This window comes from Felis catus, chromosome A2 (assembly GCF_018350175.1).
Source record: "Felis catus isolate Fca126 chromosome A2, F.catus_Fca126_mat1.0, whole genome shotgun sequence".
Classification (NCBI taxonomy): domain Eukaryota; kingdom Metazoa; phylum Chordata; class Mammalia; order Carnivora; family Felidae; genus Felis; species Felis catus.
Genome location: NC_058369.1, coordinates 162,420,003 through 162,484,161, shown reverse-complemented (window position 1 = coordinate 162,484,161; position 64,159 = coordinate 162,420,003). Strand labels below are relative to the sequence as shown.

General features: G+C 55.1%; 3 protein-coding genes across 20 annotated transcripts; all 3 read right to left on the bottom strand.

Moving 5' to 3' along the window:
- Window positions 1-12,517: 12,517 nt before the first annotated feature.
- On the bottom strand, window positions 12,518-20,438 carry LOC111559559 (zinc finger and SCAN domain-containing protein 2-like). Of its 5 annotated transcripts, none has more exons than XR_002740656.2 (3): window positions 20,317-20,438; window positions 16,519-17,417; window positions 12,518-14,846 (listed from the first exon to the last, which is right to left on the bottom strand). XR_002740656.2 is itself a non-coding variant. In XM_023250722.2 (2 exons), exon 2 carries the CDS (start codon window positions 17,387-17,389, stop codon window positions 16,778-16,780), a length of 612 nt encoding a protein of 203 aa, XP_023106490.1. In that variant the 5' UTR covers window positions 17,390-17,417; window positions 19,106-19,382; the 3' UTR covers window positions 16,146-16,777. The 5 variants fall into 5 exon arrangements, 1 of the variants encoding a protein (XP_023106490.1); XR_002740655.2 differs by lacking the exon at window positions 20,317-20,438 and adding an exon at window positions 19,705-20,292; XR_002740657.2 differs by lacking the exon at window positions 20,317-20,438 and adding an exon at window positions 19,543-19,698.
- A 6,211-nt stretch (window positions 20,439-26,649) lies between these two features.
- Window positions 26,650-47,166, bottom strand: ZNF775 (zinc finger protein 775). Of its 3 annotated transcripts, XR_006594680.1 has the most exons (4): window positions 47,034-47,112; window positions 36,008-36,071; window positions 35,792-35,908; window positions 34,890-35,148 (listed from the first exon to the last, which is right to left on the bottom strand). XR_006594680.1 is itself a non-coding variant. In XM_045052981.1 (3 exons), exons 2-3 carry the CDS (start codon window positions 36,036-36,038, stop codon window positions 27,395-27,397), a joined length of 1,599 nt encoding a protein of 532 aa, XP_044908916.1. In that variant the 5' UTR covers window positions 36,039-36,071; window positions 47,034-47,166; the 3' UTR covers window positions 26,650-27,394. The 3 variants fall into 3 exon arrangements, 2 of the variants coding, with proteins under 2 accessions (XP_044908916.1, XP_044908917.1); XM_045052981.1 differs by lacking the exons at window positions 34,890-35,148; window positions 35,792-35,908 and adding an exon at window positions 26,650-28,962 and having other exon boundaries at window positions 47,034-47,166; XM_045052982.1 differs by lacking the exons at window positions 34,890-35,148; window positions 35,792-35,908; window positions 47,034-47,112 and adding exons at window positions 26,650-28,962; window positions 46,590-46,683.
- Window positions 47,167-50,709: 3,543 nt separating this feature from the next.
- REPIN1 (replication initiator 1) lies at window positions 50,710-55,977 on the bottom strand. 12 transcript variants are annotated; one of them, XM_023250718.2, is made up of 3 exons: window positions 55,814-55,977; window positions 54,925-55,051; window positions 50,710-53,510 (listed from the first exon to the last, which is right to left on the bottom strand). In XM_023250718.2, the coding sequence occupies exons 1-3, from the start codon at window positions 55,850-55,852 to the stop codon at window positions 51,799-51,801; spliced, it is 1,878 nt and encodes a 625-aa protein (XP_023106486.1). In that variant the 5' UTR covers window positions 55,853-55,977; the 3' UTR covers window positions 50,710-51,798. The 12 variants fall into 12 exon arrangements, with proteins under 12 accessions (XP_023106486.1, XP_023106487.1, XP_044908912.1 ...); XM_023250719.2 differs by having other exon boundaries at window positions 50,710-53,513; window positions 54,934-55,051; XM_045052977.1 differs by having other exon boundaries at window positions 54,934-55,051.
- Between the last annotated feature and the right edge of the window lie 8,182 nt (window positions 55,978-64,159).

Sequence of the window (64,159 nt, the reverse complement as noted above, 5' to 3'; positions counted from 1 at the left end):
AGCCTGCTTCAGGTTATGTGTCTCCCCCTCTCTCTCTCTGCCCCTCCCTTATTCGCACTCTGTCTCTCTCACTCTCTCTCTCAAAAATAAATAAACATTAAAAAAAAGAATTGTTTAAAAAGAAAATTCCCGGGGCACCCGGGTGGCTCAGTCGGTTGTGCATCCGACTCTTGATTTCAGCTCAGGTCAGGATCTCAAAGTTTGTGAGTTCGAGCCCCCACATCGGGCTCCGCACTGACAACCCAGAGCCTGCTTGGGATTCTCTCTCTCTCTCTCTCTCTCTGCTCTTCCCCTGCTTGCTCGTGCTCTCTCTCTCTCTCTGCCTCTCTCTCAAAATAAATAAATAAACAAAAACAAAATAAAAAAGAAATGAAAAAAGAAGATTCCCTTACCCTACTCTCTCCGGCTACCACTCAACTTCCCTCTCCTTTACTGCGAACTTTACCGATGTCAGTATCTAGACTCAGGATCGCCTTGGGAAGAGGCAGTCTGTCCAAGCTTTATTATTTTTTTACGGATTTTGTTTTTAAGTAATCTCTACACCCAGCATGGGGCTTGAACTCACAACCACGAGATCAAGAGTCCCTCTACCGGACTGAGCCAGCCAGGTGCCCACAGGCTTTAATGCCCCAGGCAGGCAGTGTTGGGGAGGGAGGCCCGGACAGCAGACACACAGGCAGCTGCTCCAGATGATTCCATCAGCACCTGGAGGGACTTTTTCTAGCACCTCAACTGTATTCCAAGACACCTGCCCCTGCCGCTGCTGGGCTGCTGGATGGAAAAGAAGCAAAACAGGATTTGCAATGAGCTTTCTTCCAACTCACTGTCTCCTTAGAGCCTCTGGGCGGAAGCCAGCAACCCTGCCCTGCATTTACCAATTCAAGACAACCCTCAGTTTCCGCAGGGCGTTCTCAATTTTTTTTTTTTTCTTTCCTGCTCATTTTTGGTTTGGGGGTTTCCTAAGTGGTTTTTGTCCCCCCACCCACCCAATGCTGCTGCTACTTTCGGTTTTGGTTCCTGAGATTTTTGTTTTTCTGTCCCCTCTTCTCCAAAGGAGACTCAGCACAGCGGGTGAGCCCCAGGCTGGCTTGGCCTCTCGGCAGGACCAGGCCGGCCTCGCTCTCACCCAGACAAGCAGGAAGCCACCCGTGCTGCCTGCAGGTGCTGAGCCTGTGAGGAGAACCCCCAGCAGAAACCCAGTGGGCTGCTACTAAAAACACAAACCCAGGGGCAGATGTGATTTGTTCCTTCTTCTCTACTTCCCAAGAGAAAACAGTCACGAGAAACTTGTTTCTGGCCTCTGCTGCTGTGAGAACCCCCCACCCCCCACACCACACTCCTACTCCATAAGGCCCACGATGGCCTCTCCAGTGACATTCCAGAGCAGCCAGGAGGGAGAAAGCCATCCCGTGCCCAGGGCGCCGGGGGCAGACTTGGAGGGGGGCGGGTGGTCCCCTGCAGCGAAGGGCCAGGAGGAGCTGTCCTGAACGCTGGCTGTGACTTCCTGTGCCCCTTGCAAGCAAGACGTCATGCTCCCTGTTGTTCTGGCGATGGCCATTCTCTCGGCGCCTCAGCTGGCAGCTAAGGGATTCAAGGGTTGAAGTGCTTCTGGAAGATTCTAGAGAGACACAGGCCACGCACGAGAGGCCTCGAGACCTGAATCGGCCACGAAAAAAGTAAGTGCTTAAACCCTAAGTGACTGACACCTGCAGCAAAACAGCTTTGTGGAGCTTAAAAGTGTTTTTCTATCAGAGTTTTGGAAGGTCAAGGGCAGTTAAAAGCTAGCAAGGGGCCGGATTTTGATGTGAGGAATACCACCCAAAAAAGGAAGGAACATGTTAGCATGAAGGGAAAGGTCACTCCTGTGAAATTCTGCAGCAGCGTAGCCTCTCGAGCTGCCTGTCAGGGGAGACAATGTGACAATGTGAAGTTTCTCCAAATTCTCCAGATTGTTTCACCTGTTAAAAACGAAGATTTCCGGAGAGGGGAAGGGTAGAGGTGGGTCAGACCTCATCTCAGGGCTGAGCCCCGTGGGGCAGGACATGAGCAGCTGGAGGAACTCGGCTAAGCGGGGAGAGTCTGCCTTTAACCCGAGACTGTGGCACACAGGGGCCCCCCTCCCTCCGGCCCAACACTCTGCTGGAGAACCCTGGGCCTCAGTCTGGAGACTCCGAGGCCACACATTTTCTCTGAGAACCTAACCGAGGTCACTTCCAGTGTCGGGCCCCTGGCCCCGGCACCCAGGAAACGGATCCCGTCTGACCATAAACCCCATACTCACTTGCCAAGCCCAGACAGGAAGTTTTGGCCCCTGCCGTGACTTGTCAGGAGCTGTGCTCTCCACCGCAGTCCTCATGCCCATTTGGGGGGTGTAGATGGGTGATTTCAGTATTGTTGCTTTAACTGTGGACCGTCCTGGTATTCTCTATTTCTAGAGGAACCAGAAAAGGCCAGAAGGCCAAGAGACTCAGAACATGCACACAGCAGGTCCCCAAACCAAGCCTGTGATGTCAAGCGCCAGCATGCGCCATGTTAGAAACTGATGCCTCCCACCCCTCAGCTATGACTCCGTATGTCAACCCAGACCTCCTCACGTGGTCCTCAGGCTGTCCATGGCCTCATACTCCAAACCAAGGCAGAGGAGCAGAAAGACCGAGGGACCGCTCAACTCACAGCCCCCCAAGTGCCAACGGCCTTCCTTCCCCAAGGACATGCCCCCCTTCCTGCTTCCTAACCCCTGTCTGCCTTCTTCCTTCCACTTTTGACCAATAGGTCTTTCCCTTCTCACATTGCCAATTGTGAAGATGTGGCCTGTTCATCAGAATCGCTTCTGTCTGTGGCTCTTCAGGACCTACAGACAAGAAGCCGGAAAATGCTAGAAAAAATTAAGGAAGCAAGTCAGTCAATACTCATGGTCACTCTCATCCTTTCTTGCCTGGGTTCATCATAATTTGATGATTTTACACCCATAGTTTGAAATTTTATATGTGGCCAAGAATAGTATTTTGTGATATCAACCCTCACATAGCATCTTCCTGGTATTCCCAGTATCAAGGATGGCCGATGGTAGAATCCCACTCATCTGGCCACACGGTACTACGCTGGGCTCGGGGGACCCAAATGAGCGTGAGCATTTAAAGAACCGAGCGATTTTTTCTTCACAACCACCTCCTGCCCCGACTAGGCATTGCTTGAAGGAAAGGTACATCTCCCGCCGTCCCAGGGAATAATCAGGGCGGGGCAGATCGGCAGGGATCTCGCCCTGAGCCACCTCTCCCAGAGACACACTGCACAGTGTCAAGACCTTCAGCACGGCTAACGTGACATCAGACATGAGCGGCAGGCAGTCAGGGGGTCGGCATTTACTGTACAGCCGAGCCAACAAAAGCAACATGGCAAACCAGGAACAATAGTGGGGCTAAAACAAAAGTGAGCGACAGACCAGTCACAAGCCAGGAAGAAACTTAGAGTCACTTGCCTCTTGCTTTCAGTCTTGGGCGCCCCTGCTCCGTGGGCTAAGGTCTAAGGGCTAAGGGCTAAGGGCTATGGCTAGACAGTGAAGAATCATTCAGCACTCAGGAGAATTTCTGAGCTAAACAAAAACTTCCCCAAAATCCCGGTTTGCAGATGGTGGCCTTGGGACACCGCCCGCCCCCCGCCCCCCTCCCCAAGCCTAGATCATAAATGTTTTCACCACACACACCAAAAAAAAAGATGGAGGGGTTAATTAACCTTAGTGTGGTTTTTGCAATAGGTTTTGCAATACATACGGGTATCCGTAAGAGACTCTTAAATCCAGAGAACAAACTAGGGTTGATGGGGGGCAGGGGGAGGGGAAAATGGGGGATGGCCATTGATGAAGGCACTTTTTGGGGTGAGCACTGGGTGTTGTTTTCGGGGGGAACCTACCCCCGAAACCAAGAACAGTATACACTGTGTGTTAGCTAACTTGACAATAAATTATATTAAAAAATTATATTAAGTGGGGCACCTGGGTGGCGCAGTCGGTTAAGCATCCAACTTCAGCCAGGTCACGATCTCGAGGTCCGTGAGTTCGAGCCCCGCGTCAGGCTCTGGGCTGATGGCTCAGAGCCTGGAGCCTGTTTCCGATTCTGTGTCTCCCTCTCTCTCTGCCCCTCCCCCGTTCATGCTCTGTCTCTCTCTGTCCCAAAAATAAATAAACATTGAAAAAAAAATTTTTTTTAATTATATTAAGAAATGAAAAACAATTTTTTTATTTAAAAAAAGACACATGGGTGTCAAATCATCACATTGTACACCTTACATTTACGGATGTTGTACATCAATAACATCTCAATAAAGCTCGAAAAACATTTAAAATTTTTAAAAGTCTCCTTTCTTTAGAAAAAAAAAGTAAACAGGGGTGCCTGGGTGGCTCAGTTGGTTGAGCATCCGACTTTGGCTCAGGTCATGATCTCACGGTCTGTGAGTTCGAGCCCCGCGTTGGGCTCTGTGCTGACAGCTCAGAGCCTGGAGCCTGCTTTGGATTTTGTGTCTCCATCTCTCTCTGTCCCTCCCTTGCTCGTGCTCTGTCTCTCTCTCTCTCTCTCTTTCATTCAAAAAATAAATAAACATTTAAAAATTAGAATAAATAGGGGTGCCTGGGTGGCTCAGACGGTTGAGCCTCCGACTTCAGCTCAAGTCATGATCTCACAGTCTGAGTTCGAACCCCGCGTCATGCTCTGTGCTGACAGCTCAGAGCCTGGAGCCTGCTTCGGATTCTGTGTCTCCCTCCTTCTGACCCTCCCCTGCTCATGCTCTGTCTCTCTGTCTCAAAAATAAATAAAAATATTCAAAAAATAAATGTAAAAATTAGAATAAATAAATAAAAATAAAAAGGCAAGACCTGCTTCTGTGTTCCCTGATGCACGTGGTGACAGCTTGCTGGGTGAGTCAGTCGGGCCAGGTTTGAGTCCTGCCTTTGCTATTTTTTTTTTTTAAATGTTTATTTATTTTTGAGAGAGAGAGAACATGAGCAGGGGAGGGGCAGAGAGAGATGGAGACAGAGGACCTGAAGCGGGCTCTGTGCTGACAGCAGAGAGCCCGATGCGGGGCTCAAACTCCTGAGTTGTGACATCATGACCCGAGCCAAAGTTGGAGCCAAACCAACTGAGCCACCCAGGCGCCCCATATTTGCTACTTTTGAACGACACATCACTGGGCTGACTGCTTGCGCTCGCCACTCTTTGTTCTCTCGCACAAAACGGGGAAAGTGGAACACGCTTCAGAGACTCGCAGAGCTGGGGACTGAGGGAGACCAGGCTGGTAAATGAGGAAGTGCCCATCCCGGGGGGATTCTTAGCCAGTGGTAGCTCACAGCGAAACCCCCAAGCCCTGGGAGGGCCCGGCAGGCACGGAGGGGCCGGTGAAGTATGTGAACACTGCATTTTAGGAGCGGGTCCCTGGTGCCCTGCAAAAGCAAACGAAGGCAAAGGGGGCCGCAGAGTCTGTCGCTCTGAGCATTTCTCTCGTTTGTCTGGAGATGGCTCAGCGCCTCCCGGCAGTGGAACAGCAGCTCCGGGCCCCAGCGGGCGGGGCACCCAGAGCGCCACGGGACACCCTCCACGCCGGAGCTGGGCACGGGATCGGGGAATCGGACCCTCCGCCCACACCCGCCAGCCTTTAGGGGTGGCTCGGCAGAGCCTGGTAAAGGCGTAGTGCTGGGATGGGCACCACTTGGACCTTCACCAGGAAATTACCATTTTAAACAGACTGCGAGCTGTGAGTGCGGGTTTGTTTACAGTTGCTCTTTCTAAGGATGGCCCTGAGCCTTCCTTCCGACAGGTGGGCAGGGGCGGAACTCAAGCGTGTCCTCTCCCCCACCAACACTGGCTCCTCTAGCAGCATGGAGGTGGGAAATTTCAAAAGGGTAAAAGGATTGAGTGGAAGCACACTTTAAGCTGTCCTTAGGAAAATTTTCAAACACACGGCAATGGTAGAATGAGATGAGCCCCAGGCACCTGTCGTCCTTCAGGCTGTGGACACGCGCTCCCTGTGGCCCATTCCTGTTCCCACCCTCACACCCATCCCCCAGCCTGGGTGGAAGCAAACCCCAGCATTTCATTCCCTATGTATCTCTGAAATTAAAGATCTTTATTGGCATAAGCACAATAACCTAATTATTACCAAGAAGCAGCTAATAAACGGTATCATCGAATACACGTAAGTCTCGAACTCCCCCCAGAGCATCTACATTTGGAAGATTTATTTACAAATGAAAACAGCCCACGGCTCTCCAGCCTGTCACTGCTTTCCGCACTCTTCTTTCAAGCTTCCCTCCCTCTGGTCCCCGGGCCGTACAGCCAGGGACTCGGCGCCCCTCCCGATTTCACAACTATTCCCTTTTAGGACGCATTAGGCTAAATGGAGCAAACGTTGAGTGCTGGCTTTTTTGAAATGTTTTTAATGTTGATTTATTTTTCGAGTGAGAGAAAGAGTGCGACCGGGGGAGGGGCAGAGAGAGAGAGAGGGAGACACAGAATCCAAAGCAGGTTCCAGGCTCTGGGCCGTCCGCACAGAGCCCGACGCGGGGCTCGAACTCACGAACCTCGAGATCATGACCAGGCGCCCCGATTGCAGGCTCTTTTGACTAATTCTCTTTGGAAAGTTACTCTATGTTTCCTTCTTATTTCCTCTTGAAACCCAGTTAAGAAACACACAAGTTTCTGTGCCTCCAATTTTCCTTTGTTCCATCAGCCACCAACCTTCATCTCATCTCTAAGGGGACAATTTACTTTGACAAGTTGGCTTTAACAAGTCGACTTTTTTTGACTCGCTTCCACGGAGCCCTCCAAAAAGCCTCATGGTTATATTTATTCACTCAGGAAATATTTATTGACAGCCTCCATGCTCCCTGACTCGCAGGCAGGGATGCCTTTAGGGCATCAGAGAAACAGGCCTGGTTGCAAAGTCTGAGGCACTCAACGTCAGTTCTCCAAACGTGCACTAGAGGGCACCACTCTCCCACTGGCCTCTGCTACAAAAGTCTGGCGCTCAGGCAGCCTAGTTAGGGTTTGTTTTTTCACTTGAATACTTTTTACACATAACATGTGGAAGTTTAAGATGTTCAATGTGTTGCTTTGATATACTTCTGTATTTTAATATGACGGCAGTTCGGATGTCTATCGCTCTACGCGACTATAGTACAATATTGTCTATACTCAGTGTACTCTGTGTTACATCTCTGTGGCTGATTTTCTACTCCATGCAAGTTTGTACCCTTAAGCAACATGAATCCTGTCCCCTTTATGTTATTTGGATTCTGGACACCTAACCACACAGTCAACCCAAATGAAGACTCTCACGCATTTTGTGCCTTAATAACGAAATAAATTCCATTTTATTAGATGCATAACAAAAAGGGAAAGATAGAAATTATATAATTCCCCAAACAGGTCCATTTAACCATTAACACATAAGCACAATGCCTTATGCTTAGGGCTTACGGATTTTGTAAAATTATGAGGACCTTGAGACTATTTTTAAAAAAAAAATTTTTTAACGTTTATTTATTCTTGAGACAGAGAGAGAGAGAGACAGAGCATGAACGGGGGAGGGTCAGAGAGAGGGAGACACAGAATCTGAAACAGGCTCCAGGCTCCGAGCTGTCAGCACAGAGCCCGACGCGGGGCTGGAACTCATGAACCGAGAGATCATGACCTGAGCCAGAGTTGGACGCTTAACCCACTGAGCCACCCAGGAGCCCCCCAGTTATTTCTAATGTTATTATATTGTGGTCGCACGATATGATCTTTCAGTGCTATTTGGGGCTTTTCTGTGAGTTGCCTAATAAATGGGACTGTTGTATTTATGGGCCTGTTTCTCAATTTTCTCGTAAGATTTCATGAATCCGCTCCAACGATGGCCAAGAAAACGGTCCCACTTTCTAATCATCTCCAGGCAGTAGGGGGAAGTGACCATCAATCCGTGCCAACCAGGGGGAGGCAATAGGAACTGAGAGAAACTCCCCGAGTGACATTTTTGTTCCAGCTCCACGCAGAGCATGAATCCAGTCGAAGCCAACATCCGCGCGTCCAGGCCACAGACCTGTTCCCTGGGCTCCCAGTGTTGGACACCACGGTCCCAGACCTGCAAAGTTTCCCCCGAGTCCTTGAGGGATTTACACACAAGAAAGTGGACTATCAGTGTACAAATGCTGCCTGTCGTTGGAGATCAGCCAGAGGCATGAGAAATTAAATCTTAAGAAAACGGTATAAAAAAGGACACGAGGCATTTGGATCAATCTGCCAGGTGAGGGATTTGCCCAGTAAAAGTTACGGGGTGGGGGGGGAAGCAGAGTACTGGCCGGACCAGAGAGACAGCCCTATTGCCTGTCACTTCACCCCCATCTGGGGACACGAGTTCGGGCATTCCCTCAGAAGCCCCCAGGACCTACACCCTGGCGGTAGCTATTGGACCCAGCGTGCACCTATACCAAGGCTCACTGGCAACATCAATGCTGGAAGAATGGACTGTGTCCCAGGGCCTTCCTAAAAGGATGGTGACCAATCACACCAAAATCCACCCTGGGGACTCTGCATGTGAGACAAAGAAAGACAGAGTGGTGGTGGTGAGGAAGCCGAGGGCGGTGGCAGAAAGCGGCATTAGCGACAAGACCACAGGCGCCACAGCGAACACAGGACAAGAGGTGGCAAAGATGGCCAGTGTGTCCCCCTTCACCAGCTCGCCATACGCTTCGTATGTTCGAGTCAAGACTGAGCCCTCCCCGATCCCGAGAACTCCGGACGATCCGTTCTTCCCCCAGGAACCCCACGCCACACATACACCCGGTAATTTTCTGGGAGTGTTCACATGTGGAGGCGCCTGCCTGCCCCGCCCTCTGCCAGTGTTCCTGTCACCTCTCAGCACCCCCACGTTCACCCCCCTGTGCCACCCTTCTCCAGGGCCCCTCTGGCCCCACACCTGGACACAGGGCACGCTGCTCCCACAAAGTCTCTCTTGGATCCACACTCTTTAAACCTAATGTCTGGGGACAACTCCTTGTCCCTAACAGGTTTCCACATCCCAGAAGAGGGACCAGCTCAGCCCCTCCCGAATGAAAGAATTTCGGATCCTTTCCACACTTGAGAGGCGCCTATCCCCAGGGGCTCTGCCTAACAACAGCCTTTTTAATTTTTTTTTAACATTTATTCATTTTTGAGAGACAGAGTGTGAGCAGGGGAGGGGCAGAGAGGGAGGGAGACACAGAATCCGAAGCGGGCTCCAGGCTCTGAGCTGTCAGCACAGAGCCCGATGCGGGGCTCGAACTCACAGACCGCCAGATCGTGACCTAAGCCGAAGTAGATTCTTAACCAATGGAGCCCCCCGGGCGCCCCAACAGCAGATTTTTTTAAATGATTACTATCGGGGCACCTGGGTGGCTCTGTTGGTTAAGCCTCTGACTCTTGATTTCAGCTCAGGTCATGATCTCACAGTTCATGAGTTCGAGCCCTATATCAGGCTCTGTGCTGACAGCGTGGAGCCTGCTTGGGATTCTCTCTCTCCCTCTCTCTCTGCCCCTCCCCACCCGTGTCCCCTTTCTCTCTCTCTCTTTCCTTCTCTCTCAAAATAAATTTAAAAAAAAAAACCATTAAGATGATTACTGTTAAACACAGCAGCTAACATGCTGTCCTGAAGTGTCTGTGCCCAAGTCCAAGGCTGGTTTGAGACTAGCAGTGGGAAATTGTTTGACATGAGCTTAACCGATGGCCTTCCAGAAACAAAGGTCTGCTCCAAGGTGTCTTTCTGTCTCTGCTGCTAGAAAAGGCAGCAAGTGGTGTCGCCTAAAGACAAAACAAAATTAGTATCTCGTTCCACAAGCATCTGCTAGAGGGTAGAGGGTGAGAGCAGCCACAGGAAGGAGCAGGGCTGAGTCCCAGGAACAGTGTGGGGACCAAGGAGAGGAATGCCCTCCTGGGGGGGCATGGCGGTGCATGGGCCCCCTTGCATCTCATGAGGCCTTGCCACACAGAGTGTCTCTGCCCCTTGCAACCCAATAGAGCCCACACGAGCAGTCAGGAACCAACTATAGAATCTCACCCCTAAAAGAAACATCAGGGGGTGGCTACTCCACACTCCTCTTTTCATGGATCAGAAAACTGCGGTTCAAAATGGTAAGGATCCTGGCCAAAGCCATGGGGCTATCCTAGACCCCAACCCTTGACCCTTGATCTAGATTCTTCTGCCTTGTCTCCAGTTGGGAGGGGCCTCAGAGCAGCTGGTGAGGAGATGTTACACCAGCACTTAAGGCTCGGGCCTGGCCCCTCATAAAGGAGATGGCCACCCCAGTCTGTTAATCTACTGACAATTCTTTGCTGGAAACCTACAGTAACCAGCACCGCCCAGAAGTGAATAAAGATACTGGTCGTGGTCTCTTGCGTGTGCAAGGTGCTTTGAACCTGTATTCCCCAGAGACATTTCCTTAGGCTCGGGCCCCTAGAAGCAGAGCCTGAGGCAAGGATTCCATCCAAGGGGAACAGGTGTTATTGTGAAGTGCTCTCTGAAGAAAGGGGAGTGGGAAGCAGGATTGGGTGGGGAGAAGAGCCAGTGATGTGGTCTCAGCTGGAAACTAGCATCATCGGATCCCTCAGGACCACACTTCAGAGTTGGCCCCCCTGTGGGGGTTGGCGAGGGGCAGCCCCACAGGCGACCCAGCTATGAACCACTAGCCGCCCACACTCACAAGAGCTTGGAAAAGGGATCTGAAATGGCACCAGCCGCACCCGGGGCAGACGTCCTCTCACTTGGGCATCATCACAAAAAGGAAATTGAGGCCTTGCCACGTTTGGAAGGGGCTCGTATGGAGGGAGGGGGAAGATGGGGAGCGGTATACAGACCAGGTAGAGGAATCGCTCTGGGTGAACCACCTGCTTCCTCACCCAGGACTGGCCACTTTCTGGGCCTTTCTCTCCTGCCAAAACATTTGAATAAAGCCAGGCTGGGCAGGCCAGGTCAGCATAGGTGCTTGCTGCTGGTGTGCACGCCAGGCCTCACACGTGGTGGGGGCGGTCAGGCAGGGGCCCTGGACCCTGGTGGAGACAGCATCTTGCCTCCACACCCACAAGCCTGCCTCAGAGGTATGCCACGTCTCAATCTCCTCTTAAAAAAAAAAATAAGTTTATTTATTTTGAGAGAGAGGTAGAGAGCAAGCGGGTGAGGGGCAGAGAGAGAGGGAGAGAGAATCCCAAGCAGGCTCTGCAGCTGTCAGCACAGAGCCCAACACAGGGCTCGAACTCACACACCGTGAGATCACGACCTGAGCCGAAACCAAGAGTCGGACACGTAACCGACTAAGCCTCCCAGGTGCCCCTCAGTCTCCTCCTTTTGACAGAGGGTTGATGGCATGTCTGAGTCAGAGGCCCACCTCAGAGAGGCGGGCAAGTGACAGTGCAGAGCACCTGTGTCTACACACGCAACTGCCTGGGGATCCTACTGAAATGCAGTTTCTGACTCAGATTCTGAAGCGGGGCTGCGATTTTGCATTCATAACAAGCCCCCAGGTGACTTGATGTCGCCGGTCAGTAACAGGGTGTCGGTCTGCCCACCTGGAACCTACTCACCGCCTCTCCCTCTGGTTGTCCCCTGGTGAACCAACCACTCCTTCACCTGCCCACAGACCCGGGCTCCAGGGGGGCTGACCCCTCCGCGGCACTGTGTGCCCCGGGGCCTGGCCATTCAGATCGCTGCCCTCCGCCGCCCCATCAGCCCTGCAACTGGTTCGGACCTTTGGGGGAGAAACCTGGCCTCGGCCGACAGAGGGCTTCTTCCCGGCCTGGGTGCGAGCTGGGGAGGCAGCCCCCAGGAGGGAGGGCAGAGCCCAGGACAGGCTGGGTCCCGACTATCACCCTCAAGTCACTGCATTTCTGTCCCCTGAGTCCGCAGTTCCCCATGTAGGCATTAGTCAATTTGAGTCCAACAAGAGTCCTGCCGGATCCACCCCCAACAAACCCAGGTTCCACGGTTCCTGTCCTTGAGTTACTGGCACTCAGGACCTCCCTTGGCTGATAGATGCCATCGATGCGGCCCCAAATCTGTCAAGAAGAGGAGGACACAGAAAGAAGGTGCTGGGGAGAGCCTGGGCTGTGATCAGGGCCGGCGCCTTGGCAACAACAGGACTGTCACAGCTAAGCAGACTAAGCTCAGGAAAGACACGCGGCTGGCCAAGGCCCCCAGGTGATGGGGATCACCGCGCAGGCTCTCAGCAGGTCTCACTCTCAGCAGGTCTCACTCTCAGCAGTTCTGGACTCACTCTCAGCTGAGCAAACAGTCGAGGCTGCTTGAAGGGGCCCCAATATCCGTTACTCAAATCCAAATAGCAGTCATCATCCAGAGTGCAGGGGAGGGGGGAACTAAACTATTCACTGCTGTGGTTTTGAGCTCTGCTTGCTATAGCCTTGACAAACCATAGCACACAGCTCCTCGAGACACGAGGGGCGCAGAGATAGAGCCCTTCGCCCTGCTCCCGGCGGAGCCCCAAATGACCACAGCTCACGCCAGCTGATGTCGAGAGAACATTTATTCCACTTGGTCAGCTCCGGCAGGTATCGGTGACCGACAGAAATATCCAGCCTGGACGACCATTGACACGCAATCCCGCGTAGCCATGGGGGCGTCCCTCCTGTCCCACTGGCCCAAGTAGGGGAGGACCTGAGGTCTCCTACAGTCATTAGTGCCCCAGGGGAGCCAGCTCACAGCTCAGTGAAACGAACCCACAACCCACGTGTGAACTCACCCGCCACCTCCCACCACCAGCCACCCTCCAGCCTCCAGCACTTGACCCATCAGCCAGTAGACAAGTATTTCCTGAGTGTTATGAGCCCAGCCCTGTGCTGGACCCTGTTGGGGTTCAAGAGGAAATGGCACGTCCCTTGCCCTCAGGGAGCGCACAGTCTAGCTGGAGACTCAACACACACACACACACACACACACACACACACATACGCACGTGCGCACGCATGGAAAGCCAGAGTGCAAGGCGGCATGTGCCCCCGAGGGTGAGACGGAGTTAACACAGGGACCGTTCAGAGAAAGAGGATGGAGGTCCTGGTGGAGAAGTGGGTTTGGGGAGGACGGGGGAGGGGCGCATTTCACAGCAATACCAGGGAAGGCAGAGGCCGCAACAGCGCATGAGGGCTGCGTGGTTAGACTGGAGGGAGGTGAGCTGACGATCGGCAGGGAGGCTCCCTCCCTGAGGCTCCCTCCAGGCAGGCCAAGGATCAGAGCAAATGGAAGCTTCTGGAGTGCAGAACGCCTCCTGTTTCTCTGATCTCCCCCAGCACGGTTTGTTATTCCAGGACAAGGTGTGCGGCAGATTTGCAGCAGGCTGCAAGGGAGACGGGACAGGCAAGATCCCAGGGCAGGAGCTGGGGAGGGGGGCCTCCAGACAACCCTGACCAAAGCCCAGCTGGGCCCTAGGACCTCCCACCAGAACGCTCCACAGCGCCCCCCACAACTCCCATTGCTGGGATTTGATCTAAATCCATGGCTCCAGGCCTCTCCCCACCCCCAAGGGTTTCACTAAGTAGAACTGCATCTGGAGGTCATTGAAACCCCAGCCCAGCCCTAATCGGCCACACCTCTTCAGATGAGTGGTTCGTTCTGGGGAGGCCAGTGAGCTCCAGGCCAACCCGCTCAGGGTGGAAACAGAAGTCCTCTCCCTGCTGGTGGTCCAGCCTCTGCCCCTCCACATCCGTGCACGGACCTCGGGAAAGCTCCTTGGCCCCAGAGCTGGCGGGCACCAGGAGCCAAGCTCCGTCTGCCCCCTCAGCCTTCCCCACATCAGGCCTGGCTAAACACCTGGTGTGGCAGAGGCTTGGCTGCTGGGAAGCAGGATCCCTCCCCCCGGGTGGACCCAAGGTCACGCACACCCTACACCATGGAACTCCCTGCTTTCCCCGCCACTTTCATGGTGAGATCAGACAGAGCCCGGGCCAGGGATCCTGGGCATGGTGAAACCCAGCAGCCAGAGCAAGCACCCCAAATCAGAGAAGAGCGAACCCAGCCCAGAGAGCCTCCAGCAACGTCTGTGGAAGGGAAGAGAGGTTCCAGGAGCCTGAGGCCCCGTGAGGCCTGGGAGGAGAGCGACTAAAAGGGTCCCCTCCTCAGAATTCTTTATTCCTGAGTGAGGGAAGGAAGTTCAGCAGGGGGAGGGAGAAATGCTACTTGTGGGGTGGCCCTGACCCAGGGATCTATCGTAGGTAAGGAAAGAGTGGCAGGTTCTGTCCTGGGGCTGAGATTCTCAGCCAGGAGTCCAGGAGCTCTGGCATTGTTTGCAGATTCTCGTGTCTCCGTGAGTACGCGTTTTCCTGGGGAGAAGGTTCATATCGTTTGCTAGATTTCCCAAGGGTTTCACACCCCCAAAGTCTTAAGAACCATTGCTCTGAAAGGAAAGTGGAGCCTTGCAAGTATGGTTCACACCTGGGGGAAAGGCTTCGCCTCTAGAGCCAGGCCTCCTGCTGACTTTGCTGTGTTCTCTTGGGCCAGTTACTTGCTGTCTCTGATGGGCCAGGCAGGCGCAGAGAAGCTGGCTCTCCACACAGGCACTGTTCCTGCTGCCACATGAGAGTGGAAGTCTGTGGCCAGGCAGCCAGGACGAGCTCTTCTCTGGCCATGACTCCCAACTGGTTCGGGGAGTTTTTCCACCGGGGCACAGAACCGGCCTCCAATTCCAGGCTGCGTCAGTCCCCTCTGCAGGGCACCTCCCGAGGTAGGTCTTCTTAGGGGGACATGTCCTCATGCCGGTGGGCAGGGCCCCAGAGGGCCCCATTCCTAGACTCTGTGCCCAGATGTGCCTCACACACTTCCCAGAGGTCCTGCCCACTCCACATCTGTTCATGGAGACAAAGAGATGAGGGTCAGGTCTGGGGCTCTGACACGGCCCTGCCCAGCCACCCCTCAGTCACCTCTCTGGGGCTAGGCGGGAGGAGTCCGTGGGGCCACCCTGCACTTGTCCAAGGCTTTCAGCCAGTCCTTTTAGCCCCCTACGGAGCACTCCAGGATTATCAATCCCATGAACCCCTGAGACAACTTGGGGTTGGGGCATGTGGGCTCCAGATGTCCCAGGTCCCAGATTAATCTCTTCATCTCTGCCACTAAATACTAGTCCACACTGCAGCAGCCACCTGGTGGCAGGCCAAGGGCCACTGATGTCCAAGGAGCCACAAACTCTAAGGAAGGGCAGAGGGCAGGGACAGGTCTCCAGCACCTAGCAAGGTGGTGGCACAGGCTGGGCACAGAGCAAGGGCTCTGTGAGTGCAGGTCCCCTCTGACGCCCCCAGCTCCCTTCCTCCCAACCTGCTACTGTGGATGCCAAGACCCCCTCGGGCACCCAGGGGCGCCCCTGCCCAGGATCCTACCACGTGGGATCTTGTCACATCCCCACAACCTCCACACTCCATTTTCCCGCTAGTAAGAGCTTCTCTTGTGGGCAGTGAAATAGAGATGAAGGGTCTTGGGAGCCAGGCTTGCACTGTGACACCACAGTACTAAGTACTAAGTGAGTACTAAGTGAGATTTGGGGCAAGCTTGGGTGAGCCTGTTTGTTCACCTGCCAAATGGCTGAAGAAGCCTGTGCTTCAGAGCACCAACTTGGAATCAGGAGCCTGGGAGACAGTCCTGGCTCTCCCCCTTGGTCAAGCCTCTTAGCTAGGGGCCTCATTTTCTCTTGCCCAGATGACCCCACAATGCTGGAGGCTCCTGCTCACCCCACTTTGACCTGTCCTCACAGTGCTTGCATTACCCCTTGAACTGTATGTCTGAGATCACCACGCTCTACTCATTAAACATCTTGGTGTCCTCTCTTTATGACCACAAAGTCCTTTGTGGGGCACATATGGGCCTCCTCTATCTGACCCCCACCTCGGAAACCCCACACACCTTTGCTCTCCTTAGAGAACCTGTATTCATCCCCGGGACCCAGTTCAAGCCATCAAACGCTTTGGGTGACACCAATCACCTCCCCCACCTCCCAGAATACGTTATAGTTTGTCCACTAGGATAGCCTGCATCACCTGTGTGTGTACCAAGTGTCACCCCTCAGATGACAAGGCTTTGTGTCAGTGCCTCCTCCCAAGAGCACAGCACTGTGCGTGGCACACTGGGGTGCTCAATAAATGTTTCCAGACCAGTGCTGTCACCCTCTTTTATCTAGTAATATTGACTACAATCCTCACAATATCCCAGGGAGAAGTCCCTCTTAAACACAACTTAAACAGATGAACAAACTGAGTCATAAAGTGCAATGATTTCTCAAGTACACCAGATAGTAAGTGTTGGAGTCAGGAGACCTTGGGTGTGGAGGGGGTAGGGGGTGGGTGGGTCTGGGGACTGTGGAGAGAGGCCCTCTCCAGGTGACTTTCAACTCTGACATTCTGGGAAAGAAGATCTAGTAAGAAGCTTGTCATACACCCAGAGCCCAGTTCACCCCACCTTCCCTGCCTGCCCCTGACCCCAACCCCTGCCCAGGCCTGAGAGGGGATCGGGCCAAACCTTAGGTCTCACCTACTCTAGGCCGGGTGAGCCAGAGGAGGAAAACCAATGCAGGGGCCCAAAGCAGCTGTGGACGACCAGCCGTAGGGTGGAGAAGACTCGGAAAGAGGCGGCCCAAGCGGAGCAGCGGCCCACTCCTTCAAGACCCCAAGCCAGCCCTCCCCGTCTCTCAGGATCAAATCCAGAACGGGGGCCGCAGCCCAGCGCCATCTCCTGGAGTCACGGACGCGGCTCTGGGGCAGGAAACCGGCGGCGGCAGGCCTGGCGCGCATCATAGCACGCGGCCTAAATGGGCCGCCTGGCCCTCGGGCCCGTGGCCGTGGCTGCGCTGGTGGGTCTTGAGCGAGCCCTCGCGCGCGAAGCTCTTGCCGCATCGGGCACAGAAGTAGGGCCGACGCTCCCCGAACACGCCGGGGCGGCGCGGGTGCGGTGCGGGCATGCGCGCGTGGGTGCGCTGGTGGTTGAGCAGGAAGCGCGGCTCGCGGAAGCAGCGGCCGCACTGCGCGCACTGGTGCGGCTTCTCGCCGCTGTGGATGCGCTGGTGCGTGAGCAGGTTCTGCTTGAGGCTGAAGCAGCGGCCACACTCCGGGCAGGGGAAGGGCCGTTCGCCGGTGTGCGTGCGCTGGTGCACCTCCAGGTTGTGCTTGACGCTGAAGGCCTTGCCGCACTCGGGACACACGAAGGCGGCCGCGCGGCCCACCCCAGCGTGTGCCTTCTGGTGGCGCACCAGGCTGGGCTGCTGCGAGAAGGTCTGGCCGCACAGTGGGCAGCGGTGAGGCTGCTCCTCCGCGGGGTGGTGGATGACCAGGCCTCGCTCGTCCCCCAGACCCTCCTCCCCGTCCCCCGCAGGGGACCCGCCCCCCGAGGACGCCAGCTCTGTCATGGGCACTTCCAGCCGCAGTCACCAGTCCCTGGGGAGGCAGAAGCAGAGAGAGGAGTCAGGGGTGGGGGGATCCAAGGATCAGCCGGCCCCCACCCTCAGGGTCACTGGACCTTGAACTGGCTTCCCACAACTTCAGCATCCACCCCTCTACAGTCCTGTTCAAGCCAGCGTTCCCCTGCTGGAAAGCCCTTCTTTCTCCTCTACCCTTTCATCACACCCTGCCCCTCCTTAAAGCCTTTCTCAAGTTCACCTCCTGCTAGAACCTTTCCCTGGCCCCTCCAGCCCCTCCTGAGCCCTACGGCCCAACCTTATGACCCTCAGTCATCACAAAGCCCTGGCCCGGTGATGCCTTAAGGACAGAGCCGCCTCCTTCTTTTATCCCCAACAGGAAGCACCCAACCTGCCACACAAAGTACTGAATAAATCCCAACGGCTGATATCTGGGGGCTTCTAGTCTTACAACTTAGCACCTGCATGTGTCTTATCTCTCCAACCAGCATCTCAAGGAGGGAGGGGATAGGTAGGTGCATCCCCAATCTGGAGGGAGGGATGGGGTCACCGGTGGCTCACAGATATTTTTGAAAAGCATAAAAGAAGAAACAAAACAAAAACCCTGTACACTTGAAAGTAATCTCAATTAAACATTAAAGGCAGCAGCTCTTTGTTTATCAAAATGTGGCATGCCTGCAAAAGGTTTGCAAATCACTGAAAGGGAGGGTGACCTTCCCTGGGGGGCAGGGGGGGGCGGTGCTGGTCTCAGCTTGATTCCTCTTGGCATCCCCAAGACAGGGAAGCTGACCCCGAGGCTCAGCAAACACCCCCAAGTTCGGCTCCATTCCATTCATGCAGGTTCTAAGGATTCTCTTCCCCATAGCACCGTGGTCTCTTAAATTGTTTCCCACTGTCCTCACAGCAACCCCAAGGAAGGAACAGGGCTTATTGAGCCCTACTTTATAGACGGGGTAACGGAGGCACAGTGAGGTCACCTTACTTGCCCAAGGTCGCACAAGGTGAGCTCGGACTAGGCCCTAAGTTTCCTGACTCACTGTCAAAAGCTCTTCTCAATGTGCCAGCTGCTCACCAGCTAAACTCCCCTCAAAATACACACGCATGTACAAGACCACCACCACCACTATCCTGACCACTGCAGAGTTCTAGATCACCCAAAGGGCCACTGCTCCTGTACAACCCTGTCTGCAACCACTCCTCCCACGCCCTGCCCCCCAAATAAAAGCCTAGGGCTCCAGTTCCTGCAGAGCACTGAGGCCTGCCCCAGAGCAGGCTGAGCCGGCACTCCCCTGCGGTCCTCCACCCCCATCAGGGACCTAGACCTCCATGCAGGCCTTCTCTACACTTCCAGATCTCACTGTTCACTACAACCTCAGTCGATCTATCTGCAGAGTGGGATCTCAGAGATCCCCCTTCTTTCTCCCCCTACCCTCAGGCCAGGGTGGAACACACACCCACCCTGGAGAAGGGGACCAGTACTACTTGCATTGGACCCCACCCACGAGGCTCTCAGCCCGCCAGCTGCACTGACATTTGCAAAGACAGACCATCACGGTCCCCTCGGCCAATCTCAGCCTGGCCTTGTCCCTGGACAGCCTCCTCGCTCTCCCCGGCATGTATCTCCGACCAAGGACCCCACTACGGAGAGGGTCTAAAGCCACGGCCCCCTCTTCTCCCCCAAGTTCCTCCATCCCCTCCCGCACTCACAGCCCAGGCTGCGCCCCTGCTCCTCCGGTCTCCAGCAGTGGCTCTCTCCTCTAGAGTCTGCGCTGCCCAGCGCAAATACGGTAACTCTCCCGCAGCGACTCCCGCGCCCCTTCTCCCTCGCCCCCATAAAGACGGCCAGCCTCCCGCACCGCCCTCCTTATCAAACTGCTGCATTAATCAAAAGAGCTGACCCCACCCACCCGACCTCCGCACCCACAACCGGGCTGACTCCCGGGGCCAGAGCGACCCAGGAGAAATATGGGAAACTCTGCGTCGCAGCCTCGCCCCCACGAAAAGACGTAGGCCTCCCACCCTGCTGCCGCAACCCACCCCACGTCGCTGCAAGGCCCGGCCTCCTCGGGCCACGGATGCGACCCACCCCCACCCCCAGCTCCCGCGGCGCCCCCCAGGAGAACCACGCGACCCTGGATAAATACGCAATTAAGTCGCGGCGCTCCCCGCTCCCGGAAAGGCTCTGCGCGGCTCCCGGCAAATACGGTAGCGCGCCCGCAGTGACCCGCCCCCAAGGGTCCGGCACTGGCCTCGATAAATACGGTAATCTCCCGCCGCGGCCCCAGCCCCGGCGGCCCGGGACTCACGTGGCGCCGCCTCCCGAGCCCTCCGTCTCCGCCGCAGCGCCGCAGTCGCCAGCGTCGCCGCAGCCGCACAGCAGCCCCGTGAGGCTGGGAGGTCTAACTCGCCAACGACCTGGCTGGCGGAAAAAGGAGGGCTGCAAGCGCTGCGCCCGCGCCTGCAGGAGAGGGAAGCCGACGGGAGCCGCTTCGGGAGCCGGAAGCCCCGCCGGGCGGGTCACCCCAACTTCCCCGGCCCCCCCCCGCCCCCGGCCTCGGCCATTCCCATCGCCGGATCCCCCCGAGGCCCCAGTCCAGCAGCAAGAGCCTCATCCCCATCTCCGTCATCCTAAAACAGCGCTACCCAGGCCGGGCCCACGATCTGCCCCCAGGAAGCCAGAAGGGTCTGGGGCGCTGGCGGTTTAAGCCTTTCCTTGCAAGAGAGAGCAGGGGGTGAAGGCAGGAGCCCCTGCTGCGCAGCCTCTCTGCGCGGGGTGTCTGGGAGACAGCCATCGAAGGGGCGGAATCAGAGCTGCCCCAGCTGACGGGGTTGCGAAAGCCTCCCCCTACTCTGTGGCCCGGTTTATGCCACCAGGACGGCTGGCAGCAAGGAAGAAGTGATACCCCTACTGTCCCCACCTCCTCAGAATTGGTCTCATTCCGATCTGACCAAAGATATCCCATAAAAGGTATCCCGGAGAGGCCTGGACTTCAGCTCAGGTCATGCTCTCAAGGTTCTGAGTTGGAGCCCCACACTGGGCTCTCTGCTGTCGGCGCAGAGCCCCGCCTAGGCTCCTCTGCTCCCCTCTCTCTGCCCCTCCCCTGCTTGCATGCTCTCAAAAATGAATAAACATTAAAAAAAAAAAAAAAAAAAAGATAGGGGAGCCTGGGTGGCTCAGTCGGTTGAGCTTCCGGCTTCGACTCAGGTCACGATCTCCCGGTTTTTGAGTTCGAGCCCCGCGTCGGGCTCTGTGCTGACAGCTCAGAGCCTGGAGCCTGTTTCAGATTCTGTGTCTCCCTCTCTCTCTGCTCCTCCCCTGCTTGTTCTCTCTCTCTCTCTCTCTCTCTCTCTCTCTCTCTCTCTCTCTCTCTCTCAAAAATAAATACACATTAAAAAGAAATTAAAAAAAAAAGATATCCCGTAAAAGAGCCACCTATCACACCCCTTTAGACAGGCCTGGGCTGAATTCCAGCTTTCAACTGTCCTTCAATAATAATACCCCTTACCTATACATTACTGTTCTTTTTACAAAGCCTTTTCCCATTTATTATCTCGTGGGAGCCTTCCAATAACCATGTGCCGTGTATGTTACACAAGTATCATTATCCTATTTTATAGATGGGAAAATAAAATAAAATTGAAATACAGAGAGCTTCCCTGGAGACCCAACGCTCTAAGCGGCCGAGCCCAGATGGGAAGACAGGGCCACCACCCAGCTCACTGTCCCCTGCACCACCCTGGTACCAAACCCCAAACAGAAACAGGGTGTGATGATCGTGATTGGAAATAATCTTGTCCAGAGTGAGAAAGTGCCTCAGAATTCACATCTCATAGATCAAGAAACTGAGGCCGGAAGGGAAAGCGATTTTAAGTTAAAAGTGCTAAGAGGAACATCAAGTAGCCTTTTTCTCTGTAACCCCCGGTAGCTGCCAGCTGGGGCCCGGGCAGAGCTCCTTACAACAGATGGTGGATGTGACAGCTGGGGTGGCGCCATCCCTGAGGAGGGGCTGTGGGAGACACAGGCCTCCCAGCCCCGTGAGGTCGCCCCTGCCACTCCACCCTCAAAACCTGGGAATCGTAGAATTCCGGGGGGGGGGGGGGAGGGTAGCTGGAAATAAACTCAATCCCTTATTCTCAACACCAGACCTGAAGATCAGGCCTGCCTGCTTTCACATCCCGCTCTGTGGACCAGTGAGTGCATCCCAGCAGGTCCATCCTGCCACCCTCAGCCTCTCGAGGACCCACCCCGACCCCACCCCCTCCGTGCTGCTTTTGTAGCAACTCACTGAAGTATGCGGGACTTCATGAGTTAGACATCCCAAGGACGTTGGTATTTAAAATAGAAGCAACAGGGAGGGAATTCTGGGAAGCCAAAAGAAATGAATCCACCAGGATAGATGTGCCCATGGCATTGACAAAAGGACCCCTTAACCACTGATAACTGACACCCACGCTCTACCCAGGGGCTGGCGCTTTGCTGGGGGGGGGGGGGGGGGGAGAACAGCCACACCCCCCCAGCTCTCCGGCTCCCTTTGCAAAAGTTGTCGCCTGCCAGGGCAACCAGCTTTCATCTCTTCTGCAGGCTACAGGACAAATGGGGACACTTGGTAAATGACCAGGTTTCTCAAAAGCAGCAACAACACTATACCTGAGGATGTCACCCATATTTTTAGCAGCACGTTCTAAGTAAGCTGTGCCAAAACGGAAAGGACAGGAAAGGCACACGGTGGGGGGATGGGCGTAGGAGGGAGACGATGCCACCTAACACCCACCTTGTCAGTGCCAAGGGCCAGGGGATCCCGGAGGCCTCCACTCTCTGCTCTGCCAACGTGTGATTTCTGCTGAGTCACCTCATTTCTCTGGTTTCATACACATGCAACCTCCCCCCCCCCCAACAGACACCCCTCCCTCACCATTCTCATGTGCCGCGGCGAACACAAGAGAAAGGAGATGTGGAGACATTTTGCAGAGGAAGCCATGCCTCTTTACACAGGCAGGGCTAGTGGCCGGCACGGCAATCACCGCGGCTCCACCAGGCTCTTGTGACAGCCGGACACTGGACCCTAACAAAAGCCTAGGCTGCTCGCAGCCAAAGTGTCCCCGAGAACCGCAGGCTTGTGGCCCCCCGCTGTGAGTAGAGCCCTGCCCGGGGCCCTCCCCCTCGCCCGGGGCTTACTAGGTGGACAATCACCCCCGCTTGCTCCTGCAGTACCCGCGGGGCCTTCCTCCAGCTCTCCTGCTCTGGGCTCGGTCCCCAGGGCTTTCCTGCTCAGCTGGGCAACCACTTCCCCCCCCTCACTAGCTCCTCCCATCTCCCCCAAATTGGACAGCGGTCACTAACATCCCCTTCCAAAGCACCTTGTGCTGACTTCCAGTTGGGATTTAGCACACCTTTGTGTTCCCACCAGGCTGTGAGCCTCAAAGGGCAGGGACCATGTTTTTGGCATCTCTGCATCCCAAGCGCCCAGCATATAATAGCTCCTCAGTCAATCTCTGTTGAATGAATGAATCTGGGTCTGCAAGCTCCATCTGGGAGCGTGGAGACAAGAGATGCCCCCCCCCCCAGCTAGCCAGTGTGCTGATGTCTTGTAAGGAATTGGGGGGGGGGGGCGGGGTTGCAGGGAAGGCTACGGCCCCAGCATTGGGGGCTGGGAGACCCCGCCGACCCCCGTTCGGAGATGTGGGGCTGTGGGTGCGCGGTGTCACCTGCACCCAAAGTTTCTCTTTCCTTGACACTAAAACCCAAGATGTGACCTATGATCAACTCAGCCAAGCCCTTAAACTTGCAGCTGGCCTGCTTAACACAGGTGGCGACTCCCTCCTTACGGGATGGCGCTCTGGGGAAAAGCCCATTCTTCTCTTTCCACAATAAACGTCCACTTGTACAAATGCTGTGCAGGTAGCCACACATGGAGTTTATCAACGTGACGACTGGAGCTGCTATTTATTGAGTGCTTGCTGTGTGCCAGGCACTATACTATATGCTCTCCCACAGGCTATTTGCACGGGGTCCCATAGCATACGTGGGAAAGGCAGAAGTCCGCCCCCGAACTCTCTGACTCTGTCCCCTCCTCCCAACAACAAAGGAAAGCTCTTTCTAGATTTACGCGATGGCAGGGAGAGAGACACAACATTTCTACCCCTTCTCGGGAGGAGCATTACTCCTAGGACTGTACTGTCCAACAGCCACGTGTGGCCATTTAAATCTATTAAAATAAAACGACATTTTAAATGCTGCTTCTCAGCCTCACAAGCCACATTTTAAGTAGCCAGTAGCCACAGGTGGCTGGTGGCTAGGGGATCGGACAGCACAGCTATGGCATGTTTTCATCATCACAGGAAGTTCTACCAGATAGCGCACCCCTCCTTCCAGATCTGAGTAACCTAGGAGACACCACTCTCTTTTGAACCCAAAAGACAAGCTCTAGGATACCATTCGTTTCTCTCTCTTCTCTGCCACGATCCAGTAAGAACACTGCCATGTGAGAACACAGTTTCCAGCCGCAACACTCCTCCTCTTGCCAAAAGGTCATTTTTTTGTTTGTTTTGCCAGACGACTTGATAAAAGGAAAACGTCTCAGAAGCATCCCCCACACCCACCAGGAGCTGTCTACCAAGTCCCTGCTGGTCCCGCGGCCTCCCTGTGGGTGCACCTGCTAAGAGGGTTTCCAGCCTATTCTCCCTGGGGCACCTCCCTGGGGCTGGGCAGCAGGAAGCCAAACCCTCCTGAGGAGGCTGCCCCCCTGCCGGCTGACTCCTGACTGGGAGCTTATGTTGCTTGCCAAAGAACCACCATTTTCCAAGCTCCGGGGTCATTTTTCTTAGCTCCCAGCCTGCTTCTAACACGAGGATGATGCGGGCACTTCCGGAAACCCCAGCTCCACCAAGCTCATCTGGCCCGTTGGAAGCTTGACTGCGGGGTCCCTGCCGCAGACCTGCACTTACCTGGATGTGGACAGGAGTCTTTTAAGATCCTGACTGGCTGGTGGTTGTTTTCTGTTCCCCCGTGGAACTCTTTTCTCTCCGCATGCTCTAGAGTATTCGGGAGTGTAAGCCACTAGGATAGACCTGACCTCCTTCCTTGTCTGATTTTATGACATGACGTTTCCTGAGTATTCCCTGGCCTAGTTTTATTCTTCCAAAATGAGCGGGGAATGAATATGGAAATTGACGATCCAGGCCACCCTGGGAGAAGCCTGGGGTCGGGACAGTGGAAGGGGCTTGGCTAACAGGAGGCCTGGCACCTGCCCTTAGTTCGTAACTTGAAACGCGACCTGGCGGACAAGTCCCTCTGCAACATCCCGCTTTCCCGGATCACTGCCCTGCCACGGTCACCGACCCACAGCGAGGCTAAGTGACACAATGAACAAGGAAGCTTTAGTAAGGGGGCTGGGGGCTGCTCTTCAAGAGCTGGCCGTACAGATTGTTCTGAGCTACGTGTGTACCAGTGATTTTCCACGAAGGTTCATGAACTCAAGGAGAGGGGCCTTGACTGCTATTGGCTGAATTGCGTCCGCCTCCAAACTCACATATCGAAGCCCTGACCCGCCCCCCAGGTGGTGGCATTCAGAGACGGGTCCTTTGGGAGGCAGTTGGGTTTCAGTGAGGTTGTGAGACTGGGGTCTTCCTGATGAGATTAGCGTCCTTGTGAGAAAAGGAAGAGACGCACCCCTGTCCCCACCGTGTGAGGACACAGAGAGAAGGTGGTTGTCTACAAGCCAGGAAGCGGGCCCTCACCAGGAACTAAATCTTCCAGCCCCTTGATCTTGGACTCCCAGCCTCCAGACCGTGAGCAAATACACGTTCGTTGTTTCAGCCCCCGGCCCGTGGCACTCTGTTGTGGTGGCCCACAGCGTCACTCCAGTTTGGCACAGCGCCTGGCACACAGTAGGCTTGTTTAGTGAACCGATGTTTGCCCTCCCCTGACTTGGTCCATGGGGCAAGCATCGCAGTACCTCTCTGCTCTAATGGCACCCTGTCCCCCTTGTGACCCAAAGCACTCACTTGTGAGGACCGGTCACCTCGGGTTAGTGAACGGACAGCCTCATGAATGTGCACGGGGAAGAAAGCTGCAATTAGACCTCGTTAACCCCTAGCAACACAGCTGTTTGATAGACTTGGCCATCAAACACAGGCCTTTGTGGACAACGGCCCGTTCTATTGTACAGAAACTCCCATCTGACTGAGGCCTTCACCGTCTGCCTGCACTGCCCCTCAGGCACCTGATTTGACAGGGCTCCGGGGTCTCACAGGCTGCTGTCCTTCCCGACAGCAGCCTTCTAATGCAGGAATGGTACTCTGGGACGCCTTCCTGGAGGAGGTGGGCTTTGCTGGAGTTGGCCTCAGGATTTGCTGAGTGGCAAAGTGGCTAAGTGGCTAAGTGGCAAAGCAGATGACTCCCGAACTTTCCCCGTGTTTCAAGTAGGTGTTGCTGAGATCCCGGGCCCTTGGCCTCCCTGAGCAGGGCAGCCTGGGACAGGAATTGCAGGAGGGGGCAGGCATTACAAGGGAGGTAGGGCAGCGCCTAGAGCGCCTAGAAGAACCTGCTGGGCTGAGAGCCCAACTCTCACATCCGTGCCAACAACCGGGCCCAGCTCGCCCAGTGGGAGATTCCACACAGCAGCGTTCGCAATGGAAGACCTGGACCAGTTGGGCAGCCCGGCTGAGCGCTGACCGTTACTGGTGCCCCCGTTAACCCAAGTAAACCCCGTCGCCTCCACAGGTCTTCCCATGATGCTACAATAATCAGAGCTCCTGCCGGGTGAGGGGATTCAACAGAACCTGAGAACGTGGTGGCCAGAAGCCGGGCTAAATCCGGCAGCTCCTGGAAAACAGGTAGCACTTCCTCGAGGTCAGAGAAACCGGCGGGCCCCTGGGACACAGGCAGGCACAGTCCGTCCTCCTACAGAATGCTAGGGTCGCCTCTTTTTCCTCCCACCTCCCAGCTCTCCAGCCCTAGTGCCCCAACACCCACCCTCCCCTCCGGAGGCCCAGCCTGGAGCCCCGCATCCTTGTTTTGGAAGGGACCCCTGGGGACCAGAAGTAGAGGAGGGCATGTGGGAAGATACCAAATGGCTTGGAGAGGGTAGGAGAGTACTGCCCCCCACCCCCAGCCAGAACCAGGCATGGGGAGCTGCTACGCTCAAGGTCGAGCTCCCTGTCCCGGTCCTGGGGGCAAATGGATGCCTCAGAGCACACACAGACCTAGAGTTCCGAAAGGGCAGCTTACAAAGGACAGTGAGACCACGTGAGACAGTCCATCCTTCATTTTTTTTTTTCTCTTCTGCAACACTGACATTGAGAAGGATCCAAGTCAGTGACGGCCACTGGGAGCGCCACACGAGGGCTTCTTTTCCTGCTGTGGGCCCCTCCCCAAGCTACTGAACCTCAGCTGCCACCCACCCCTCTCGTGCCAGTCCGGCCACCACACCCACACCAGTCCCAACGTCCAGCCCGCTGTGGCAGCACCCTGGGCTTTGGGGCACTCAGGGTCGAGAAGGACCGCAGAGCCATTCAGTCCTTCCAAACATGTGCACGGAATGGCCATTAAGTGCCAGGATGTGGACTTGACATTGCGACTGTGCTTGACCCTCCTCAGCCGCGACTGCTTGGCTTCTGTCCTTGCTATGCCAGCGCGTCTGTTAAAACTGCGCGCACTAGACTGGCCTCTGGCCGTCCGGCAGCCTGCATGGGACAATCAGTCCAGCCCTGGGCCATTCCCCACCTCCCTCCCACCTCCGAGGGACAGACGGACACATCCGGCCTCCTGAGTGAGGAATGCTTCGTCTTACGTCCTCCCTGAGCCCACACTGGGACCTCTACCTGCCCCCTTTGGGATGCTACTGGAATTCTGTTCTCTAGCCTTCGGAGCCTGGAGGAAATCGCCTTTTGACCGGGGTTTACCCCCTGGGGTCGTAGGAGCCACCATTCCTGGCCACGCGCACCCCCACAGACATCCCCTCCCGCCCCCACGAGTCCGCGTGGGTCCGAGGCGCACTAAAGCGCCTGGTCCTTGGCGCTGGGGGTGGGCGCCAGGGCCCCCCGGTGCACGCGCTGGTGCTTGAGCAGGTGCTGCTTCTGGCTGAAGCCGCGGCCGCACGCGGCGCACAGGTAGGGCCGCTCGCCCGTGTGGTGGCGCCGGTGCCGCGTCAGGTTGGGCTTCTGGCTGAAGCGGCGGCCGCACTCCGGGCACGGGTAGGGCCGCTCGCCCGTGTGGATGCGCTGGTGGATGGTGAGCGCCGACCACCACGAGAAGCTCTTCCCGCACTCGTTGCAGATGAACTGGCGGGGCTCGCCCGGCCCGGCCAGGCCCGCCCGCGCCCGGCCCCACGGCGCGCCGCCCGGGCCCCGGGCCGCCTGGGGGCCGCGCGGCGGCGCCGTCAGCCCCGGGGGCGCCTCGGCCTGCGGCTCGCCGCGCACGGCGGGCCCGGGGCGCGGCGGCGCGGCGGCGGCGGGGGCGGCGTGCGCGCGCTGGTGGGCGCGCAGGGCCGCGCGGCTGGGGCAGCTCTGGCCGCAGCTGGGGCAGCGCGCCGCCTGGGCGCCGGGCAGGTGCGTGCGCTGGTGCTTGAGCAGGTGCTGCTTCTGGCGGAAGCTGCGGCCGCAGTGCAGGCAGGGGTGCGGCCGCTCGCCGGTGTGGTTGCGCAGGTGCCGCGTCAGGTTGGGCTTCTGGCTGAAGCGGCGGCCGCACTCGGGGCACGGGTAGGGCCGCTCGCCCGTGTGGATGCGCTGGTGGATGTTCAGGGACGACCACCACGTGAAGCTCTTGCCGCACTCGTTGCAGATGAACTGGCGCGGCTCGCCCGGCCCCGCGGCGGCGACTGCGGCCCGGGCCCCCGCCTGGCGCCACCAGCCCTGGCAGAGCCCCAGCCAGGCCCACTCGGGGCGGCCCCGCGGCGGCCCGGGCCGCAGGCGACAGCCCCTGCGGGCGGCGGCGGCGGCGTCCCGCAGCAACTCCTGCAGCCCCGCGCGGGCGCCCAGGCGGTCCCGGGCGTGCGCGCGCTGGTGGATGCGGAGGCCCACCTGGTGGCGGAAGCAGCGCGCGCACTCGGGGCACGAGTGGGTGGCGGGCCGCGCGTGGGTCTTCTGGTGCTTGAGCAGGTGCTGCTTCTGGCTAAAGCGCCTCGCGCACTCGGGGCAGCAGAAGGGCCGCTCGCCCGTGTGGTGGCGCTGGTGGCGCGCCAGGTTGGGCTTCTGGCTGAAGCTCTTGCCGCACTTGCCGCACAGGTACGGCTTCTCCCCGGTGTGGGTGCGCTGGTGGATCTTCAGGGACGACCACCAGCTGAACCTCTTCCCGCAGTCCAGGCACACGAAGTGACCCTCGCCGGCAGAGAGAGCCCGGCCCGCCGGCCCCCCGGCCCGCTCAGGCGGAGGGGCCCATCTTGGACCCCCAGGCTCCTCCTGTCCCCCCAGGGCCCGAGGCTTCCCCACGGTCTGGCAAGGCGGGAGGCCCCGATGCTGCTGGAAAATGTTTTCCTTATCCTTCTCGGAGAGCACGGCCTGCGGCATCAGCGTCTGCAGCAGCCACTCGGGCTTCTCTTGCTTGATCTTCATCACCGGCCCATCTCCTGCCGGGGACAGAGAGAGAGTGGACGCGGAGGGTCACTCACTGCTCGTGGGGTGGAGGGCAAGAAGTGCCAGGAAGGCAGAGCAAAGGCAACGGGGCAGGAAGGAGGAGTGCAGAAGGCAGCTTTTAGGAGGAAGTAAGGGGGTCTAAAGAAGAGAGCAGGGACGGTAGAAAGGCAGTAAGATAAAGGCAGGTCGGGGTGCCGGGAAGGGCAAAGAAGAAAAGGACAAGAAAGGAAGAGGCTGATGCCCCGCCTTCTCTGCCCTGAGGCCCTGAGATGCAGGGAAGGTTAAAGAAACCAAGCCAATGACCCCTCCCACCAAGCAGAAAACGGCCAAGCTTCCAAAGCATCTCATTCTTTTTTTTTTTTAATGTTTATTTTTATTTTGAGAAAGACAGAGACAGAGAGAGTGCAAACAGGGGAGGGGCAGTGAGAGGGGGAGAGAGAGAATCCCAGGCAGGCTCCGCACTGTCGCCGTCAGCCCAGAGCCCAGTGTGGGGCTCAGTCTCACGAACCATGAGATCATGACCCGAGCTGAAATCAAGAGTCGGACCCTCAACCGACCCAGCCACCGGCATCTCATTCTTTTTCTAAGAGGATCCATGTGCCGGGAGCTTGCAAAGTGAGCGCACACCCGGCCCCTCAGTGTTTGGGGGGCCGAAGCTCCACTCCACTGCCAGGCTCTCCAAGGCAGCCGCCCCGGTGCCTGAGCACCTCACCTTCTTGGACCTTGGCTGTTCGGGAACTTCACCCTGTCTCCAACAAAACAAGAACAAGAAAGTAGGCCAGAAAGGTCTAAGCACCCAGAATAGGTGCTGCGCCGTCCTGACTAAACCCAGGCTGCTTTACTCCCCACGCAGCGCCGTGCGCTCAGGTCTACAGGGTGTGTGTTCCCCTGCTCGTGGACATAAGCCGTGATGGAAAAGGTCTGCTACAGACACTAAATACAGACTGTGTGATTCCACTTAGATGAAATTCAAGAGCTGGCAAAACTAATCAGTGAGTTAGAAGTCAGGATAACGGCCCGCCTATGGACAGTGTTGTGACTGGAAGGGGGCCTGAGGGGCCTTCCGGTGTCCTGGCAGCGTTCTCTTTGTCAATCTGGGTGCTGGCTTCATGAACATGTTCACTTTATAAGAATTTATAGAATTTGTGATCTGTGCCTTTTGCTGTGTTATACCTCAACAAAAAGTTTACATTCAATAAAAAAGCAGGTGAAATTGGGGCGCCTGGGTGGCTCAGTTGGTGAAGCGTCCAACTTTCGCTCAGGTCATGATCTCTCAGTTCGTGAGTTCGAGCCCCACATGGGGCTCTCTGCTGTCAGCACAGAGCCGGCTTCAGATCCTCTGTCCCCCTCTCTCTCTGCCCCTGCCTCTCTCTTTCTCTCTCTCTCTAAAATAAATAAACTGGAAAAAAAAAAAAGTAGATGAAATAAAACAGTTGTGAACAAAAGAAGAGAAACTCTAAATAAGTTCCAATATAAAAAAAAAAAAAACAATAAAGTAAACCCAAGGAAGTAGGAAGTAGGGATTAATAAAGATAAAAGCAGAGATTATAGGATAAAGGGAACATAGAGATATAAAAAGGAGTCTAAAAATCCTAATGCATAAATGTTGTATCAATTTGAAAAATCTATATAAAAAGGATGATTTTGTGAGACGACATAAATTAACAAAACTAACTCAAGAGGAATTAAAAAAAAGAAAATGCTAAAAGATACAAAAAAGACAGCTAACATTCTACCTCGAAAATGGGTAACAGTCCTCTTAATGATAAAAACAGGTTCTACTAAAACTCCCAGGGAAGGTTTATCCGCAGCATGCATAAACTGTGACAGTGACTAGGAAGGGGAGGGAGCCCCCAGGCTAGCATGGTCCAGTGTCTATAAGACGAGGGCAGAGCAGGCGGGAAACTATAGGTTTAGCATTTGAAAGTAGACACCAAAAACGAACAAGCAAAAATACTAGCGAAGCAAGTTGAGCTGGGATCTTCCCCAGGAAAGCAAAGATGGTTCAACATAGTTCATGACATTGACATTTTAAACGTGAAGAACTTTCTACAATCTCAATACGTAAAAAATGTCCTATGATAAAATTCAACATTATTTCTGGAGGGAGAGAAGGAAGAAGGGCTGGAGGGAGGAGGCTCTTAGCAAACTAGGAATATGAGGAAACTTCCTTAGGTTGACAAAGAAGCTGCACTGAAGGCTGCAGCAAATGTTATAACCAAAGGCAAGAGATCAGAAACCCATTCGAGTGACGAACAAGGTGATGCTCACCGTCACTGCCACCCTTCAACATTGTCCTTGCGGAACTAGCCAAAGCATAAGGGGAAAAAGAAAAATATATATAAATATTGGAGAGGAAAAGCGTCATTGGCTGATAATTATTCACCTAGGATGTGCAAAAGAATCTGACAAAATATTAGAAATAACAGGGTTCGCAAGATTGCCCGATACAAAAACATACAAAAATTCCTTTTTAAAAACGGCAATAAAAGCTATGAAATAACTGGGAATATACCTGATACACATGCAAAGCTTATATAAAGGAGGGGCGCCTGGGCGGCTCAGTCGGTTAAGCGTCCAAGTCTTGATTTCGGCTCAGGTCATGATCTCATGGTTCGTGAGTTCGAGCCCCACGTTGGGGTCTGCACTGACGACTCTCTTGGGAAGCCGCCTGCTTGGGGTTCTCTCTCTCCCATCTCTCTCTGCCCCTACCCCGCTTGCGCACACACACACATTCTCTCAAAAAAATAAACTTAAAACAACCCTTATATGAAGGAAACTATTAAACGTTATTGGAGGGATAAAGAAAAGGTAACGAAAAGGACAGAAACATCATATTCCTAGACGAGGAGGAAGGAAGCTCTTCACTCCAAAACATGTTTAAATTCGGTGTCATCCTGGTGAAGCAAATTACAAAATTTCTGAGGTGCATAAATCATCCAGGAGACACTAAAAATAAGCCAGGAAGAATCTGGCTTCTGCACCACTGAAAGCTAAAATACTACCCCTACATACCTATTCGAACAGCCCAAATCCAGAACACCGCCAACACAGAATGCCGGCCAGGATGTGGAGCCCCGGGAACTGTCACCCGCTGCTGGAGGCAATGCAGAATGGTGCAGCCACTTTGGAAGACAGTTTGGCGGAAGGAGACCTACGCTCACCATACGGTACAGCAACCGCTCCCCCACGTCTACACCCAAAGGAGGTGAAAACCTCTGTCCACACAGAAACTTGCACCCAGATGTGGATCGCACACGCAAACCGCACAGGACAAGTGCACGCGTGGCTGTGCCGGGGGCATGAACTGATTCAGACCTTTTGGAGAACAATTGGGCAACGCTTATTACAATTATAAATGCATCTGACCTTCCACTTCCTCCACCCAGCAGTTTCTACTCTGGGTGTTCGGCCTAATGAATGCTTCCGTGTGAGCGGACAGAGGAGTGTCTGAAAATATTCACTGCAGCGCTATTCGTAACCAGTACTGATTCCCCATCAAGAATACTGAAACAAAATTATCACTCCCTTCACAGTATGGAATAGTATGCAGCAATTTAAAAGAATACAAAGGCAGGGGCGCCTGGGGGGGCTCAGTCAGTTAAAGGTCAGGGTCTTGACTTCACCTTAGGTCATGATCTCAGGGTTCTTGAGTTCAAGTCCCCCGTTGGGCTCTGCGCTGCCAGCCCAGAGCCTGCGTGGGATTCTCTCTCCCTGTCTCTCTGCCCCTCCCCTGCTGGTGCGTGCGCTCTCTCTCTCTCTTAAAATAAATAAATAAACTTTGAAAGAATAAAAAAAAAAATAAAAGAATACAAAAGAGCAGTATAGGGTGGCATAAAGATTTCTGAAACACTTTAAGGAAAAAACAAAAAACACAGATCGCAAAATGGTATCGTCTGACCCAATTTATGAAAAATAAAACTATGGACGTGCATATGCACAGTCCAGGGTGATTCACGACAGTGGTCACCCTGTAGACAATGTGGACAATATAAAGCCTAGACAGAAGAGGTCAAAGGGGACCCTTGCTTTTCCTGCATTGTTCGATTTCTTTTTATGTTTATTCATTTGAGAGAGAGACAGAGAGAGAGAGCACATGTGCACCAGCAGGCGAGGGTCGGAGACAGACAGAGACAGAGAGACAATTCCAAGCAGGCTCTGCAAGGTCAGCACGGAGCTGGACACAGGGCTCCATGCCACCAACGGTGAGATCATGACCTGAGCTGAAACCAAGAGTCAGATGCTCAACCGACTGGGCCACCCAGGCACTCCTCTGCACTGTTTGAATTTTTATGAGGATACTCAGTATAATTTTCAAACCTTTAAAACATTTTAAGAAATAAAAAGAAAACCTCCCCTAGAATCTGGCAGCCTTTGGTTCTCGGGCCAGAGAGTTCCGCCCTGCTCCACAGCCTTGCTGCCCGTCACAAGGACCCGAAAGAGGATATGGTGACCGCGGGGATGAACGTGGGAGTCACCAAAGTACCTGTGAGGGGCCAGTTTTCCTCCTGGCAAAATGACCTTGTGAGGCCTCCGCAGGTGCTCAGTTGTGAGAAATCATAATTTGAAAATGAAAGTGGTGACTTCAATCGCACATTGGCAGGAAGTGAATACCCAATTGTAAGGAGTTTACTTGATTATAAGAGGGTTTCCTTAGATGCACTGAAGTGTTGGGCGGCTGAAGTATTTTACGGGGCGGCTAGGGGTCCAAATTGGGTGGGTAGTGAATCCAAAATATACTCACGTGGCAGGGTCCCAATTAATGCCCCAGAGCCCCACAAAAGCCACTGCCTTACTCTCATTAAACCTGACCTTGACGTTCATCATGGTGCCTGATGGCTGGGAAGGTTCACCCTCTCCAGCCAAAAAGAAGACCCCGGTCTGAGAGCCCAGAGAACGTTCCTGCCCACGGCTGCGGGGCCCAGAGAAGACACAAGGACCCGGGTTGTACATGTGCAGACCCCGTGAAGTGCACGCACTGGGACTTCTCCCTCAGGGCTCAGGTATTAATGTAAGGAAGACAGGCCTTGACCTCTACCTGTGGAAGGATCCCTAAAACAAAGGTTCTGCTCCTCAGTTATCATAAAAAGGTTAATTTTTTTTTTAATTCTAAGCAGTTCAGATAAAATAAAAAGGTGCTCTATGGGGAGCTCTTACTCCCCAGAGTTTCTGGGGTGATGAAAATGTTCTGGAGACGGACGGTGGGAGATGCTCGCACAACAGTGTGAATGGACTTAATACCACTGCACCCACTGTATGCTTAAAAATAGTGAAAATGGTGACTTTCACGTTATGTATATTTCACCACGATAAAATAAACAGAACTTAAAAGGTGCTTAAAAGAGATAAGCTCTTGGGGCACAGGGGTGGCCCAGTCAGTTGAGCATCCAACTCTCGATTTGGGCTCAGGTCACAATCTCACTGTCGTGAGGTCGAGACCTGCATCGGGCTCCATGGTTAGTGGAGATTCTCTCTCCCTTTCTCTCTCTCTCTCTCTCTCTCTCTCCTCCTCCTCCTCTTCCTCCTCTGCCTGCTCTCTCTAGTTCAAAACAAAAACAAAAAAAAGTAAGCTCTTAATTATCTGGAAACTTTGGCCAGCCAGGAAGAGTCCTCTGTAAGCCTGGCCAGCAGGTGGCGGAAGCCTGTGGAAGGCCCAGAGCTGCAAGGATGTGGCTGCAGCCCAAGACGCCCCCCAGTCCCCTGGTGCCTCTGTCCTCAGGGGTCAAAGCCAGTGTTCTTCCGCCTCTTTCCTAAGACCCCAGGGTACCCCAGAAGCTGCCACAGGTCGGGGAGAGGGCCCTGGCAGACCCTACATCTCATGCCTGAATTAGGATTCTCCTTACGAGTTTACCCGGGAAAAGGTTCCTTCTGCTAAAATGTTTGGAACCATGTCCTTGGTTTTCCTATAATTATGGTAATGTCAGCATCACACACACACACACACACACACACACACACACACACACACACCCTGAGGACTCAGCCTTCAAAGTGACAGGGCAGCGGTGGGTGGCAATGCTCACCGAAGTCTGTGTCAGGACCCAGCCCCAGAATGTGTGGTGTCCATGCATCATACCAGCCCCTTGGAGCTGGAGGCTTCCTTCCTGTAGTACCCTACCGGCTGATTTCTGTCCCCATCTTAGGTTCATCGCGATGTTTATCCTGGGAGGGTTGGGGCTCTGAAGGGGAGGGGAGGGGAGGTAAAGGAAACTGAGTCACTGAGCCTAGGGGCAGCATTCCTAGGAATGGGCCCTACCCTCCTCCCAGGACCAGAGCCATTCTGCAAAAGGGTGGCTATACTCTCCCCAGGGCCTGCGGGGAGGCTGGGGATGCTGGGGGGTGGGGGGGGGCGGGGGGGGGGGTCTTCCGCTGAAAGCACAGGACTTTCCACTCACAGGAGCACCTGCTTGAGAGACACCAAAACTGATGGCCTATTTCCTCCCATCGGACCGTGAACTCTGAGTGACCCCAGTAAGCCTTAATGGACCAAACTTCACTTGGTGATGGAAAACCAACAGGGATCGTCCCACCCGGAGCGCTGGTTTTCAGAGTTAGATCCGCACGCCCGCCGCGCACTCCCTGTGCCACACTTAGCAAGCACCTCGCTCGCCCTCGGGCATGGCTTCCTACGCGGGTGAGCACACGTCCCCTTGCCTGGTGAGTCACAGCGAACTTTGTCATTGTATTAGCTCCATAGTCTGTCTTCTTTCCATTTTTTTTTTTAATGTTTATTTATTTTTCAGAGAGAGAGGCAGAGAGGGGAGGAACAGAGGATCTGAAGCAGGCTACAAGCAGACAGCTGGATGCGGGGCTTGAACTCACAAACCAGGAGATGGTGACCCGAGCTGAAGTCGGACACTTAACCGACCGAGCCACCCAGGCGCCCCTTCTTTCCATTCTTTGACATGACCTTCCACATCCTGGTCCCGCCATGCAGTTCTATAGGGAGGGCAGCAGCACGCGCTCAGCGGCAGGGCAGGGGGGCGACCTGGAAGAGGAGGCCGCTGTTGGCTCCCACCCCTCCCTGTGCTCCCTTACCTGTGCTCGCGCCAGCCAGGCCACCCTCCATCCGCGGAGGCCTCCGGGGCACCCGCTCTGCCGTCTGTGGGGGAGAAGGGGGCAAAGGAAGGACAGCTGGCCATCAGGACAAGGACCGAATGGGCCCCCCCGTTCTCCTGCCACCTCACAGAACATGTTCCCTCTTTATTAAGAGCTCCTCTGTCCATGACCTCAGTTGAAAGCGCAGGGCTTTTATAAGCTGCACACTTACCTGCTAGGCAGGAATTATTCTCATTTTATGAGGAGGAAACTGAGGCCAGGGAGGGCCACTGACATGCCCCGAGTCACAGGGGTGGCTGAACAGTGGCGCCGGTGAGGCCCCATGTCTTCTAACTCCCAGACCGGAGCCTCACGCCCACGGGCTCAATACCGGCAGGGGAGGGTGTGAGAGACACCACCCCAGGAAACTCAGCTGAGTCCAGAGACCTTCCTGAGTGGTCGTGAAGACACCCTGGAAGGCAGAATTGACCCTCCCAAATCACCGGCCCCTCTGCTGTCCCCTTCCACCCCTATTCCACGTGAAATCACACACAGGCCATATGGGGTGCTGGTTAGAGTTCACCAATCTGGGGCTCGTCTCTTTTCCTTTAAGTTTATTTATTTGAGAGAGAGAGAGAGAGAGAGTGCGCGCGCACGCGCGCCAGTAGGGGAGAATCAGAGAGAGAGACAGGGCAGGAGAGAATCCCAAACAGGCTCCACACTATCAGCACGGAGCCCGACTTGGGGCTCAAACTCACAAACCGTGAGATCGTGACCTGAGCCTAAATCAAGAGTTGGAGGCTCAACAGGCTGAGCCAACCAGGTGCCCCTCCCCCGCCTTTTCTTTCTTTAATGCTCAAGGCTTTGGACACACCCTGACCGGCTCACTGTCAGGGACACATTGCGCTGCTGGGGGGCCCCAGGCTTTACAACTCACATGCTGCCCGTCTGCCGGGGAGGCTCTACCCCAGAGCCCCGCGCCGCCTTTCAGGTCTCTGCCTAAATGTCTTCAGAGTGGTCTCCCCAGGCTACCATGTACAAAGTCACAGCCCTAACTCCACTCCACGTTCCTCCGTGACTTTCCACCACCTGACGTCGTATGTATGTGCCTGCCATCCCCCGCCACGGAGAGCTCAGGACTGTTTTGTGCTCACTGCTGAATCTGGGTCCGGGAGGGAGCCCCCGCCCAGCGGGCACTTCGGGTGCAGAGGCTGCCCTGTATTCGGAGGGGGTGCCGCAGCCCGGGGGCTTCTGCACGGTTCCCTGGCCTGCCCCTCCTAGGGACGGGGATCTTGTTTCACACACCCGTACCCACTCAGCGCCCAGGCTCGCAAAGGCCCGAGTGAGGACCTGGGGCGTCTGCCCCCCCCCAGCCCAGATGCTCGGCTCCCCCCCGCCACCTGCCGCTATAGAGGGGCTTCTCCCGGTCACAGTCAGAGCTTCCTTCCCGCGGCTCGGCCACCTCACGAAAAGCCGTGTCCTGCTCTTCACCTCGGCCCTCGAGAAGCGCCATCCCAAGGGCGTCCCCCTCCCCTCTCCCAGGTCCCCTTCCAACAGCCACTCCCAGACAGGGATCCAGGCTGGGAACCTGGGCCCTGCCCAGAGAGGTGGGGGCAGGGGCAAAGGGCAAAAATGAATTTAAAAAATAGGTAAATCGGGGCACCTGGGTGGCTCAGTCGGTTAAGCGTCTGACCCTCTCAGATCAGGATCTCACGGTTCGTGGGTTCGAGCCCCGCGTCGGGCTCTGTGCTGACAGCTCGGAGCCTGGAGCCTGTTTCGGATTCTGTGTGTGTGTCTCTCTCTCTGCCCCTCCCCCACTCATGCTCTGTCTCTCTGTCTCTCAAAAATGAATACACGTTAAAAAAAAAACTTTAAAAAAAATTTTTTTTTCAACATTTATTTATTTTTGGGACAGAGAGAGACAGAGCATGAACGGGGGAGGGGCAGAGAGAGAGGGAGTCACAGAGTCGGAAACAGGCTCCAGGCTCTGAGCCATCAGCCCAGAGCCCGACGCGGGGCTCAAACTCACAGACTGCGAGATCGTGACCTGGCTGAAGTCGGATGCTTAACCGACTGCGCCACCCAGGCGCCCCCCAAAAAACTTTTTTAAATAGGTAAATAATTTTCCCTGGGGCAAAAAGGGAAAGAGGCCCCTCCCTTTTCTTTTACAGCATTTACTTGAGAACAGTTGTCATTCTGAGTTTTTCTCTGCCCCTTAGAGATGCACGCAAATCCTTTTAAAAGCTACCACAAGCCTCTTGCCAGCTTTGCAGCCCAGGCCTCTTTCCCAAGGCCCTGAGAGCCACCTCTCTGATACCTAAACATCACGGGAGATGGTGACCCTGGGTCCCGCTGCCCACAGGAGGGAGGATGGGAACCTGACTTCTGCGGTCGCCTGGCTCCAAGCTGCAAACCCACCTCCTGACATAAAGATAGGAGCCGTGCATTTTTCCTTTGCATGAAGGCAATTAGCAAACACAGGTGGCTACCCCAATCGCCAGGTGAATTCAGGATGAACTACGGGTGACAAATGGTACCATCGAGGAAGTGCTCTTGCCCGAAGACTAGTTACACTTTATCTTGAGCGTGTGTGTGCGCGCGCACACACACACACGTGCGCGCACGCATCTGCTGGGCTGTGTAACAGGATGAGATCTCTTTCTGTTTTCCTGATCTCTTAGCAGATTGCCTGTGATGTGCAGCTCTTTCTGGTTTAATGCTTATTCAATCGGAAAAAAAAAAAAACTGTTCTCCTTCTCTCCTCCTTTTGTGGGAGCTTCTCTGACTTGGCAGGAGATTTTGTTTTTAATTCTATTTCCCCAACAGGGGTCTGCCGTGCGCTCCTACCGTGGTTTCCTACAGACACTAAAACATGCTGGTGGTGCAGAGAAAAAGTGGGCGTCAAAGACGGGAGGAGAAGGCCCGCCGGGAGGACCCTGAGGGATGCTGAGGCACCTGCCCTCACGCCCCCTCTTCCCTCCGGGGTTCCTGTGTGTCCCAGCCTTGGGGAAGCCTCTCACCCGCTGGAGATACAATGGCCCCCTAAAGAGGTTCAGAGGGCTGACAAAGGAGGAGGCTACCTCAGTTCGGGGAAAACTCAGAGGGGCCAGAGCCCCCGGGGCCACAATTCAAGGTGAGGACAGAGCTTAGGGCCCGGCCTCATTCACAAAAGCCATACACAACACCCTTGAGCCCGAACAGATCAGTGTTCCTTGATCCATTCTGTCTTCCAAGGAATATTAGGACCTAAAAATCACTTCAGGTGGCAGAAAGGCTTCAATTCTTGGTAGATAATTCACAGCGAGCCATAGAGCAGCCCCTCCCGTGTCCCAGGGTACTTCTTTCTGCCCTGGCCACACTAGGGCTCAGGGTGTGGTCCGAGTCAGCAGAGTGGGATCAGAGGGAAGGGGACCCGAGGAGACAGGGGACAGGGGAGGCACAGAGGACAGCAATGGGGGGCAGGCCCCCAGGTATTGAGGGCCCATCTCCAACTGGGTGTTCAGGTGGGATGTGTCTGGAAAACAGGCCAGCAGGTGTCCTGCAGGTAAAACCCTGAGGAGGCCAAACGGTGGAAAGTCTCCGCGTGTGGCCACGTCTCTGCAGGTCTGTCTGCCAGGCCACCCTGAGCTGTGCCCTTTCTAAGCTTTTCTCTTCTGCCTCCGCCCTGCTATACTGCTCTGCACGCCCCTTCCTACCCGCCACTCCCCACCCTCCCTGACACACGGCTCACCTGACCTGGCCTGGAGTGCAGCCTGCCCAGAAAACAGAAGGAAACGAGGCTGACCCGCCACCCCCACCAGTGCCCACATTGAGTCCCTGAAGGCTGCTCGCCTGGCCTGTCGTGCAGGGCCCTCACCCCAGTCTCCAAGGACCTCCTCCCTCCCTGCTCAGCAAGTTCTGTGGATCTGGGGACAAACCCCTGGTCACCTCCCCCTTCCCAGCACCTGGCTCTGGGCCCGGCCCTCCCCACACTGGGTCAGGCTGCAGTTGGGATGACAGCCCCCCAAAGAGAGGCCTCCAGGGTTGGAGGGGGGGCAGCTGCATGACAAGGCCAGACCACACAAAGCGGGGATTGTGCCCTGCAGCAGGTGGTGAGGTTTGGGGGCAGGGGAAGGTAACAAAGGGGCTTTGCTCTCAGCAGAAACGTGGGGGCAGGGAGGGGAGCGGACAGCAGCTGGGGTGAAGAGAAAGGCCACAGATGCGAGGGGCAGCACAGGGACATGGCCACGTCTCCCCGCGTGCTCCCAACCTCAGCCCCTGGAGCTTTTTCCAGCAGCCAAGCACAGCCTTCTTCACAGATCAGGCCTCAAGCAGGAAGAACCGAATGGCACCTCCCGTGTCCTTTGTCACTGGTGGCGTGGGGATTGGCCACGTGCCAGGAGCGGAGGCTTGGAGGGGGTGGCATCTCCCCAAACCCTGGCCGAAGGCCCAGCTCCCAGGCCCTTCTCAACCATGAGCTCCCCCCAGGGCCACGCCCAGCTCATCACCACCCACCACTGCTCCCCCAATAATCCCCATCCCCCCAGAAACCGCTCTTCCCAAAGTGCCCCCTTCTCATCAAGCTGACCCCCTCTGCCACACCAGCAAGACTGCCATGGTTCCCGAATCCTCCGCTTCCATTAACCCCATCTTTCCCACCCCTCAGCCGGCCTGATCCCACTCGCTCCGCAGTGGATGGCCCACCCGCCCAGCCTCCCACCCTGGCCGCCACATGCTCTCATCCGCCTGGCCCACTCCCAGCTTTATTTCCTCGGGTCCTGTTTCCCCTGTGGGCAGGCACCACTTCTCATCTCCTTGCCCCGACCCACCGTGCTGGCTCACACAGGTCACATGCCCAGGGAACGGGACTCCAGACTGTGGCTCAGGACAGCATTTGCAAGGGGGTGGCCCGGTGGGCACAGGCTCCAGCCAGCCCCCGCTCTGGGCAGATGCTCTCAGAATGTCCCCTGGGAATGGAGGTTCTGCCTCTCCTAACCTCGTCTATTGAGGGAAGTGCGGGACTTCCCTGAGATCTTGACATTGATCTGGCTGTGGAAAGAACGGGTGGTCAGCCAAGACTCCACTACGGCCAGGGAGACAGCCACTACCTACTGAGCACTTAGCCGGCGTCGCCCATTTCAGCCCTCACAACCAATTTCGGCTCAGGAGCCACGGCTCCGAGAAGTTAAGTCATTTGCTCAAGGCCACCCAGTTAGTAGGTACCAGAGCCAGAGGGGTCAGCCTGCCCCAGCCAGAGTTCTTTCTCCTGGACCACGCTGCCTCCTGGGAGAAAGTGCACGACTTAACCAAACCTTAAACTTCCAATCCCTCGTTTTCAGGAGTCTGGCTTCTGTACCCACATGTGGTTATTCAGATTTACATAAATTCAAGTTTACATTCAGTTTTTCAATCACACTGGCCACATTTCAAGTGCTCCAAGGCCTCATGGCGCTCGAGCTACCGTATGGACAGCGGAGGACATCCCCGTGTTCACAAAGCTCTGCTGGGTGGCACTGCGCTGGACTGTAAGCTCTGGGCTTGCCCTGCCCAGTCCCTGATATGCTCGATTTATAGGCACACCTCATTTCATTGCGCTGTTTTCTTACGCTTCACGGATACTGCATTTTTTTTTTGTTTTTTTTTTTTACAAACCGAAGGTTTGCGGCAAATCTGCACTGAGCAAGTCTATTGGCACAACGTTTTGCAACAGTATTTGCTCACTTTGTGTCTCTGCGTCACATTTCGGTAATTCTTATGATATCTCAAGCGTTTCCATTATTGTTGTATTTTTTTATGGCAATCTGTGATCAGTGATACAACCTGCTGAAAGCTCAGGCGATGGTTAGCATTTTTTAGCAATGAAGTTATATTTTAATTAAGGCGTGTACATTGTTGTTTTAGACATAACATATATATAATGCTACTGCACAGGTAACAGACTACTATATAGTGTGAACATAACTTTGGTATGCACTGAGAAACCAAAAAATTCACTTGATTCCCTTTATCCCAGTATTTGCATTACTGCAGTGGTCTGGGAATGAATGTAATGTCTCCGAGGTATGCCTGTATACTGAATGAATGAATGAATGAATGAATGAATGATTAAATGAATGGAGAAAACAAATGAAGGAGTGCAGAGAAGGCTCCTCTGGCCCCAGTCCTTGGTCACTAATGACCACGATCTCAGGACAAGTTGATGATGTTTTTTTGCCTGGGAATCCAATTTCAGCCAATATCAGTGGATGTTTTCATCTACCATACGGCAATCACAGGCATCCGAGAAGAAGCTGATATGAACACTAAATGTACACACAAACACATCCAGAAACCACCGTATCTAACATCTAACACAGCTGTGTAAACAAAAGTCCAAAGGTGCACAAATACAATATGGAGACTCTCATCCCTGAGATCATAGTTGCAAAACTATATGCAAAGTACGATGAAACCGAGGTGTTTAGAAACCCAGAGATACACCTGCAGACCCACACAGACCAGCGTGCGCCAGGGCGAACCACATAAGCAGGGCACGGCGTGCTCGTGAAAGTGGAAATGTGGATCTTTGCAGGACACGAGTATCCTCGCACGTTCACGATCCTCCCAACTGCCCACTGCTTGAGAAAGGGATCTCAGGGAGACGGTAGCATGATGGAGGACCGCCACCTGTTAGGTCACCTGCGCTGGGGGAAGGGACGGGATGAGGTCAGCCAGGCTGTCGCTGGCTGGGGAGAAGTCGGATCCACCCAGGAAGCCACAGATGGGAGCACTGGGGTCAGCAAGCCCAGAGCAGCAAAAGCCCCCTCCCAGGGCCAGTCCTGCAGGGGGTCTAGCCCAAGAGGAAGCAGCAAACCCTTCCCCTGCGACCCTGAGCCCCACACGGCTGGCCCCTTGGCCGGGTCTGCTCCCAAAGCCTGCCCCTCTTCTCAGGACCCGGTCTCTCACATCGGGCCCATGTCACGCCCAGACTGGGGATCAGGGCCCTGAGTCCTAAACCACCTGTCCTTGGTAAGCCACTTTGCCTCTCGGCCTCAGGTTCCTAAGGTGAAGGTGACTGAAAGGCCTGCTCCCCAGGTTTGTCTCGAGCACCGAATGAGACAAAGCTGCAGGAACACTACATAAGCTACCCGAAGCCTACACGCCAGCGGTCTCTCTCTCTCTCTCTCTCTTCCATTCCCAGGGACTGAGAACAACCCACTCCCCACTCCCTCAGCCCTCTCCAAAGGGCCACTGCCACTCACTCTTCCTAAACCTTTACTCCTCCAGCTGCTTCAGAATCTTCAGAGGCCTCCGACGCCCACTCAGTCACCCCCAACCCTGCTCACCAGCGTGAGCGGGCCTGGCGGGAGGAAGCGGGTGTGCCCGGATTTTACTGTCGGGACTACCTCAAGGCCGCGCACAGCTCCATGTACGGCAGGTCACTGGACCCTCAGCGGCTCTGGGGGAGGAGAGGCTCCTGTGGGCCGGGTGCGGGTGCCTAACAGGGTAGGGGCAGTGGTAAGGAAGGCAGGGCTGGGAGCTGGAGTTGCTAAGTGCCAGGTAGGAGGACTGGACTAGAAGCCTTGGATGCTTCTGCTGGTCTGAGGCTCAAAGCTTCAGCTCTGTTGTGGGCAGGGTGTCGGTGGAGCCTGTCTCCCAGGACCTGTTCCAAAGCCACTGGGCCCTCCCCCAAGGCCAGTCCTACAAATGCCACTCCTGTACAAGGCCGGCACCCTGGGGTTGTGTCCTGGCTGGCCTCTGGATAGTCAGCTCTCTCCAGGTTTCAGGCCCCTGAATACCAGAATTCCCACCTTCCTCTCATCCAGAGTTTATGACCAAGGAGGACACACAAAACAGTGGATTTAAAATCTTAACAGAAACACAGCCCAACTGCTCTCAGGGCCCCAGGACACCTGCTTCCTACCTTACATGGCCCCAGGGCCCATAGACAGACAAGCAGGCCCAGAGGTCCCAGCTCAGACCAGGGAGGTATCTCCTCCACCACCTAGAGGCCCACCTCCATCCCACACCCCGACGTGAGCATGCTCAACATCCTTCTGTGACTCCCACGGGACTCCCCAGCCCCTCCTGGGCCTCCACTCCGTCTTCCTCAGATCTCACTCAGCCCCGGGTCCAGTGTGGGTGCCCCACGCACCTTCTTCCAACCCCCGCCCCTTCTCCTGCTTCTACTCCAGCATCTTCAGACCTCAGTCTCCCAAACACAGGGTCCTCAGTCCTAGAAGAGGGGTCAGAGGTGGGGAGCAAGGGGAAAGGGCGGGCCACGATGCCACAGAAATTATTAAATGGTTATCTGGAAAACAAGAACACCTGTTCCTGTGTATAGAACTGTTGAATCAAGCAAGGAGGAAAAACAGTATGAAAGACTCTGAAGAATCTTCACAACGTGCAAGACAAATTATTTTTAGGTCACTTCATTGCCTTCACCCCCTCCCTGCCTTCCACATTGTAAGAACTGCACCTGAGGGTTGCCCTGGTAAGAACAGCCCCGTTCAGTGACTTCAGGTTCCTTCCGGCAGCATTCCCAGGGAACCAGGTCCACAGACAGCCCAGGCAGCTGCCTTATCCTCTCATGCCTGCCCACCTCCCCAAGGTCCAGGATTTCACCCCAGGCCAGTCTCAGAGGGCCCTCCTTCCAGGACCTCTGCCCTCACCTGCCCAACATTGGCACCTTTGCAGGGACTGCCCCACCCCCGCCTCCCTGCCCCCCTGCCTGTCCCTCACCTGTGGCATTCACAGCCCCAGTCTCTGTTCACCCATCTCCCTTTAGAGGAGATCCCTCAGCCCCAAGTCCAAGACTCAGGAGGCTGCCAGGGCCTGGGGACCCCCGTCACGTGATCTGAAGGCAAGGGATGAAACTGACTGCTAACAACACTTTGAACAGATGCCACAATTCCATTTATAAACACCTTTCCGCACCCCCTGCTTCATTCAAAAGAGCTTGGAAAGGGCAAGGAGTGCCACCCCACTCGTCAGATGAAGAAAGCAAAGCCCTGAGGTGACACCCCTTGCCTCAAAGAGTTAGACCTAAGGTCTCCTTCTGCACACCCCAACCACACTCTTCCCTCCCAGCCACCCCTGCGCTAGGAAATCTTGGATTCCTCAGCTTAACCCTCACTAGGGGGCAAGTGCATGGGTCAGACCACCTCCATGAAGTTCTGCACTTTGTCCCGGGTAGCCCTTGTCTCTCCAGCGGGGACAAAGGGTCTTCATCAGGCCTCCCAACACCACGGCCACGTGTCACTACCACAAAGTGCAACTGTCCCAATGCATCGGTCACGAAGTTGTACTAATGCTATTTTCAGTGCCTGCAAGATGCTACAGCCCCACCTCAGTCAGGCCTCCCTTTTCTTGCCCAAAGACTGTAGCTTTATAATTTTATAGCTTCTCTTGCCCCTCCAATCCATTCAGCACCCAGAACTCAAAAACTTTACCTAAAATTACAGTGAGGACAGGTTACTACTTTGCTTAAAATATTCCAGTGGGTCCCCACCACTTGCAGGTTCAGCTAAAAATGTCTTGGCAACACCATTTAGAGCCTGGCCTCTGCTCACCTCTCCTCACTGCCTCCCAGCTCCCTATTGTCCCAACATGTGACTCCCTGACCTTGTAGCATCTTGGCTCGCCCATGACCAGTCTTGGAACACTCTTGCCCAGCACTTCTCTGCCCAGCCTAGATCAGGGATCACTTGGACTTAGAAGCCTTTCAGGGTATGCCACCCTCAGTTAGGGGCCCTTCTGTTTGACCTGTGCACCTGCCCAACCCAATATCATGTACATGGAATAATAATTCGTCTGGGGGCACCTGGGTGGCTCAGTCAGTTAAGCAACTGACTCTTGGTTTCAGCTCAGGTCATGATCTCACACTTCATGGGTTCTAGCCTTGAGTCGGGCTCCCGCTTGGGATTCATTCTCCCTCTCTCTCTCCCCCTCCCCTGCTCTCACTCTCTGTCAAAATAAATAAACATTAAAAAGCATAATAATAATTCGTCTGTCTCCACAACAAGACTATAAAGATCTCATCATGGAGTATTTCTCTCTCCCCAACATCCAGCCCAAGGTCCCACGTGTTGTAAACCATGAATGAAAATTCTAATAAAGAAACATTTACAATACAGAAATTTAAGTCCAAAACAGATTAGAAGCACTGAATCATGGAACTTTAGAGTTGAAAGGAGACTCTACCCTCTAATCTGTTCATTTTACAGATGAACAAGGACCCAAAAAGAACAGCTAATTAGTGGAGGCTGGACATCAGGCAGCCTCAAGCTCTTGGGCTCTGACCACACCCAACCCCAGGTCTGGCTGACGAGGACACACTCCAGGCTCCCTCCCACCCAGAGGACTGGAGGAGGCAGCATCTCTGTATCCATCCTCCACCTTTACAGGGGAAGAAGCCCCCAGCTCCTACCTCCACCCCCACTGAGGTCTTGACTCCGGTGCCCATTTTCCTGGAATGGAGCCTCCCCAACACACACACACACACACACACACACACACACACACACGCACGCACACACACGCACGCACTCTGTGGTGCTTCCCTCTTATTGTTCGCACTCCCAGTGTTTATGCCCACTCATTTACTCATTTATTAAGCACCTACTCTGTGTCACTCTGCGGCGAGCACTGGGGTTCCTGCCCTCCAGAAGCTCGGTCTTTCGCACAGCTGACACAGCTCCCAAGCATCCGGGCAGCGCCTGGGCAGAACGCGCCCGGAGGGACTAGGGATCAGTCCCCCGCTCACCACCCTGTCCCTCCCGCTCTCACGCCCCCCCCCCCCTGCTCTCTGCCCCAGCCTGCAGCCCCTTCCACGCACGACCCGGGCCCCTTTCCCCAGGGGCTGTGTGGGGGTGGGGAAAGTTCGGGGCCGCGGCGTCAGGGGCTCAGGGGACCCCGAGACCCCCGAGGCCGCCTCCAGCCCGAGGCTGGGTGGTGGCAGCGCGGGAGGAGCGGGCCGGGCGCTGGCCCCACAGCACGGTCCGTCCCTCCGCACGCCCCTCCCGCCCGGATTCGGAGGGACTCTGAGGGAGGAGACGGGAATAAATACCTTGACTTTGTGGTTAAGGTTAACGGGAACTGCCACCCCGGGGCGACTTGGGCACTGGGCTCCCCGGCCCCGCCAGTCCCGGGACAGGCGGGGCGGGCACCTGCTCTTGATTGGTTAATGGGCCTGGCCATCCCCAGGGCCGTCCCCCCACCTGATTGGCTGAGCGGCTCAGATGACCAGCTCCGCCCTATCGGAGAAGCCCGCGGGGCGGCCCCTTTGTTCTCCTGAGCCAATAGCCCGCGTGGGCGGGCTGACCTCGGTGCCCGCGGGGCCTCCCGGGGCCCCGCGCAACGTTAACGCTTTGGCCGCCGGCTCCGGACTCGAGTCCAGGGCTCGGAAGGGAAGGGAACGGGGGCGAGCCCGGGTGCTGATGACCGGGCGGCGGCGCGGCACCCTGGTGCTCCCCTCGCCGTGTTCTCCCTCCGGCTCCAGCCCCGCGGACGCGCTCTCAGATCGACCCGGTCGTTCCGCAACTATCCGTCCGACTCAGGGACGCGCCCGCACCGCTCTTGGTGCCGGGATCCGGGGGAACGAGACGTACAAACCCCACTCTGACGCTCCCACTTGAGTGTGCGTGTGACATGGTGGTGGCACTTGGCACTACGGTACACCAAGTCTTAGGGTGAGAAGCAGTACTTGTCTCGCGCGACCCGAGAGAAATCGCCCTCCGCACCCCGCGCTGTCCCAGGCACGTCGTGGGCGCGTGATGGACGATCCTGGGGTCTCTGCGAGAGACGGAGACATCATTAAATCCAACCCCCTCTCTTTCTCGTCAAGAAACAGCGGTCTGAAGAGGTCACGTTCTTAGGTCGAGTGCCACTGCTGATTTTTAGAGGCAGGGTCCAGACGACCAAGGAGGATCTTCTGTTCGTGGGGATCTTCAGGAAAGAGAATTTTCATTTCTACCCACACTAATTGGAAGCCAAGGTTCCTTTATACCAGTGAGAGTCCTGACAGTGCTGCCTCAAGCCAGCTAGGTCAACTCCCACCGGCAGGATGCTCTCTGGAGCTGCCTAGAAACTGCCTTTGAGACACGAGGTTGTTAAAAACATAAGCTGGCCGCTCTCTCTCCGAGACTTCCTACAAATCTACCGTTAAGCGGGTGGACCTCATTCTAATTACTCTAAAGCTGCCTACTAAGCATTTGCCACGGCCCCAGCTATTGTTTAGCCGCCTAACAATAGATACTGTTGGACTGAGATTCTGTCAATTTTGCCACTAACTTCTGTGCAGTTTTTACAAAAGATACTTTTCTGTCGCTGGACTTTGACTTAACTGTAAACGAGTTAATAATTTCCTAGTTAGATACTTACCTTCCTGGATTTTTGCAGGACCCAAATTGTTCAATTGTCTATGGAAGCATTTATAAATCATAAAACCCTACACAGAAGCCACTCGGCCATCAACCTTTTACAGAATCCCATTCGTCTCTTCATTTTCTTGATTGCCTACTGAAGGCTTAACAAAGGCTTGTGTAATTCCAGTATGCTAGTTCCCAGATCTGCCACCGGTTATGAATGAGAAGACCACTTCTCTCTGGACATGGTTCCTCCTCTAAAGAGTGCAAGACTTCCTCCAGATTGACATTTCACGACCAAGAGTATTTCAAGGACCAAAAGAATGAAGCCCATCTGGGATCCTATTTGCATTAAGAAAAAAGAGACAGACGGAGCACCTGGGTGGCTCAGTTGGTTAAGCCTCCGACTTCGGCTCAGGTCTGGATCTTGAGGTTTGTGAGTTCAAGCCCTACACCAGGCTCTCTGCTATCAGCACAAAGCCTGCTTCTGATCCTCTGTCCCCCAGTCTGCCCCTCCCCCACTTGCATGCACCCATAAGCTCTTTCTCTCTCTTTCTCTCAAAAATAATTAAACATTTTTTAAAAAAAGGAAAAAAAAGAGAAAAGACAGAATGGGGAGCAGGGGGGAATGGAAGACTTCCACATTTAAAAAATATATGTCTGTATTATTAAATTTTGACAAGATAATTGAGTACTTTTGTAACTGTAGAAGAAAAAGGAGGAAAATAAAACTGGACACCTCGGAACAGAAGCATAGCTCCTGTCTGCAGAACTATAGCCCCTCCAGCCTGAGCATTTCCTCCTTCAAGACTGCTGTCAGCAGTGCGCCATGCTGAGCAAGGATTTGGGAACCACCTGGTCCCCCAAGGGACCCAGAAAGGATCCACGGGCCCAGCTCTGTCACAGCTTTACCAGCCCTCTCAAGGCAACTTCTGTGGCTCTCCCTTTTTCAGGGCACTTGGGTGGCTCAGTCGGTTAAGTGTCTGACTTTGGCTCAGGTCATGATCTTGCGGTTGGTGAGTTCGAGCCCCAAGTCAGGCTGTGTGCTGATAGCTCGGAGCCTGGAGCCTACTTCAGATTCTGTATCTCCCTCTCTCTGCCCCTTCTCCACTTGTGCGCCCTCTCTCTCTCTCTCAAACACAAATAAACATTTAAAAATGTTTAATAAATAAAGATGATGGTTTTTCAAAGTCAGGAGCCCTGGTCAGATCCCCTCTCCCACATGCTTTTCCCCAACCCGCAAGTAAAAACCCTAGATGCCTGAGGACCTGTCTCCTGCTCCCTGCCCATCATCTCCAGACATTGACCTACTTTCCTGCCCTCCCCCCCACCAAAAAAGCATGGTTCCCCTTCCCTTGAAGCCCTGGGGTCCCATAAAGAGAGATATTGGAAGTGAGGCATTCTTGAGACAATGCTTCCAGTCTCTGAAAGATAATTTGCCATTTACCACACAGGTTTTTCAGTGGCTCCCTACCCTCATAAACCCGTATGAAACTTGGAAGCTATCTACTTCCATCCTACACGCTTGGGATGGGGGAGTCCCCATCGTCTCTGCTGTCATCTGCATACACATACACGTCCTCCCCGGACTTGGGCCTCTTGGAGGTAAGGACAAGATCTTGTCCTGGTAAACCCCTAGTTTCCATTGCGACATCAAGACCATGGTGGGCATCTAATGATGATCTGCCCCCAAAGCAGCAGCATACTGCATTCACCCGATAAATAGGTGGCAGGGGTCAAGAGCACAGGTTCCAGGAGCCACACAGGCCTGGGTTGAAATCTGAAATCTGGATTCTCAGTCATGTGCCCCTGAGCAAATGTTTTCACCTGTGAAAGAAGAGCACCTACCACACCAGGATTACGTGAGGCGGTTTAGGTAAACTTCTTTGCGAGGTGCCACTCACATAACCATATTGCGGTTATTATGCGCTGCATGCTAGGTGCTGGATCTGTGCAGAAATTACTAAACCTGGCGGGAAAAGGGCCTCCCGATATGTGTCAAAAATAGGCACCCAAATTTGCAGGAGACAACCGGTGCAGGGAAGCATCTGTAGTTCCAGATGTGGGGGGCTGCAGCGGGCCAGCCTCGAAGGCACTGCAGGACATTCACATCAGACCTTTTCCTCCTGATAACTGGCACCAGACAAGTCTGACTCAACCCCACAGAAAGCTAGTCCCCCGGAGAACCAGTCCCCCCTGCGGGGTGCGCCTGGCCTCCCCCCGCTAGGAAGAACTGGAAGCAGGGTGCAAAGGAGCCCGAGTGGGGCACTTGTCCTGTGGCCAACCCCCGCCCCCAAATTCCCCTCCTCAGAGCAGAGTATGCTGCTGCTCCTTCAAACTACACAGCTCCCCAGGAGAAAGGAACACTCGGCCACCAGCTCTAAAACCAAATCTTTATTCTCTAGTTTGAAAAGGAGGGTAAGCGGTTGTTCCGTTTCATTCCAGAGAACAGGAGCCCCGGTAGGTAGAAATTACAGGAAAGCGGATTCCATTCATTCTAAGGAAGAATTTCTAACAATTAGAATTATCCTACCTACAATAGGACCAGGGCCTCAGGAGGTGGGGACTACCCGTCACCTAAGTGTTCAAGCCGAGACTGGGCATCCATGCCCTAGAAAGGCTGGAAAGGAACCTCGCCCCTATCTTCCTGCCGGCTGACCCTCCATTATCAGTGGGGCAGTCCTTTCCACCATGTTGAGTTCCGGAAGGAGTGGAGGGTTGGGGTGTTCAGACAAAAGCCTGGACACAGGGCTGCTGACAGTCAGGGGACGCTCAGAGCGCCGGGAGGGTGAGGTGTTGACGGTGGGGAGGGACAGGGTGGAGCTGAGTGCTAACAGCAGATGGGTCTCTCTCAGTCCAGGTGCCTATGCAGGGGCAGGAGGAAGGGGACAGGGTGGGACAGGTTACAGCAGCACGGCCTCACCTCTCAGTGCTGGAAAAGGCCCAGGTGCTGCCTAACAAGGCCAGCAGGTTCTCCCAGGTGTATCCAGCTGGTCCACTTTTCCTCCCAAGTGCTCATTTACTAAGGACTGTACCACACCTACTTCCAAAAAAAAAAAAAAAAAACCAGCGGAAGGAATTCATAATAAAGGACAAGGACATTAAGGCGTTAACACCAGAGGGGAAGGGTCTTCTTCCTGCCCCCTGGTGGCCCTCCAGCCAGAGGGCTCTAAGGGGTAAGTGGAGCTGCTATTGCTACTTTTCCAGGGCACAGGATAGTCAGGACAGAACCTTAGCAAACGCCAGCTGGAGGCCAGGGTCCCTGTGCCCGGACAGTGGCCTCCCCGGCCGCAGGGGGGCCAGACCTCCCTCTCTAATAGGGCCCCCAGCTCACTGGCTGCCTCTCCCACCCCTCGCCTACACCAGCATCAACCTAGGGGCCCCCCGACGGCCCAGGCCCACGGCAACGTTCCCCTGTGAAGGGCTCCCGGGGCCCCCTCGCCCTCAGCCTCCGCAGCCCCTGCCCTCTCAGACATCATGCTTCTTCTGATGGGCCAGGAGCTTCTCCTCGTCGTCAAAGGTCTGGCCGCAGATGGCGCAGCAGAAGGCGCCGTCCCGGATGTGGCTCTTGCGGTGGGTGATGAGATTGGACTTCTGGCTGAAGCTCCGGTCGCAGTCGGGGCAGGCGTAGGGGCGCTCGCCCGTGTGGATGCGCCGATGGGACACCAGGTTGGACTTCTGGCTGAAGGCTTTGCCGCAGTCCGGGCAGACGTAGGGCTTCTCGCCGGTGTGGATGCGCCGGTGGGCCGCCAAGTAGGGCTTGTGGCGGAAAGCCTTGCCGCAGTCCGGGCAGACGAAGGGCCGCTCGGGGGCATGGTCGCGCCGGTGGGCGGCCAGGTGGCTGCCCTGGGAGAAGCGGCGCCCGCACTCCTCGCAGGCGAAGGGCCGCTCGCCCGAGTGCACCCGGGAGTGCGCCACCAGGTGCGTCTTCTTGCCGAAGTTCTTCCCGCACTCCGCGCAGGTGAAGGGCCGCTCCCCGGTGTGCTGCCGCTGGTGGGCCCGCAGGAAGCGCTCCAGCCGGAAGCTGCGGCCACAGTCTTCGCAGCCGAAGAGCGAGGGGGGCGCGGCCGCCGGGGCCCGCGGGGGCGCTCCCGGGGCCTCGGGCGCAGGCTCAAGGGCGGGTTTTAGCGGGGCCTCGGCGGGGGGCTCCGACGAGGCCTCCTGCGGGCCGGCCGGAAGCTGGGGGCTCCCCGCGCCGGGGACGCCCGGCGCGGACCCTTCGGACCGCTTGTGGATCTTGCTGTGAGACAGCAGGTTGGGTTTGTGGCGGAAGCGGCGCCCGCACTCCGTGCACGGGTAGGGCTTCTCGCCAGTGTGGATGCGCCGGTGTGAGGTCAGGTAGGGCTTATTGGTGAAGCGCTTCCCGCATTCGGGGCACTGGTGGGGCCGCTCGCCCGTGTGCACGCGGCGGTGGGCGATCAAGTTGGGCTTGTGCCGAAAGCGCTTGCCGCAGCAGGCACACTGGAAGGGGCGGTCGACCGCGTCTCCACCGGGCCGGGGGGCGGTCACGGCCGGGCGGCCCCTAGGCCGGGGCCCCAGAGCCTTGGCTGCTGCCTCCTCCAGGGCCTCGGCTACGTGAACCCGCTTGTGAGCAACTAGCTGGTCCCACTGGGCAAAGCTGCGGCCACAGTTGCCACATATGAAGGGCCGGGCCTCCGGGGCTGGGGGGTGGCACCTCCGCGCGTGAGCTCGAAGCTGCTTTTGTCGCCAGAAGCGTCTCTCACATTCAGGACAGGCGATGGGCCGCTTTGCGGCCGAGTGGGCTCGCAGATGCAGAACCAGGGCCACCCAACCTCGGAAGCTCTGCCTGCAGAGGTGGCAGGCGAAGCCCAGATCTGGGGTGGCGGCGGCATGGACCTGGCAGTGCAGCGCCAAGAAGGGGGCGTGCCGGAAGCGCCGGCCGCATTCAGGACAGGGCAGGGGCAGGCGGGCCTGGCAGTGTCGGGCATGAAGCCACAGGGCCACCCAGCCGGGGAAGTGCCTTCGACAGTGGGCACAGCGATGGGCCCTGCCCGGGGCTTGGCTGCCCGACTGGGCCACGGAAGTGCCTTGTAACCTCAGCCCGCGGGGCTCCTTCTCCAGGGTCGGGGGCAACTTCTGGGAGGGCCCAGAGAGCCTGGGCTGGGCTGGGCCCATGGCCAGGGGGCCCCTGCAGCGACGTTCCAGCATGGGTTCTTCCTCTGCTGAGGGTGGAAAAGCAGTGTCACTCTGGGGATCAACTCATCCTGCCCCCGTTCCTCCCTGGCCGACCCCAGGCCCGAGAGGAGCTCAAATCTCTGAACTGCTAGAGCCCTTGAATCAGGACTACCCTTCTATTGCTTTCTGTGTTCTGCGTCAGTTCAGTCAGGGGCTTCTAGATACCATTCCAAGTGTATTTGTCCTAAGTGTTCATGAGTCTGGAAACTACCAGAAGGGAGGAACTCTGACACTTCTTGGAATCCCCCTCGTGGCAGTCACCCCGGGTCTGGCATGGAGTAAACACTCCAGCGTTGGCTGCACAAACATTCCTGCCTTAGGACTCACCAGAAAACGCCGTCCCCTCTCCCTCTAGTGCTTTCCACTTTTCAAGTGCTTCCCTGCTGCCCTCGGCTTGTTTCTACTATTTCCTCTTGCTACCTTTGAGTAGCAACCTTGTGAGGCTGGATGAACAGACATTATTAAGCTCCCTGCTTGACAGATGAAGCAACTCTGAGGCATAAGAGGAAGGAGAGAACTTGCCCGAGAGGACACAGTAAACCAAAAGCAGAACCAAGACTAGGGGACAGGCCTTCTAAACTCCCAGTTAGCGTTCTTTCCTCCAAAACACCGGGGTATGTACAGCTCCCACAGAAACTCCTACGGCCCTTATCCTATTTACCCTCTCCCGGGCTCTAAGCGCGCCACAGGGGTGGCATTTCTGACCTCCCTAACCTCAGTGTCTCAGGGCGGAAGCCTGGAGAGCAAGAGAGAACAGAGCTTCTGGGGAACAGGAGGGCAGCGCTTGGATGGTACTCCCAGGACTGCAGAACGCCAGGCCACTGTCTGTCCAGGCGGTGCCCACACTCTGCCTGCCTGCCCCCCTCCACCCACACGCAATTAGGACATCGCGAGAAGGAAAGCGCCCATGAATCCAAGAAACACCCACAGCCTGTTAGCCTCGGGCCCGGATCCCTGCCTCCCCCGGGGTGGTAGCGATTACCGGGGCAAGAGAAGGGGAGGAAAGACAAGACTGCAATCTGGGTCCCCTGCCAGGTCATGCCCCAACCCCACCGGGGGCTGCCCCATATTCAGCTATTCCACGGTGCCAGGGAGCCCAGATTCCTCAAGAAGAGCTTCTTATAGCCACTGAGGGGTGGATGGTAGTTAGCCTCTTAATGGACCTTCACTGCGGGCTTGCAACCTCCGGACACATCCTCCCTAAATCCCCTAGAGCAGAACTCCTCTGGAGGAGCTCAGACGTGACTCATTCCCCACGGCCAGACTGAGCACAGGGAAGACGCCGGTACGAGAATGTGATCCTTCCCCCCTACAGGTGACTTCCTTCCTCCAGGAGGAGATCTGAGCACTGGGGCTGTGGAATGGTGTGGGAACCCAACAAAGAAGGCCAGACTCTACCCTGCAGACCGTAGAGCTGGAGATGAGGCTTTTTCCAGCTCCTCCGGGGGATGTTCCTGGGGATACTTCTGCGGCTGTAGCGCCTGCTTCGGCCCACACTCTGGTAGCCCCCAGATGTCAGAGAAAACTGCAGCAGTAAAGACACCCCTACCCCCATGGCAGAGCTCAGACCTCTGAGCGCAGAGAGGCCAGCCTTACCTGCGGGGAGGGGAGAGAAAACACGCGTGAGGCTCTGAGCTCCTCTAGGGCAGTCATCTTTGTGTCCTCGCCAGCCACAACCCCCTCCCCCACCCAGGCTCGACACCCCGCCCGGCAGGGGAACCTTAATGGCTACTGGATTAATAAATGAATGTGTCCCCTTCACCAAGGAAGTACACGCCAGCGTTCGGGGGTCATTTCCTCCACTGGTAAGGTCACAGCACGAATTCTCCATGCTGATGGCCAAAGGCCGGCCGATGGCAGAAACTCGGGAATCCCTGCTGGCTCCCCTTCCCCCACCCTCCTCCCAACAGGAATTCCAGGCCCGTTTCCCAAGGGGCTGCGTAGGGCGAGCTAGTGTGGCCAGGTCTCGGTCACAATCCCCTTGCGCCTTCTGGACGGCAAAGGGTCGTGGAGACCCCACACCCCCCTTTTGTTTTCGCGCGTGTCCCCCGTCCACGTCGCGGACATACGGCTCCGCGCACCCCGAATGGGCCCTTTCGGGTCCCCACGCAGAGCGCACCTCGCGGAGCCTGTGCGCAGGTGCGCGGGCTCGGCCCCCCCCTTCGGTCCAGCACTGTCCGCCCCCCCCCCCCCAACACACACACAGCGCACACACAGTCACGCGCCCGGCAGGTAGGGCCGCCCGCCTCGGGCCCGCGTGGAACCCCGCGCCCTGCCCGGGACGAACCTCTCCGGCGGGGTGCGCGGAGGCGCGTCGCGCGTCCATGAGGCCGGAACGCCGGCGCCGGCGGCCGCGCTCCCCACCCCGCGCGGCGACAGCGGCAGGTTCGAGTTCACAACTGCCAGGCCCGGGCCCAGCCCCCCCGCCGGTTCCCAGCGCCACGTGACTACAGGAGCTGCCGAGGGTCAGTCGCGGGCTGGGGCCGGCGGCCGCGGCCGGAGGGCGGGGCGGGCGGCGGGGCCAGTCCCCTCCGCACCCCTCCTCCCAGCGCCCCCTCGCGGGCTGGGCCGGGTCGGGGGCGGCTGACGGGAGCCCGACTCGGTAGCCATGGCGACCGCAGCCCGGATTTTCCGGGACGGGCCCGGATCAAGTTTCCCGACCCTTTGTCCCTACGGAGGACACGCGTCCCTGCGCGACCGCGTGGCCGGGCCGCGGTCCCTGGGCTAGACCTGGCCTCGTTGGCTTCTTCCGAGAGGGCGCTCGCGGCCTCCCGGCCACCCCTGCCCCGCTGCGGCCGCCGTCGGCCACCGCGACCTCTGGCCTCGCTGCAGGCTCGAAATACCCCTGGCTGGGGGCGGCGCGGCTGACCCGAAAGTCTGGCTTCTGGTTTGTTCACGAGTGGAGAAAGGAAAGGCCCGATCGCGTGAACTTTACAAAGGGAATGCCCTCAATTCCAGAAATTACCACGAGCAGGCGTTCGCTGCTTGCCGGGGTCGGGGGCATGGGGCCTGGCTCAGGGACAGCTCTCGCACCGGGCATTTCGCTTGGAAGCGCGCGGCAGCCGGTTGGCGAGTGCGGAGGCAGGTGCGAGCCTGCGCCCGTGACTCACCGCCGAGCAGGTGGCCGTGGCTTTCCAAACCATACACTTCCTGGGGTTTCCAGGCTATTACAGTGTCATGCACTTTTGTGCTTTTCAACAAAGTCAATGTTAAGTATACAATCATTTTTAAAACACTTAAATCTGTTGCAACAGTAGGAAATAGAATATAAAAATCTCTCCTACTCTTAGATCCGTTACATTTCGTGTTTTGGTGTGTCTCCTCCGATGTTTTTTCTATGCTTACCTATGCATGTTTGATGTGATTAGGATAATGCGATGCAAAAATGTATTCTGCCCATTTCTCCCATTTTATTGGATATGCTTTTATGACATGATCCTTAATGGCAGAACAAATGTACAGATACATTTTCTTGTTTTTCTATATCATTGATCATTATAGATTCATCCTTTATCGTACATGCCTGATTTTAAAATTCTAGGAGTGGGCAACTGATGGGTCAAAGGCACAGTATATTTTTTAAATGTTTTCTAAATTACCTTCCAGAAAATTTTATTAGCTTTCCCTTGAGAAATGCCCATTTTTCCATCTTATTGACAACACGGGCTATTTTTTTTTTTTCAAATTTAAAGTCATTGTCGGGGTGCCTGGGTGGCTCAGTCAGTTAAATGTCTGACTTTGGCTCGGGTCATGATCTCACTGTTGGTGAGTTCAAGCCCCATGTTGGGCTCTGTGCTGACAGCTCAGAGCCTGGAGCCTCCTTGGGATTCTGTGTCTCCCTGTCTCTCTCTGCCCCTCCCCTGATCATGCTGTGTCTGTGTCTCTCTCCCAAAAATAAATAATAAAACATTAAAAAAATAAGTAAATAAAGTCATTGTTTCTCATTGTTTTGAATTTCGTATGTCACTTCCTGGATTACTAGTGAGCTGACTTGTTTTTTCACATAGTTATGTGTTGCCTTGCCTTTTTGTATTTCTTTTTTTTTTTTTTTTTTTTTTTTTTTTTGCGAATTTGCTTATGTCCCTTTGCTCACTTTTCTATTTGTATGTATGTTTTTTTTTTAAGTAGGCTCCACGCCCAGCACAGAGTCCAGTGTGGGGCCCAAACTCATGACCTTGAGATCAAGACCCCAGCCAACAACAGTTGGTCCCTTAACCGACTGAGCCCCCCAGGCGCCCCTCTATTCGTCCATTTTTAAAAGCTGGGAAATTGGTTTTATTTCACACTGGGGGCTCATTTCTTATAAAGTAAAAGACTTCCATGGTTTCTGCCTTGGGTGTCATATATAGAGCAGCCACTGCACCCCAAATTAAATTTTATGTGTATATATTTATCACAGAAAATAAGTTTTAATATCTAATAATGTAAGTACTCCCCCTACGCACAGATTTCTTTTTTCCCCCCCAGAAAAAACTTTCTTGGCTACAGACAGTCGTTTATTCTTCCAAATAAACTTTAGAATTTTCCCATATTTAAAATTTTTTGTCAATATTTTAAAATCCATTTGAAGAGATTTGAGATTCGGGTCCCTGCATTTGTTTAGGTCTTATTTTACTTCTCACAGTCGAGGTTTCTATTTGTAGATTAAATGTAGGGGCGCCTGGGTGGCTCAGTCAGTTAAGTGTCCAACTTCAGCTCAGGGTATGATCTCACAGTTTGTGAGTTCAAGCCCTGTGTCGGGCTCTGTGCTGACAGCTCAGAGCCTGGAGCCTGCTTCGGATTCTGCGTCTCCCTCTCTCTTTATCCCTCCCCTGCTCACACTCTGTCTCTCTCAAAAATAAACAAATGTGTAGACCAAATGCTGGGCCAGCCCAGAGTAATTGTGAGATATCCATCAGTTCATGGCTAAATGTGATACATCCAAACACTGCAATCCCACAAGCACCCTCAATGGGAAATTCCTTCACAGACCCTCCAAAGTATCTTCCTCTGTTGGTAATCAGAGTCTCTTAGTCGAAAGGCTCTTCACTGAAGTCCATTAACTACTCCCTCACTCCCTGGGCCCCGATGGAAGGAGTGTCTTCCCGCCCAGTCAGGAGTTAAGCACCTGCTGTAACTTCCTCTTCTGGCAGAGCCAAAGGAAATGATGGGTCCCTTGCTCTGCAGAGACGAAATGAACACAGGAGTTGCGAGGGATTCCCTGACTTTCTACCAGCCAGGAATTCTAGGCCTTGGTATTTGAGACTTCACCCCTCAGTATGCCTTAGAGGAGGATGTAGCGGGGGAGGAGGATGTAGCGGGGGAGGAGGATGTAGGGGGGAGGTACAGCAGCCAGCTAAGTGGCCTGCCCCGGTGGAGTAGCTCTGACGTGCTCACCAGAGAATGATGGGGCTGGACAGGGTATAGGACCCACCGGACAGCAAAAATTGCCAGGGGCTCAGGGAGGATCCCCCTTCCCCTCCAACGGTGGCTGGCTCCCACTACTGGATTAGATGACAAAGTAGGTGGGCATGCCAGGGGATGAGGGGAACCATGTCTCCAGATATCCTCCTTGAAGAGAATCGAGTATTGTTTAAAATGTTTTGTTAGGCCATAGCATCTCTTTTTATTATTTTTTATTTTAGAGAGAAAGCACGTGTGCAAGCGGGAGAGGGAGAGAATTTCAAGCAGACTCCACGTCCAGGGCAGAGCCGGAGACGGGGCTCGATCCCACAGCCCTGGGATCATGACCTGAGCCAAAATCGAGACTCAGACGCTCAACCCACTGAGCCACCAGGCCCCCCAGGATCAAGTATTGTCTGGAAGCCATCCTGTATCTGCAAGAGGGAAAACTGCGTCCACCTCTCGCAGATACACTGTCCCAGCCGTCCCCACTGGACTCACTGGACATCCAACAAATAGAGAGTCAGCGCCTGCCGTCTGCCACTGGGCCACACGCTCACCCCTTCACGAGCCACACAGAAATGGCCCGCGCTATTTCCCATGAAAGGATGTGGAGAGGACTCGTAGCCCTGGTTTAGTGATGGAAATCTCTCTTGGTGGGGTAGTACTTAATATGAAATGAAACCAAGCAGTTGCTGACAAATTTTGAATGGATGGCTATTGAAAAGCTGGAGAGAATGTCACTCTAACGCAACTAACACTTGTTAACTCTGGCTTGAGACAGCTTCCCGAAGGCAGACTGGAAACCCTCACAGGGCTCAGTCCAGGAGTTTGCGGGCAGCCGGGGGAGGAGGCTGAAAAGGTCCCAGCAGACCTTGGTGGAGGGCATGCCTGCTGGCCCCGTGCACCCGCTCAGGCAGCCCTCCATCGTGAGCCTCCCCCATGGGGATGTGGGCAGAAAGCAGCCGCGGCCCCCACTGAGGAAGGCCCTGAGTGTCCCAGGCCAGCACCCGGGCAAAGGAGCCTGCTCAGTGTCGTGGAAACTCCTCAGGAAAAGATCAAAGCGCCCCTCCTTGTGCAAGGCAAGGCGGTGCTGTAAGAGCAGCCCCAGACGGAGGGCAAAGGTCCCCCCCACCCAAACTGCTGCACCAGACCTTCTCCTGTGGTGTCTGTTTTTTTCTGAAAGGAAAAGCACAGAATTGGTCAGTAGGAAACCAGGTAGAGATCTGATTTCCTGCGGTGAAGCCAGTGCCCGGGCGCCTCCCACCTGTGCCCCCTCACTGCCCCAGGCCCTTCCGCCAGCCTCCCCTACTCTCCCCCTCTGCCCCAGGCCCAACCCTGGGCCAGCATGGCCCTTTATTTGGAAACCTCTCAGATGGCCAGTGTCTCTCTCGGGTTCCACCGGGTCTGACCATGCCCGCCTCTGTCCCTGGGCCCCCCCCACCTGTCTGGCTGGACGCTGCCCAGCCACAAGAGCCCAGTCCCCCCATGGGGCCTTTGCTGTGGCGGTTCCATCCGCTGGGATCACTCATCACTTCCCTCAGATCCCAGCTCGAGTTTCCTCTCCTCCAAACGCTCTTCCCAGTGAAAGGCCCTCCTCTCTGCACCTGTAGGAGCTTCCTGTGGCCTGCTGTGACAAATTACCACCAATCTGGTGGCTTAGGACAACACACATGTGTTCTCTCGCGGTTCTGGAAGAGGCCAGAAGTCCAAAGTCGGCTAGGGCAGGAATCGAGGGGTCGGCAAGGCTGTGTTCCCTCCGGAGGCTCTAAGGGAAAATCTGGTCTCCTCACCTCCTGCAGCTTCTAGAGCTGTGTCCTGTGTTCCCCGGGGCTCGGGGCCCCTTCCTCCGGCTTCCAGGCCAACAGTGTAGCACGCGTCACCTTGGTTGTCACATCTGTCCCTGTTGGAGTCAGAGCTCCCCCTGCCTGTCTCTTGTGAGGACTCTTGTGATCATGTGTGGGGGCCGCTCGGACAATCCAGGCTAATCGCGAGGGCAAATACAAGTTAAAAGTATGAAAAATAAGTTTTAATTCTCCCTGGTGCAAAAAGGGACAGACTTTCCCTCCCCACCCCTTCCCCTAGAGCATTTACTTGAGAAAACTCATCATGGTGGGGCGGCTGGGTGGCTCAGTCGGTTAAGAGTCCGATTTCAGCTCGGGTCATGATCTCCTGGTTTGTGGGTTCAAGCCCCACGTCGGGCTCTGTGCTGACAGCTCAGAGCCTGGAGCCTGCTTGGAATTCTGTGTCTCCCTCTCTCTCAGCCCCTCCCCCAATCGCGCTCTGTCTCTCAAAAATAAACAAACATTAAAAAAAATTAAAAAAGAAAAGTTGTCATTGTGAGTTTTTCTCTGCCCCTTGGAGATGCACGCAAATCCTTTTAAAAGCTACCACAAGCCTCTTGCCAGCTTTGCAGCCCAGGCCTCTTTCCCAAAGCCCTGGGAGCCACCTCTCTGATATGTAAACATCAAGGAAGATGGTGACCCTGGGTCCCGCTGCCTCCCCGCCCCCCCACACACCCAGGGAGGAAGGGTGGGAGCCTGACTTCTGTGGGCCCCTGGCTCCAAGCTGCAAACCCACCTCCTGATATAAAGATAGGAGCCGTGCATTTTTCCTTTGCTTAAAGGCAATTAGCAAACACAGGTGGCTACCCCAATCGCCAGGTGAATTCAGGATGAACTACGGGTGACAAATCCGGGAAGGACTAGTTACACTTTATCTTGAGTGAGTGAGTGAGTGAGTGAGTCAGTGTGTGTGTGTGTGTGTGTGTGTGTGTGTGTGTGTGTGTGTGTGCGCGCGCGCGCGTGTGTGTGTGTGTGTGCATCTGCTGGGCTGTGTAACAGGGTGAGATCTCTTTCTGTTTTCCCAATCTCTTAGCGGACTGCCTGTAATGTACATCTCTTCCTGGTTTCTTGTTTATTCGACAAACCGTTTTCTTTCTCTTCCGCCTTTGAGGAGAGTTTTTGCCGGGTTGGTAGGAGATTTTGTTGTTAATTATCGCTCCCCAACATAATCTCCCCATCTCGAAATTCTTAGCCTACTCACATCTGCAGCCCCCTTTGCCATATAAGGTAACATTCATAGACTCCAGCCACTGGGACCTGAGCAGGGATCAGAGGGTCTTTATCAGCCCCCCACCGGCTCCTACCCCATCACCTGCTAGCTGCCCTATTCGGCTTTACTGTTCTGCATTGCTCTCGTCACCCACGGGAAACCGTTTAGATATGTACTCACTTAGAAAGCAAGGATCTGGCCTGTCTTGTCTACCGTAGCCAGCCTCTAGAAAGGCTTCAGGTTCATGGTAGGAACTCGGTAAGTGCTGTGGGCCGAATGACTGAGAAAACAGAAGAGCTCCGGCCCACGCTGAGTGAATTGGATTAGAACACACAGGTGTGGAGGCAGCATTCTGGATCAATCGTTTACCAGCAAACTTCAAACTCTCCCCGCCTTGGCCACTGCTTGTTAAGCAGATGATAGGAGTCTCACAGAACTCTGAGAGAAAAATACCACTTTTCCTCGTAGGAAAACTCCAATCAATATGTGAGGGAGGCAAAAAAGAAGACACTTAGGAGAAAACTTGGGTCTGTAATTCTCCCCCTCGAAGGACTCTGACTGTAGGTAGCAGTGCCTCAGACATATTCTTTTACCCAGAACATTATTCTAGAATGACAGGAACGCGAGAACCTTTGAGGAGCCTCTGGCTCTGAGGGGAACCGATGCTCAGTGGGAGGAGGACGCCTGACGTCCTGGGGACCACGTTTACCAGCCGCTTGGTGATTTGCTCTCAGGACCACATGCTGCCAGGAAGAGTGGCAACAAAGCATTTTGGCGTCTCAGCCAAGAGAGGAGGTACTTGACTTTCCCTGGAGATCTCCATTTTTACCCTTTCCAGGTCAGATCACCTCTATTAGGATGATGCCGGGTCTATTTCTACTCCCGACTGGCATCGGGCTGTGTCTTCTTCAACCTAATTCAAAAGGTGGATTTGGAAGCCTGTGGGTATCCATTCGTGGTTTAAAAATCTACTAAAAGCCAAGCTTGATTTAGAAACACAAGGAAATTCTAAATAGAATCTCTGTGAAGCCTTCGCAGTTCAGCAGAAGCAGGTGTATGTGCAAGTGTTTCCTTCCTGCAAGGGGCACGCACCACTCTGCGTGTTCACCAAATACCGAAAGTGCTACCTCCGACCTGAGCTCATTCCCACCCAGACTCCTCTCAAACAAATCCACGTGGCAAGTCAGAACGTAAAGCCTGGTTTCAACTCAGAGCCTTTCTCCTCCGTTCCAAGACCAAATCTGGGTCACAGTTAAATTCGATGCCTTCAGAACTGGCCAATGAGACCTCAGATGTTCTTAGAAGTGGTTTGCCTCAGCTGTCTTAAAACATGAGAAGAGTCTCCTCTAAACGGGACTTAAGAAGGTTTGTTTTGAGGACGTTATTAGGAATTACAATAGTACGGGCGCCTGAGTGGCTCAGCCAGTTGAGCATCCCACTTCCGCTCAGGTCGAGATCTCACAGTTCATGGGTTCGAGCCCCGAGTTGGGCTCTGTGCTAACAGCTCAGGGCCTGGAGCCTGCTTCGGATTCTGTGTTTCCCTCTTTCTCTGCCCCTCCCCAGGCTCACGCTCTGTCTCTATCTCTCTCTCAAAAATAAGTAAACATTAATTTAAAAAAAAAATTACAATATAACATCATTAACTACTACACAGTAACATTCCATTAAATTACTACATTCAACCACATTATACAAAATAAAATTAATTTTAAAAAGAACATTTGGAAAGTATTTAATTTCATAGCTTCTAAACTGCTCTAAGAACCTTCCACTGGTGGAGACGCTGTTTATTATCTGTGCCTGCCCTGGTTCACAGTTCTAACAAATGTGTGCAGGGTAGACAAAAATCATTGTAACAGATTGGCATGATTTATGGGTCAGATGGAGCTAAAAACACTTCTTACAGTCAAACCATAAATCAAAAAGTGACCATAGGCTACCGCAAATATGTAAGAAAAATAATTCTACAGCCTATTATTTGAAAAAATTGGTAGAGGGGCGCCTGGGTGGCTCAGTCGGCTGAACCACCGACTTGGGCTCAGGTGGTTTGTGAGTTTGAGCCCCGCATCAGGCTCTGCACTGACAGCTAGGAGCCTGGAGCCTGCTTCGGATTCTGTGTCTCCCTCTCTCCCTGCCCCTTCCCCACTCATGCTCTGTCTCTGTCTGTCTCAGAAATAAATAAACATTAAAAAAAAAT

What these genes read in the sequence shown, in the direction of transcription:
- ZNF775 (XM_045052981.1), bottom strand. Translation starts at nt 36,038, where the DNA reads ATGGAGGGTGGCCTGGCTGGCGCGAGCACAG. An exon ending in CCTGGCTGGCGCGAGCACAG is followed by an intron (nt 28,963 to 36,007) that starts GTAAGGGAGCAC and finishes TGTCCCCGGCAG; the next exon opens with GAGATGGGCCGGTGATGAAG.
- LOC111559559 (XM_023250722.2), bottom strand. Translation starts at nt 17,389, where the DNA reads ATGACAGAGCTGGCGTCCTCGGGGGGCGGGTCCCCTGCGGGGGACGGG.
- REPIN1 (XM_003983205.6), bottom strand. Translation starts at nt 55,852, where the DNA reads ATGGACGCGCGACGCGCCTCCGCGCACCCCGCCGGAGAG. An exon ending in CCGCGCACCCCGCCGGAGAG is followed by an intron (nt 55,052 to 55,813) that starts GTTCGTCCCGGG and finishes TTACTGCTGCAG; the next exon opens with TTTTCTCTGACATCTGGGGG. An exon ending in CCAGCTCTACGGTCTGCAGG is followed by an intron (nt 53,514 to 54,924) that starts GTAGAGTCTGGC and finishes TTCCACCCTCAG; the next exon opens with CAGAGGAAGAACCCATGCTG.